The sequence below is a fragment of the Pelecanus crispus genome, chromosome 1, assembly GCF_030463565.1.
Source record: "Pelecanus crispus isolate bPelCri1 chromosome 1, bPelCri1.pri, whole genome shotgun sequence".
NCBI classification, from domain to species: domain Eukaryota; kingdom Metazoa; phylum Chordata; class Aves; order Pelecaniformes; family Pelecanidae; genus Pelecanus; species Pelecanus crispus.
Window position 1 is genome coordinate 162,788,075 of NC_134643.1, and position 71,768 is coordinate 162,859,842.

The 71,768-nt window shown below is 42.5% G+C and overlaps 1 protein-coding gene across 3 annotated transcripts; it reads left to right on the forward strand.

Annotated features, from left to right (window-relative positions):
* The first annotated feature begins 4,566 nt into the window (after positions 1 to 4,566).
* On the forward strand, positions 4,567 to 46,535 carry EFNB2 (ephrin B2). Of its 3 annotated transcripts, XM_075721218.1 has the most exons (5): positions 4,567 to 4,694; positions 26,221 to 26,504; positions 43,572 to 43,664; positions 44,426 to 44,539; positions 46,153 to 46,535. In XM_075721218.1, the coding sequence occupies exons 1-5, from the start codon at positions 4,567 to 4,569 to the stop codon at positions 46,533 to 46,535; spliced, it is 1,002 nt and encodes a 333-aa protein (XP_075577333.1). The 3 variants fall into 3 exon arrangements, with proteins under 3 accessions (XP_075577333.1, XP_075577346.1, XP_075577340.1); XM_075721231.1 differs by lacking the exon at positions 44,426 to 44,539; XM_075721225.1 differs by lacking the exon at positions 43,572 to 43,664.
* Positions 46,536 to 71,768: the final 25,233 nt, after the last annotated feature.

Here is a 71,768-nt window from a genome sequence, read left to right on the forward strand (position 1 = left end):
AATCAGGGATTGTGGGCCCAATCCTGATCCCCTTGAGATTAGCTGTCTTTTTTTTGTTATAGATTTTGTAAGATCAGAGCCGATATTTATGTAATTATTGCCCACATCAGTGTCGGAAAGAAGCCCGAATGGGTTATTCGGCGATAAACCCGATTTTTGCTGCAAGGCCGGCTGAAGCAGAGGAAATAAAGGTTTAAGGGGTGCAAGTGGCAGAGTCCCGGTTTTTCCCTGAAGGTAGATGGAGAGGCCGGTCTCACCTGCTCGCTGGCCCCGCTCATCCATGCATCCATCGCACCCACCCTCGCCCGCCGAGCCGGGCCGCCCGGGCGCAGGGGACCGCGGCGCCGCTCCCAGGGCCGCGGCAGGGTTTTTCCTCCCCTGCGAGTTTGTCTGCCGGGAAACCGCGTTCCCCGCGAAACCCGAAATACCTGCCGAGCCCTCATCCCGAAATAGCCCCCGGAGAAGCCGCTGCTGCGGCCGAAGCCGATTGCTAACTTCCTAATATTTGTGAGCTTTTTTTTTTTTTTTTTGCTTTTAACACCCACCCCCCCCCCCCCCCCCCCGGCCCCCCCAGCCCGTACTCTCACGTTTCCTCCGTGTCCCAGGCGATTCCTGCTGCTCCTCGGAAGCGAGACGGGAAAGTTGGAGGCCGATGCAGCGGGCGGCGGGGGGACGGGGCCGGGGAGCGGCAGCGCGGCAGCACCGCGGCTGCCCAGGGGCTCCGCCACCGCCGCGGCCCCGGCGACCGCCGCCACCGCCCGGCCCCGGCCCCGGCCCCGGCCCCGGCCCCGGCCCCGGCCCCGCTCGGAGCCGCCAGGAGCTCCGCGGCACAGCCAAGTGCCCCCCACCCCGACCCCAGCCGCGGCCATCGGCCCCTCGGGTGAAAAGGGTGACCTGAGCGGAGTGGCCACCGAGCCCGCATTTCTTTGGATGTCTTAACCTTTGTTGCTTGGGTTATCGCGGAGATAAGCTCTCGTTTTTCTCTAGGTTCTTACTTAAAAGTGATTTTATTAACGCGGGTTTTCATACACCTCCAGCGTGCATCAATAGGATGCTGGAGAGTAGAGTAAAGCAGCTGTATTTACGTAAAATGATTAGCCGCTGGACAATAGAAGGCGAGTGATATATTTAGCTACAGGAGGATATTTTCAGACAATACCAGGGCTCTTCATTTCCTCTGGTTTACTTAAAGCAAGGATACGGGGAGTTAGAGGTCACAGTTTACTCACAGCTTTTACAAAACACCGCTCGTAACCTTTTGCTTCAAAACAAACAGAAGCAGCGGCATCACGAAATTGAGGTAAACCTATTTTACACGTCTCTGTTGCTAGAAGCATTTATCAGGCTCAGTGTTTGCATTGGCTCGGGACTGGCTACACACCACGCATTTGTTTAGAAGTTTAATAATTAAGCACTTTCCTCCCCTCACTGGCGAAGCTCTCCTTTGATGCCCCTCGATGTGCATAGATACCCAATCTCTGCCTCCCACTTGGGCGCTAAGTTCCCGCCCTGGGAATCAGCTCCTTTTCCACCAAATTGCGTCGCCGGATCTGCAATTCCTCCCTCGCTGCGAATTAAATTTAATTAAGCAGTTTACTTAAAACGTATTCGATGCTTCGCGTGAAAACCAACCTGATTTCCTTATTTCCTTGAGCGGCGGATTTCATTAGAGAACTACTAAACGCAATTAAACACAAAATCTACGGGGCATCGAGCGCGCCTCAAACCTGGCTTCCCCTCTGCTGCGAGCGAGAGGAGCGGTGTGTGCCAGGCAGGGCGGCGGGGGCTGAGCACCCGTTCAGCTCGGGGCCGGGGGGAGCGGTCATTGGCTTCCAAATTGATCAGGGAAATAAATGACCGTGCCGGTCGTTCGCCTTAGGAGGGCTTCCACGCGTTCGGCTAAAAGCCGAACGAGCACCACGGCGAACCCGGTTTTTAAGTAAATGCCCGTCTTGCTTCGGGAATAAAATGAAACGAAATTGGCTCTTAATTACGGTCTTTTGTAGCACGTTCTTTGCGTGCCGTAACTAAAAGGTAGGGAAATGACGGAAAGGGCGCGGTAATTTCCAGGGATTTAACTTTTAATCCTCTCTGCAGATACTATCCCGGCAAGAAATCCCCGCGGGAAGAAATTCGGTGACCCCCTTCACATCACAGGAGCGACTATGCCACGCATAGTTGTAACCAAGAGTTTAGCCACGCTACGGCTCTTGGCGCGGACCCTTCGCCCCCCCCTTCGCCCCCCCCGGCCCCCGCCGCCCCCCGGGGCAGCGGCACCGGCCGGCGCCGTCGGCGGGGGAAAAGCGCGGACAGGGCGGGCGGGCGCGGCGGCCGGGGGGCAGCCGAGGGGGACCCCCCCCGCCCCGCACCCCGCGGAGGGCTGGCGCTGGCCGCTAGTGGGAGCTGTGGCCCCGTGGAAGCGCGGCGGGAGCCGCGGCGCGGCGGTGGGCGCACCCCCGGGGGCCGCGGGGAACCCCCCCGCCGCCCTCCGAGCCCCCCCCCCCCCCGCGGGGGACCCTCCGGGGAAGCATCTCCCGCCCCGCCCGCAGCTAGCTCCCTCTGGGCAGAAATTAATAAAGAGAAATAAAAGGGCCAGGTGCCGGCGAGGTACGCGGGGTCTCAAAAAGAACTGGATCCGAAAATACAGCCCCCCACCCCAAAAAAAAAAAAAAAAAAAAAAGCGTGGAAGGGAAGGAAGAGGCGCTGAGCGGTCGCCAGGGAAAGGCGAGGGCACCCGCGCCCGGCCTCAGCCCCCGCCGCCCCGCATCGCTTCGCAGGGGCTCCGCGGGCTCCTCTTTATTTCCAGCCGGCCCGCGGCTCATTGTGGCGTAACCAACTAAACTCGGAAAACGCAGAGACCCCCTGGGAAGGGCCAGCCCGGGATCGGGCGTGGGAGAACACACACACCCCCCCCCCCACCCCCCACGCCCCCCCGGCGGGGCAGCCGCAGAAAGTTGCGCCGGCAGCTCCGCGCCAGCGCAGAGGCGGCCCCGGCCCTGCGGAGCTGCCCGCCGCCGGCAGCCGTGCTGCCTGTGCCGGGGCCGCCGAGCGCCGGGGAGCCTGCGGGACAGCCCCGCGCCCCCCGCTCTTTAAAACAGCGGCGCACATGCAACACGCTCAGTTTCAGCAGGGAAGGGGTGCTGGGGTTGAGTTGAATTCTTTTTTTTTTTAATTTTCTGTCCCTCCCCACGGATTTCGCCCCGCGTGGGCCGGCCGCGCCTCCCGCCCAGCCCCGCCGTGACTAAGAGCCGTCGGGCTCTGCCCTCCGCCCGGCGGGGCTTGGGGGGGTGTTACCTGCCGGCCCCGCTCGGCCGGGCTCGGCGCGGCCCCGCCCGCCGCGGCGGCCGTAAGTGACACGCTCGGCGCCCAACCAGCGCGGCGGCCCGCCGGCGGCCCTATGAGCGGCGGCGGCGGGGCGGCGGGGGCCGCGCTTATATGGCTACGGCGGCGCGCTGCCGCCGGCCGCGCTCCTGCGCCGGGGACGGGCCGCGGCGGGGGCGGCAGCGGAGCGGCGGCATCAATCCCGGCTGGAAGGCGCCGCGGCGGGAGCGGGCGCCGCTCCTCCTTCCTTCTCCTCCGCGCCGGGCTCCGCGGCGGCGTGAGTCCCACGCCCGGCTTTCCTCCTCCTCCTCCTCCTCCTCCTGCCGCCGCGGCGCGCACTGCGGATCTCGCAACGGGAGAGAGCGGGACCTTCTGACGCTGCGGCCCCCCCCACCTCCCCCTGGTTTGGTTTTTTATTAATTTTTTTTTATTATTACATTTTTTTTTTTTCGCCCTCTTCTTCTTTCCCCGCTCCGCCCCGGGGTCTTTGCCGGCGACAAGGACAGCGGTGCCCCCCCCGGGGAAGCCGGAGCCCTGCGGATGCGCCTCCCCGGGACCGGGGGAGCCGACTCTCGGAGTGGATTTATTGACTCGCGGTTGCTGCCCAGCTCCCCGAAACAGCCCGGGCTGGTGCCCGTGCGGATTGCGAACTGCGGGGCGCACTGAGAGACACGCAGGAGGAGCCTCCCGCCGAGGCTGTGTCCCTTTCCCCCAACCCCTTTATTTTTCCCACCACCATTTCTTTTCTTTTACCTTTTTTTTTTTTTGTTTTGGTTTGGTTTTTTTCCCCCTCCTTTTCACGCGAGCCTTAGACGCTGTGAACGTGTATGGCGCACTGGATCCAAATGGGAGTTGGCAGTTTGAGTGGCATCTTCCAAGGCAGCCGGGAGACCCCCAGTAAGAGGAAGGACTGAGGCGTTTGCATTTTTTTGTTACTGCTGTCGTTACTTCGGAGGCAGCTTGGATCTTACCTCGCAGGAGAATTTCCTACATGCGAGCGGCATACATGACTCAGTAGATCTGCTTGCAGCTCTCGCCAAGTGCATCGTCGACCCTTCGCGTGTGATTTTTCCCCCCCCCCCCCCCTCCCCCCCCTTTTCGCCCCCACCTCATTCTTTCTTCCCTACCCATCGTCCCGGCTGTTGGGATACCGGGCACCCGGCCTGCTGTTGCTGCTCAGGTGCAGGGAAGGCGCACGGCGGAGTTGGCGAGGCTCCGGGGAGGGACTCGGTGCCGCCGGCGACCATGGCAGCGCGGAGGCGAGACGCCTCCGCCTGGAAGTACTGTTGGGGAGTCGTGATGGTTTTATGCAGAACTGCACTGGCGAGGTCCATCGTTTTAGACCCCATATATTGGAATTCCTCCAACCCCAAGTAAGTTTCCAGCCCGCCACCGCCCGCCGTCCCCCACCCCGCCCCGGGGGCCGACGCTGCCGCAGCCCGGCCGGGGGAGGGGGGGGGGGGGGGGGGGGCACACGGGACGCGGCGAGCGGCGGCTGCCGGGGGGCTTCAGCCCGGGCTGGCGGCCGGGATCTGCCCCGGGCGGGTGGCCCGTGTCACGGCGGAGCTGCCCCGTCGGTCCCGGGAGGGAGGGAGGGGGAGCGGGGGAGCCGCGGCGGGACGGGAGCGGGGCGGCAGGGGCGGGCTGAGAGCTGCGGGGGGGCCCCGGGCTCCGCTCCCCCGGAGCCGCCGCCTCCCCGGGGCCGGAGCAGCGGCGGAGGCCGCCGGGCCGGCGGCGCTGCCAGGAAGGGGTGATCCTCCTCAACTTCTCCGCCTGCAGATGCAAACTCATCCCGCTGACCCCAGCGAAGTTACATCGGCTTGTAACGGGGCTAAATTTGGTTGTGGAGTTGATGGTATCGGGGCACATGTCAGTGAGTAATGAACCAAGCCTTACCCATCGCACAGCCATTTAGTGTCATTCTTCATTAACAAACCCAGGCAAAAAAAAAAAAGTCCCCGCGTTCCCAGGACTTCACTACCAAAGCACACGCTTAAATAGAACCAAATCCTTTAAAAACCTTCTCTGCTTCAACGTACAAAATCATTGCTATTGGAAAGAGGAACTTCTTGGAAAGGGGGCCGTCTTTCTAAAGAGAAATCTGAGTGACAAAAAACTATTTCTACTTCTCTTTCTGTGGCCTTTCGTTTTTGACGTGCAAAATAAGTTGGCTTTGTTCAGTTGTGAAATCCTTTGAACTTTTGGCCTTAAACCCACTATTTTTAGAAAACAGAAGTCACGATAGGAAGAAATAGTCTGTGATGAGTTTAGGAAGTGTTACACCAGAAATGGGTTAAAATAATGTTTTAATTCGTGCTACGTATTCAATTATGTACATTTAAGAGCAAACCATATGCATTGTTTTAATCGAATTTAGAATTTCCCATTAAGCCCAGTAAGTACACATCTTGTTTTCCCGGGGGACTTTTTAGAGGAAATGTTAGGTAATGAGAGGAGAATGGAGTATTTCCCCGATCAGGGGTTAATTCTGTGTAGGTGGCAGGATCTCCAGAAGTTTGGTGAAGATTTCAAAGTTTGAATTGGGAGTAGCACCTCAAGTTTATCAAAATAGTCTTGTGTTACAGTCGGTCATTGCCTACCGTCGTTCCTACTGAAGGAAAAAAGTCGCTGTAGATTCCTGCCTGTATTTTTCAATGATGGACGTACTTGCTGTATCTCTGTAAGATTTCTTTACAGAAAAGTTTTTCAATATTTCTTTTAAAAAAAAAAATAAATTGACATTCTTTAAAAAAAAAAAAAAAAGAAATTGACAGGAATGGTCTGGACTGCTCAGTTCAGTGTTTTTATTCCTAGCATTGCCTGGCAAATGATCATTTTATATATTCACCAGGTGGGAATAAAATAAAGTTTAGCTCCAGTCTGTGGCTCTGCACTTTTCAGATGCTACATAGCTAACGCTTTTCTTTCCGCTTCAGAAAAGTACGACATAACACCCGCGAATAAAGCGACCTGGCCGGTGATAAAGCGGGCTTTATAATGCTCTTTGAAGCCTCCAAAGTCAAAGGCTAGGAGCCGGGGTTGCATTGCATGAGTGGGCCTGCTGTGCTGGTGGAAAACAGGCTGGGCTCAGCCTGGGAGGAAGGGGAAGGAAGGCTTTTGGATCGCCAGCCCTTGCTGGGTTTATGCCTACAGAGGTCACTCTTCCAATGCAGAAGAGCCTGCTGCTTCTGGCCTCGCCTCTGCCAGCCCCAACCTGCTTTCGCTTTTTTAACTTACCTTGATAGCTTTTATTTCACTGATGGCTAATGAAAGTACCCGAGCAGCTGAATTCAGCCCACCTTACAGTGCCTGGGGATATGCTTCCTTTATCAAATACAAGTTGTGTTTCCATTTGGCTAATTCTAAACTATCCGACTACAAAAAAAGAAAAAAGAAAAAAAGAAAAAGGTTTGGATGTTGTTAATGGTAGATCTAATCATAATATCTAATTACTTTTTCAACTTAAATGCACGCTTAAAAATAGGTTGCGCTGCTGATGTAATTGAGTTTTCTTGAGTGATTCATTGAGGCTTAATCACCACAGTGAAGAAGTACACTATTAAAATTAGTCTTTTCAATTGCTGGGGCTAGTGATTTATAGGCCACTTGGAGGCCCGTAGTTTGAGGAAGCTTACAAATGCATTACCGATATTGCTGCTGGTGAGACAGCTCTGCTTCTCTGAACAGGATTTCTTGCTAATTCTTGTCACAATTGTTTGCCTGAAGGATATGGAATAACTTCTCCTTAGACGAGGTTGTCCTCACTCTGGATTCAAGCTTGAGAAGTAAGCTGCTGAATGGGTCTCGGCATAGTGTAATAATAAAGCTCCTTTTTCGGTTTGAAATAATAACTATCTTTGGTGCCGGTTAATTTATTCGGGGAAGCTGTGCATTTAACTCTATTGAAAGCCTCAACACATAAATCTGCTGAACAGGTAGGCAATTAAATGCTGGGAGAAGTTGTTAGGTTAATATGAAGTATGAAATAATAAATTTTAGGTTAAGGTGAATGTATAAACTGAATTGGTTTTGCACTGAAGTTTAGAGGTTATAATTTCTAGCAGGTGGCTGGGATGGAGAGCATGCAGTAGCTCTTTGAAGACAGAGCTCCCTCCCCTGTTTCCCCCCGCCCTTTTCCGAGATCTGCTTTTATTGCCTCGACCAAATCACAAGAGGTGTGTTTTAGGTGACGTACAGAAAATAATTATACCTGCGACTTTATTGCTTGGGAGGGAGGTTAAACGTCATTGTTGCAGATGGCTTGGTAGACTTCACAGACTTCTCATCTGAAGAACCTTAGATCTCATGATCTTGAAAACACAGAGGAAAAATTACTCTGTAGACTTAACTCCTGTTGACACTTTTTAATGGGGGACTTTCAGCCTGTGTTGTTTCTGCCAAGGCAAACAGTGTATATAGATAGCACGGATTACCTCAGTTTCACCTCACATGGGCTCAGCGCCGCCTTGGACACACAGGATAGCACGCAGTGTTACGGGACGCCTTTTAGTCAAATGGTAGAGAGATCTCATTCCAAAACCCACTGCTGCGTCTTAAGTGTCGCTATTCCCTGCATGCCATAGGCCGGTGAGCGAAGCGGTCCCCCTTAGTGCCATGTGGAAGGTTATCCTCGCAAGTGCTGCGTTTGACGTTGATTAAGTTAGATTATATAGCTGTTTTTCTCTCCCTCTGATAACCAGTTATACATGGGATATTTCACAGCCCCTCTCTGAATGAATGCTAACATGTCAGAAACTGATAAAATAAGCTACAATTGATGACCCTGTTAAATGGCCTATTCAGTAGCATATAGAGTAGTCTGCTTCTCATTGTATCTGAAATTCTTATTTTTGTAGGTAAACAAATGCACATTCACTACCGCTTGAATAGCCCCTTGAACTATGCTCTGCAGTTTGCATTTGGGTTAATCTTGTCGGTTTTAATATAGAGAGGAAAAAAGGAGAAAGCACCAGGGGTGGAATTGTTAGTGCTTTCACATCCACATTCCTCACATTTTGTCAGGATGATAAACTGTAGGTAATGGACAGGCGTTGTTTCACAGGACGGGCGAGCCAGCCGGAGCACAAAGAGCTCGCTAAAACGATACCTCGCAACATGTTTGGGAGCCTCTCAGCTGGACGAGAATTTATTTGGGAGCCCTGTGTCATGGGACCGCGCTTTCTAACCTCAGCAATTACAGCTTCAAGCTGAAGAAACAGGAGTGGAAGGTTAAAATGATTTAAACACATGCTCCTAAATTGTACCCCAAACATAGCTGTTGACACTTGGCGTGCTAATAGGAGGAGTGAGTGGTGGCTTCCAGGCCATTTGATGTCTCGGGCTTTCGTAGCCAGGTCTCCGAAGCGCAAGTTGAATTAGCAAAATGAGCGCAGAACAAACTGAAGGCCGAATTCTTGAGCTGGTTATTTTCCCCCAGCCTTTTATACGTGGCGTATAATTGCTATATTATTTATAGTAATTATCTCAAAGCATGTTATCTGTAAGCTGTGCTACGTTATTTCACTTCGTTTAATGAAGTAATTGCCTTTAGAAAGGCAGTGACTAAAAGTCAAACTACAATCACTTAAGTTCTCCCTCTTCCCACACACAAGAATGCCTGCCTCCCTCCCTTCCCCCCCCCCCCCCCTTTTTTTTTTTCCTCCTCTTCCCTGTTTTATTGTAAGGCTATGACATTGCTTTAGGTGTGACACTCGGGATCGTCTCAAATTCGGCCAAGGCTCCTGCCAGGGGGAGTCAGGGGAGGACCCGAGGTGACTGCAGTGACACAGGGGCACAGACAGGACTTTCAGCCCTGCGCAGCAGCCAGAGCCAGGCCTTGCTTTGGGGGATTTTTTTTTTTTTTTTTTTTCCTCCTTCCTCCCTTGGAGGATCTGGTCTTCATGTGTCGTGCAACCTGCAGTACTTGAAATTGCTTGTTGCAAATGAGAAGAAAGTGTTCTTCTGAGAAAAAAATAGTGATTAAAATGTTATTCATGTGTGCCTAATGTCTGCCTGCCTTGGCTGCTGACATAAAGAAACCTGTTTTTCTGGTCATTTATCATACATCTACATGGATTTGCTTATGAGCTCATTCTTTGTGAGGCGTTGTGGAAACTTAAATAGGAATGTTAAACTGCTTGAAATATTTCGATTCAAACATGCAGCGCCACGGAATATAGACTTATAACCAGCACGCTGTTGTCTTGAGTGAGGGGAGGGTCTTTTTTGGGGGGGGTGGCAAGGGAGAAGGGTTTGGGGGGGGGGAGTTGCATGAAAAGCAGAGGAAGGGAGGATGGCAAATGGACAGTGTTAGAAGAGCTTGGAAAAACTCCTGTGGCTTCATTGTCTGTTTAAAGCCAGAGAACACAAAGACAAACGCAGTTCAGCCTTTCTCCCATGATGGAAAATGTAAACCGTTGACACAGCCCCCATGTTTAACTTGTTTAATTCTCATTTTAAATTCAGTACTATACCAGCCGTGTGAACTCTGAAGATTTCTTTAGTAATCCATTTTGTAGTTCCGAATCAAAAACAAAGTGAAAAGGTCTGACACAATTTGCTTTTATTTTTAGGCAAATCAACCCTGGTCATAGTTAATAAGGGGATTACAACCCAGACTAGGTCTTTACAGATGTAATGTAAATCAAGGGCAGAGTATAAAGAAACTGATCCCTTTTGATTGAAGTATGGTAAAAAGGCATAGAGAAACTAGCAGCAGTAATCTGATTGTATGGCAATAAAACCACCATTTTCTGTCTTTCAGATAAAAATAATGTGGTAAATCCATGCAGTTCATAAGATGTAAAGGCAGATAAAGGGTGATGCCATGGCAACATATAGATTAGCTTGATGTTAGAAATGACACGTCTCTGAAAGGGGTGTTAGAAACTAAGGGCCTTGCTCCGGGCTGTGAGGTATTATGTGAGAACCGCACAAAACTCGGGGGCCGGGATTAGGAAGTATGAAAGGCCTACTTGTGGCTTGGGATGGTTAAAGCAGTGAAGAAAAGCTGCTCAGTTCTTGCTCATTGGTGGCGTATAATACGGTAAAGATAGATTTCATTTACTGCCTTCTGCCCAGGCGGGGACCGATTAAAACTTGAGATGGCTGCAGTTGTTGGGTGTGGAAGATTTTCCTGTTTAACTCCTGCCCCAGCAGCGGCCTTTCTGAATTAGCTGCACTTGGGGTTTGTGGCCTTCATCCGCTTGGGCCTCCAGCCTGCTGGCAAGGGGCAGAGAGCAGAGGGGATAGGTAGGACTGGGCTTATCTGGAAAGCCGAGACCTTTGCATTCCAGCTGTGTTTCAGGCTGTGGTCGCCATCTCGCACTCCCTGGGAGCAGCAAGGATAAACACGCTGCGTCGTCTGTGCCTTGGCCAGGTGATGCTTCAGCATCCCTTGCGTTTCCCATCCTGCAAAAATACAAAAGAAAAAAAAAAAACCAACCCCCACACAAACCGGCATCCATTCCTATTTACAATCAAGCTGCAGATAACCAAATGGATCTGGCTTAGTCTCTAGGTGGTATTTATTTCCGAAAGGCAGGCTGAAATCTAGAGACGAATGAGATAAACATCTGCCTATTCCCCCCCCCCCCCAACTTAAAATCATGGGGATGAGTTTGCTGTCAGCCCCTTGAGTTCAGCCGGCACACAATCTAGCCATTGTTTTGTCATTTATTTTAAGCGATCTGCAGCTGTAAAGGTAGTGAAATATCTCTCCTAGTGCAGCTACTTGGATTTTTTTTTTTCTCCTTGCCTTTTCTCTTAAAGAGCCTTCTAAATAGTTCAGATTTGCTTTTCTACCCAACTGATAACCGTAAACACCCACTGCTTCAAGTCAGCATTACATTGCAAATCAGGGGGACGACTCAAACGAGAAATATTTACTTTATTGCTTGCTCATTTGTCTGCTGGGGGGGGGGGGGGGGAAGAAAGCACTCTGCATTTGTTAGGCAGAGTCTAGACATAAGGGGGAAAAAACACTGAAGCCTACAATAACAGTTGTGTCTTTCTTTAGTGGGAATGAGCCTGGGATGAGCTCGGCAAAATGGAATTCATGCTGTTTGTTTGGCAGCGGCTCGGACACTTTTTAAGTTTTTTTTTTTTTCCATTTTCTGGGTTTTTTTTATAAAGATGTTAATTACATGCTTGAATTTATCATTCCTATCCTACCCCATAGTAAGCTGGAAAGCTTCACAATTCTGACTGAAAAGGGAACTCCAGAACCAAAACTGTCAAGCTGCTGATGCTGATGTGATTTAACAAATGAAAAATAAACAAGTGCATATAGGGAGCTGAGCAGATTGGCAGAATATACGGGGCCTGAAGTGCTCAGATACGTTTCCTCTCTTGCAGCTTAACCTTCACAAATCTGTATCAAAAGATCCAATTCATTTGCTGAAATTCTCCAAAGCGCAGGGGCACCCTCATCTAATTTACAGGCCGGTCACATCCAAGCACCTTGCATTCTGCATTTGACAATGATTGCTAATGGGCCATTCAACTAAAGTATTTGCTTGTTAACAGGGAACAGAGCATGATAAATGTCCAGCAAGCTTGCGGCCTCCTTCAGCTTTTCAAATGCAGACTGGTGCATATTTATGGCAGGCAAATGACAAAGAGAGAAGCTGAATTACTCTGGCCTTATGCTTTCTGCTCGAACAAGGGTTAAAGTAATTAAAGAAATAATGCAAAAACCGATGTCCTTTGTTTGCCCACCATTATCCAACATTTAGCTTTCGAACCTGCCTGTCAGGCCACATTTCAGAAATGCGCCAGCGGGGGCTCGCTGGGTTTGGCAGGGCACGGCCGGAGCGGGTCCCCCTCCCTGGTCCCGGGCAGGGCCCTCTGCAGGTTCCTCTCCCCTGAAATCCTTTTCACCGACGGACGTTAACTCGAGGATGTACTTAAAAACCACAGGTTTTGCAATTTGCACTTCTGTTCCTTAATTGGGGGGGGGGACGACACCCCAAACCCAAACCAGTGGAGAGGCTTGGAGAAAACAAGCACATTGCACTCAGTATGCTTCTGAAAGCCAAGTGTGGAAACAAAATGGCAGAACAAAAAACCAGTTTCGCCGTTGCTCCTCCGCCCTCAAGGACAGATAGAACCCAGAGCATTCTAGGATTCGTCATCATCATCTTCAAAACTGAAACCGTAAAGCAGACGCACGCCGAGTCCCCTAAACTTGAAGCGTCTTCAGCATCATTTTGAATTAGTTGTTATTTTTTGCCATTCTTTTGTGCTTTTAAACGCGTGTTTAATCTTAGCCTGATTTTCAAGTCTTCAAGCAGACTTAAACGCAGAATTACAATAGATAATTCTAAATTCCGTATTTGAAAATGCCATTTAGTATTTTCTGTTTCTAGTTGCGAGTAGATAAACGTGTTCAAGGCTTCTGTCTAGCTCCTGTTCAACTCCATGAAATACCTCCAGTGATTTCAGTATTACATTAGCCTGCAAGGGCTTTACATTATAATTGTTTTTTTCATCATAGGCAAAATTTTAATTTTCTTATAATTAACAAAATCTATCATTTCACGTGAGGAAAGAGGCCATCTAGGTTATGTATTTTTTTTTTCTGTTAACTGTGATGCAGAGAACTTTCATTTGATGTGATTATATACACTGTCAAAAACAGCGAATAAGGGCAGGACCTCTATCTTTTTTGGCAATCCTGGCCAGCCAACACCCAGTGTTTATTGCGGTATCAGCATGGTAATTATAATGCAGCTGATTTAAACTTTGATGTAATAGTCTATGCTTTCTTCTGGTTTTAAATGTAAGTTCCAAGCCAAAAAAGATAAAGGCTGGTAGAGGATTATGTTGCTAGGTGAATCATTCCTGATGCATGGCATATACATAACTATAAGATGGGGTTTTCTACCTATAGTGTTCTTTTTAAGTGTCTTGTGGTTAATGGCTAAAATAGGATTTACAAAACTTTATTTGGTAGGATTCAGAGCTGTGTACACTCAAGAATAATCAAGTTTTACACTTGTCAACAGAAAATGAGAAATTATGTGGCTTGTTTTACACGGGAGGATAGGTTAGATGGTAGAATGATACGTTAGGCTGAAAAATCTGTGATGCTGCAAATTACTTCTGTTTTGTTAGCTTTTGCTTGAGTAGCACATTTACTTAGGTACCCAAAGCAAAGAACAGCGGTGGGAAAGGTGAGCAATGCACTGTAAAGGGAAGTGCATGTTAAAGCTAATAAGAGGGATATAAAATTTGTTATTATTATTATTATTAGTTAAAGCCCAGTTGCAGTTGAATGCTATTTTATTTTGGATTGGGAGTTCTGCCAGACTCCAGCCTGTCAGAGCTGAGAAGACTCAAATCAAGTCCAGGCCTATTTCTGCAGCAAACGGGAATCCTGGCTCCTTGCCTGTGGATTCATTCAGGAAGGCCCATCTGGCTTTTGGTGTTCTGCAAGTTTGAAGCAGTTTGTTTAAGGAACCTATGCAGCGAGCACTGGTGAAAGCACACATAACTGCGCTTCTGACTCTTCGAGTGGTGCATCGTTTCGCATTTTCATTTTTGCTGGTGCTTGCCATCTGCTTACCTACTGCCTGAGCAGCAGTTGCTCTCTATACCTGACTGGATAAAAGTGTAAATTTGGAGTTGGGAACATCTTGAGTCCTTTTGAGGACTTGCAATCCCCTAGCATTCACTGTCCACACTTCAGTTACTTTCTTCATGTTTAATTAATTTGAGTTTAGTTCAGAAGCAGTCTAGCTTAATCACTGCACAACGCTTGACCTCTAGTTTTTTGGAGGATTTCTTTTTCCAAGGTATTTCCAAGCTATATAGATTAGCTGAACAGGGCAGGTCATGTTGGCAGGCAAGATTACTAGTCTGCACAATAAATATTTTAAAAGAGGAGGGTTTTAGTGGTAATCGTTGTTCCTTCTACTTTTTGTCAGTTGAAAACTTTTTGAAGAAAAACAAAAGCCAAATGTTCATAAATTTATTGCTTATTGTAGTCTTTTCCATTCTGTGGATCGGTGTGTGACAGCGAGGCAGGCAAGACTGCACTGTGCTCCTAGGACTTGACTCGGGAAACCCTCCTTATTCAGAAAAGCTCATGTTAAGCCTGTGCTGAATGCTGAGTATTTTTGCTGAAGCACGATGAATTTAAGCATGAGCTGTCCTGAACCAAGGCCAGAGTGAAAAGTCTTTTTGGGTTTGGACAGATCTCTGAAGCTTCATTACTTTTTTTTTTTTTTTTTTTTTTTTTTTTACTATCAGAAAATCATGTGAGAAGCTACAGCCCTGTCTGCACTTGGAACAAGTCTTAATTTTTGCGCAGCCTGCCAGTAGTCAGCGTAGCCGTACCAGTGGTGACCCTTTGCGCCAGCCGGGACAGCTTGAGCGGGTCCATCGGCTTTGCTTCTGGACGTCTGGCTGCACCAGTAGCTCTGCTGGTACCAATTTTCCTGTGCTTTTGCTTGCGGTTCGGTGTAATACCAGCAGCACATTGCCGCCGACTGATGGCTGAGAGCACCCCGGCTGTTCCCAAGAGCCCAGGTTACCCCCGGAGAAATAACCCGGTTTGCAACGTGAGCGCAGGCTGAGCCTTCCTGTGGAGGAGGCTGAGCAAAATGCCCGTGCTCGGGCAGGCGCGGGGCAATGGGTTAAAATGGAGCGGCTGGAGCTCCGGCTGGCCCTGGCCGTCTGCTGAACGCCTCTGATGGACTTTTCCACCCCGGGCAGGGATGTCCCATCTAGTTTAGAATGCACTTCTGGACCTTTACAGGAGTTTTTAAACTACTCCAGTGTCAGTTCAGCTTAATTTGAGAGGCCAAAAGCTGGTTCTTGGTAGGTCAGACGTTACTACTGCCTTGGAGGTGGCAGTGGCCGCCTGGTTTTATTCTGCTTCTGAAAGTCAGTCAAACTTTGGAAAAGTTTGTATTTAATGTAAGAACCTAGGATCTCCACACTTGCGAGTGGCTGAATCTCGGGTTTAATGTGAGATGCAAGTGCAGACTGATTGTAGATTCTCATTTGGATTTTTGCTCCAGGTCATTTTCTCCCATCTGAAAACTGTCTTTATATTAAAGAGAAAAAGGATGCGGTATAGCAGTGAGAGAGAGTCGTAACTGGATTCTGAAGATCTTTGCGTAACCATTTGCCAAAATAGGTTTGGTTTGTCGTACAGTGCTGTTACTGCTTTGGCATAACTTTTCCTGCAAGTTGTGAGGTAACAACTTGTTCTACTTCCAGTGTTTACTTATGCAGGCAAATGGTATGCAATAATGTATTTTCTAACAACTGCAAAGCAGCTGAAATTTTTTCTTTGAATTTGAGATACAATCACCGATTATTAATGTCTCATCAAATAACAAGACAGTCCCCGCCCTCTTTTATAGACTTTGCTTGGAGCATGTCTTGGAACAAGACTGTACAGGTGCAAACAAATTGTAGTTAGGAGAAGGAAGACTGCAGGCTTTGGTTGGTATCCTTGTATTGTGGCTGACATAAGATTTGTTTCCGTAATAGGAACGGTGGGGAAGAGCACAGAATAGCACAGCAATAGAACAATCTGGTTTTATTGTTTCTTTCTTGTGATTTACAGTGCCCTTTTTGAAAAGTAGTTCTTTGGCAAATGCCAGCTGCTCTCTGTTAGCTTTCTAAAAGCAAAGACTTTAGTGACTTGTGTAAGAAGCACACATGGTTTGGTTTGACTTTCTGTTCCATGCTAACTACTGCTCTGCATCTTTTCAACAAAGCGCCATCTTTCTTGGGTTTGGCACACCCTGCCTCTGCGAGCACAAGTCAAATAGAGCAGTGGTTTTGTGTTACGCTGAATTCACGGCACAGATTTTTTTTATTTTTCTTTTTTTCGAAAATCCAAACCATATAAATACCTGATTATCTTTGCTGCGAGAGCAAAGAACTACTTTAATATTCCCAGTAGCATATTTTGAACAACAGTTCTTTAATTAAAACAACATTGGTCTCTTCCTGTATTTCATGGCTAGCAAATGAGAGAAAACACCAGTGTTAATATCAAAGGGAGTCAGTTTTCATTACAGTAATGGTTCAATTGTGCAATGCTGTAGGCAGTGAAATTTAATATTATTGTGACTTGTATTGTAATTGTAGGATGACAGAGGGAAATGGATTAAGTTTAAATGTAAGTGTACACAGCAGCACATGGAAGCTGAGGGTTGGGGCAGGACGGGTCCCCCTCTGGCTCTGTCATAATGAATTAGTATTTTGTAAATAACTGGCCACTAGACTATAGATTTATTACCTTTTGTAGATATATGTGGACACACACAGACATACGTGGATTCTGCGCTGACTGTAATTGCAGTGCGGAGTTGCAGAACGGGTTTATGCCTGTAGGCTTGCAGGGTATTTGAATGTCTAGGCTTCTTGTCTTCACCTTTCATGAAAATATTCTTGCCTGCCAGTTTGTGAAGTTTTCTTCTGAAGGATACACCCATCCTTTCAGTTAAGGGATTGCTAACACACGAATGACCTCAGACTGGAAAGCCCTTTGTCATTCTTTTCTTCCTGATGAATAAAACCAAATACAAGCAGATGATCTTTGCTTTAGAAAATAGTGCTGGAGAGTTAACTAGTGTTAATGAGCAATATCCCCTTCTTTCCCAGTTGCCCATATACATGCAGATTAAAATGGAAAATGGTAATTTAAACCCTCCATTACTGATCTCTTCCATGGAAGATTAGGGAAAATGAAAGCTAGACGTTGCATTTGTTTACAGTGTAGGCAAGTGGAAGATGTTCCCAAAGCAGTGCCTGACAGTCTGCTAGTGTGTAAACATGATGCCCTGTCGTCTTACCCCATATCTTCCCAGCGTTTCTCAGACGTATGCTCATGTTGAAACCTGTTCTGATGTTAAAGTGCAAAAGGGGGCAGTAAAGTGCTATCCAAAAATGTTTATTTTTAAGGGTATTTTTTGTGGCAAAGTTGCATTTCTCAATAGGCTTATAATCTCCCGTATTTAAAATAACGACCACATGAATATCTTCTGTTTGAAAGGCTTACAAATGTCTCCAAAGCGTATCGTTAAGCATTGTGGGAACAACGTTTGCTGGGTGCATTTGCATGTTCTGTCCTTTAACCCAGTCCTGAAACATGCTACATATTTGGAAGGAATCAAAGGCAGGAAGCTTTCCTCAGATATATTTAGGACATAACTATACGAAGCACTTCTGAAAGAATTCCAGCTTTGCTAATCATGTCTGGTTCTCATGTTGTGCGTTACCAGCACCGCGTTTCTGGAAAAACAAAATGAAAAGAATGCTGAGGCTAGGGGTTTCTGCTTGAAGTACTAAAGTGTGTAGTGGTGGCATGGGTCAAGAGTTGGGCTCTCATCCAGCCCCGCATGCATCATTTGTCAAGAGGTAACTAGAAAGAGCAGCTAATTACAATGCACCTACTGAGTGTTTTCTCTTTCAGAAATTCCACAGAATAAGCCATTTATACAGATTGGCTGCTACTCTCCACTGCAGCCACTTGCAGTTTTTAAACTCTGTGTAGAAAGCATGTTTCTGCTGAAATGCAGTAAAAAGGAGAGTGTGTCTGTGTGTGTTTCCATGCCTGGGCATGAGAGAGAGTGAGCGAGCAAGGATTTGAGGAGTGATTCCCTGTTTGCTGAAGCTGAGTGAGTCCAGCACTGTTGTGAGGGTTCATATTTCTGTACAAGCTGATGAAATGTTAATATAATACACTTTAAAATGGAACACTGGTCATATCCTTCCTTTTTTTTTTTTTCTTTTCTTAGTTAGGAGACTGTCCTGAAGCACATTAGTGGTTCTTTTGTGGTAACCAGAATTGATTTTGTAAATGGATCAGAATCCTCTAGTGCTTTAAGTACTTTTAGCAGAGCAGTAATTGCTTTCTGCACAATAATACAAAAAAGTTAATTGCTATTAATAGTGCTTTATGTGGAGGTCATGTATGAAAACTGAATATAAAAATCTATATTTTAAAAAAAAATTCCTTTGTCAACCTTGGTAAAAAATCGAATCGTGCATCTTTTCAGCATTTCAAGCCTTACCCGTGTGGTAAATGTTCTAAGCCAGCCTGCACGTTCTTGTGCAAAAAAGCCCAGATCTTGTTTCCCATTGTAGAGGAAAAACCAAACAGATAGGTGTTTGCTCTCAGAGGGGTTTATTTAAGGCAGAGGAAAACATGCGTCCCTTTTACAGGAGGAAAACCACGCGTCCATTTTCACACCCTGGACTTACGTTGGGGACGGAGGGGTAAAGCACAAGTTGGGCTGAAGGTTTTACTTATGTAAGTGGTTTTTTTTGCTTTGCTCTGCGAGTGGGAGCCGAGCAGCGAGGGAAAGGGCAGCTTTCCAGCAAAACTGAACCATCTCTTGCAGAGAGGGCGTCCAGTTGAAACAGATATGCTGGCTTACAGCAAAACGCTTCTGGCAGCTGCACGCCGGGGGGCTGAAGGCGGGGGGCTGAAGGCAGGGCGCTGCCTCTGCCCGGTGGGGTGGGGTGGGCTGGGGAGAGGGGGCTCCCGGCACCCCCGAGTCCGTGGTCGCCCCGAGATGCCATGAACCCCTGGACAGGAATTGCAGAGTCACCTCCCTCTGCCGGAGCCCAGGGTTGGGGTAGCCCCGAAGGGGAGTCTGTGGCACCTCCTTTTGGCTTAAATTTACTTTTTCCACGGAATGAGGTCACTTCCATAACCTCATACATCACGGCTTTTAAGGAACCAGACTTTCTCTTCGAGACAGCGTCTCCAATAAGCTGTGTTTGGTGCTGGGTTGTGGGTGACCCTCCGTGCACGTGAAGGGTGAAAGGGGTGCTTGTTCTTGCCAAGCGCCATGTCTGAGCTGCAGGTTTTGCGCGCTCGCAAGTGCAAGGCGCCTCGAGGCTCGTCACCGTCCTGCGCTGCATGCAGGGAGGAAGCCGGTGTCTGCGTCTCGGCAACAGCAGCAGTCACACAAGTGATTTGGTGAAGGTAGCTCGTGACACAGCTCTCCAGGAGACCCATCAGGGTATTTTCTCATGTCTTTGAAGAGGGATGGTGTCTGTGGGTGTCGCTCGATGCAGTGGAGGCTCTGTGCCTTTAGGGCTGTGATGTGATGGTACAGTTTGACTGTCAAATCCTGCAGGTCCATGCAAAAAAATGTTTTCTTTGGGGAGAAGCGTACGCTCTCTCAGCCCGGCCTTATTTTACGCCTATTAGAAATCCTTTGCTGTATTTTAAATGCTTTCCTCTAGTATTTTGCAAAAGGTAGTGCTATGAGTTGATAAAAGAAACAGCTAAAATTTCACACACGCTCCTCGTTCCCTGACCACCTAAAATTTTGAGAAAACATAATGATGCAGCAGAAGCATTGCTGCGCAGGTTATTAAGATTTCGGTTGTAAACGTACTGCATTGTCTTGCCCTACTGCAGTCAATGGAAGTTTTGCAACCGATTTCAATAAGAATAGGTCCAGGAAAAGGCACCAAGAGCGGCGTCCATTTGCATGGCTACTTGAGACGCACGAAATGGTGGCACCACTACCATTTTGTATCCAGGGTGGCGACTGAAACAAAATAAACCCTTGGCCATTCCCTTTTTCAGTGCGTTGCAACCATTTCCCCGGGTGGTCCGAAAGAAGATGGGCTCCTTCGGAAGCGAGGAAGGGGGAGGACAAGGAGGTACCACAAACCCCGGGATGGAGCTCAGCTAGAGTTTCAGGGGACTGTTTCAAAGCATTATGGACTTGCTGCAGGTTTTACTGGAGGAGAGCCCGAGCCCCAAAAAGAGGTTCTCCCCTTCCAGGGGAAGTGAGAAACACAAGAGCTGCAGCTTTAGAAACTTGTGTTATGGCATTTTATAATCTGGCTTTGTATAATGTGGTACTTACCATTAAAGATCTTAGGGATGAGCGTGAATATGTTTGTTTGTTTATTTGTTTGAATTCCATTTAGTTTCTAGCCTGCAAGTCCTATTAATGCAAGTAACCACTGCTTACATGAATAGTTTCATTAACTGCATGGAAAAATGTTACATATAAATAAAGGTCAGCAGATTAAACTTCTTAAATTTTATTTAAATTAAAAAACATGCCTATTTAGCATGTTCTGTAAAACTTTGTTATAGTATTAAAATAATTTAATAATACTGCACTGGCAAAGAAAAGTAGCTTCCAAAACTCACTTAAAAGAATTTTAATAATATGAAATGCTGTACTTCGTTTTCGAAATTTCATTTGCTAGTCTGTGTATAAAGCCAGTCTGTCGTCTTGCCATGTCAAACTACAGTAATTTTTCTTGCAGAGACTTCACCGAAGAGTAGTGCCTTTCTTTTCAAACAAATTCCGTACCCATTTTGAGACAGAGACTCCACATTAATCTTTGTTGATGAAGCTTGTTTTTCTATCCATTCCACAGCCGTTATTGGTCCTCTTCTCATTGAATTCACGTTTGCTTACTCCATTTAAACTGGAGTGAGATCAGTCCTATAAAGTCACTGGCTCTGCAAAAAAGCATTTCAGGTTTACAGCTGGGTGTATACCTTATATTCACATGGCATATCTTTGTATATGATGTTGAATATGACAGAAACTAGTGTGAAAACTCTGTATGGAGCACAGGACTCTCTTACAGGGAGCACTGGTCTATGTTTTTGGATTTTATTCAGTTCAGGGTTTTTGGGAATCGGTAAACTGGTTTTCATGTCATTCAGCAGGCTCTGATTAGGCCAGTGCTACTTCACAGAAATCCCTAGGACCTTTTCCAGGAACTTTTATTTGCTTTGCATCAAGCTGGTAGGACTTTTGCCTTGCTTAAATATTTCTCCTGTGAACCAAATGATATTCAAAATATGGATATTATTATTTTCTCAAAAGCCAGATGATTAATGCATATACTGTTTAATAACCATTCTTTTTAAACAGCAAGTACTTGTATGTGGAATTCTATTCTGTATTCTGTTTCAGTTTGCACTCGTACAAGTAACGGACTAACATACTGTGTTATTAGTATTCATGACATTTCCTTAATAAAACTTTTCAATGAATAACTTTATAGTCAGGCTGGTAGTTAAACTTCATAAAGTTAAGTGGGTAGGATTCCCCAACAGAAGGTTTCAGGCTGCATTTTAAGAAGCGTCTTGATTGTTCGCATTTTTAGGGTTATTTTTGTTACATTAATTTAAAGCTAACTGCCTACACCAATTAGTTCAGGTAAGGTATTAAAGCACAGAAATTTGGCACTGTTTCCCCAGTTAAATATACAAGACTCTCAACAAGTACTAACAAGCCTTCTAAAATTGCATTTATTTTATAATTACTAGGATATAGTAAAAGCTAAGTGTTCATATATATGTATTTATAGTATGTGTGTACATACATAGTTTTGCAAGTTGGGAAAAGCATGACGACACATTTTTTACATCAGTCAGTATGGATTAACAAAATCTCCTTAAGAATTCATTTCTCTAAGAATTTTATCTGTTGATAATTTTACAGTTTCAGAAACGTCTGTGTAGTAAGAAATAGTACAATATTCTCAGTGAAAGCTGACAGATGAAGTTCTCATTTTTGAGAATTTACTATTATGAAATCATATAGGTTTGAGTGGTTATCATTAAGGAAAACTCCTTTATAATTGGTTGAATGGTTGACTGTGTCAAGTTTCTCTAAACAAGAAGTAGGTTCTTAAGAAATTAGTTGGAAACTGTGTGTAATATAAATTCTATTTTTCGTAAAATTTCAAAATCAAATTTAACTTCTCTCGGACTTTGACCGGTAAAGGTACATTAGTGCCAGGAACTGCTGGGCCTTAAAATAAGTGCGGTACAAAAAATCATTGTAACATTGGTGGGAGTGGGGAACTGACTACTCTGTTCCTATTTTCTGTTTGTGTATCATGTGAATTTTTGGTCTGATATAATACTTATTTTTAAAAAGGTTTGGGAACTCTGCATGTTGCTGTTATTTGATAAGCTGCATGACTAGTTGGACGCATGGGAGGGATTCACATCCGTGGGCTTTGCACAGATGTCAAATGTCGCCCACAGTACACCAATTTTGGGCTGACAGTAAAAATGCCCTCTGTATCCAAAAGTGCCAGACAGAAAGCTCATGAATTCCATCGTACAGCTTTTACTGTACTTAATATACTTTTCTGTGCTTTCTCACAGTAAGCACTAGGATTATTAATTGTGGGCAAGATTCTTCAAATGCTCTAGTCTCACTATATCTGACTGCTGACAGAAATGAGTCGGGACACTTGCTGAGCTTTTCTCCTAAGTTTCTGTTGGGTACAGGGGCCTATACTGGTATGTAGGTTTCCCAGTAAAAAGCATTTAGAGCTGAAAAGCAGAAAGTTAGAAAGTTGGCTTTTTATAGAAAGCCATGGTTGCAGTGCTGTCGCTGTCCCCACTGCTTAAAGAGCGTGTCAGTGTCCTAAGCAGCCGCGGGAGTAACGCAGCCTCCTTGGGATCAGTCACAGGATTCGGAAAACCTCTTGCTCCGTCTTTATTATATTTCTGTTTGGGGAAAAAAAAAAAAAAGAATTTTTTTAATTAGTTAAGGTGCATTCTGATCAGACTTTTAAAGCCAATTTGTTAACTTTATTTTTACAGATGTCTTCCTGCAAACATTTCGTAAGTGTTGATGCTACTCCAGAATGCTTAAGGCTACATCAGCACTTGCAGAGATAAAGATTTCAGGATTAATTCTGAAGTTTTTGTTATCCTCTACCAAGGCTGAATGTACATTGTCCTTTTTTTTTTCAGATAGAAGGTTTTCAAAAATAGGATCATAAATCAGTAGTCTTAATCCTCCTGACATTTAATAAATAGCTTCAGAAAATGCTTAGTACCGAGCAAATGATTTGTTTAAAGTCTTTATGAAAATACAGTAGCAAAAGTATTACACAAATGCAGGGATAATAATCATGCCTACTACTAATCGGCCCCTCTAAGTTTTGTGGTTGAACTGAAACGTATGAGGTAAAACTTTTTTATTCTCTCCATCCATATTTGTGCTTTATTGTTGTAAGAAAATGAGGAAAGTAAATTGGAAAAATATCTTTCTTGCAAAGGTCACGATCAAAACTGCACACTGTGGAAAAAATTTCAATACAATCAAGTTCTCAGATTAATCCTTTAATTTTCAGCCTTTTTTCTTTCCTAATCCCATCAGCGTTAGATCCTACAAGTTCAGAAACTCAAATGGAAGGAGATTTCCCGAGTTTAGTTCTCAAACTGTACAGGCTTCAGAGCCATAGTGAGAATATTCCGCTGCCGTAAAGTCTAACGAGTGCCTCGGTTTAAAGCTCTTGTAAAATGTGTTTTAGCTGTCTGTTGGGGGTGGTTCTGTCCTCTACCTTTTATGGGGCAATTCCTGGCTACTAAACCAAGGCACACAAGTGTGCTTTCTCTCTGGTAGCTGTTCCTCAGGGTTGCCTGGCACGCCGTCTCTGAACCCATCCTGTTTGTGCTCAGAGTTTGCATGGAGAATGTATGCCGCTGCTGCTTCATTACACACATATAGACACAAAATCTAAAATTAGAATCAGATTTGTTTTGTTTTTCAGGGCATCTTTTAGGTCATATTATTGATAATGACAGACAGGTGTGCGTTTCTAGCCTTATGAATTTCATATTTATTATGCATGGAAATCTAAATTGATTAATTTAAAAACAAAGATCCGGCCCTCTGAAATCTCATGTGTTTCATATTACACATTCCCGTTATGTGAAGAAGAATTACTGGCAAGAAGAAGTATTTGCCGCGGTGGGATCCCAGAGTGACCAGCCTTTGTCCTGGGCATGCAGATGGGGCAATATGAGCAATTTTCATCTTTCTGGTACAACACTGCTGCACAGGAGTAAAGTAAAATGGGGCTGTGGTCAGACAAGGTGCTGAAGTCAGCCGGTGACGGAGGGTGGCTCGGAAGCTCTGTCCCTTCGCCTTTGCCTGGTTGGAGCTGATCCCCGAGGAGAGCCCAAGTCAGGATCCGTCCTGCTCCCTTGGGAACGTTTGCTGGCTGGGGTCTTGCTCCTCTCCTTTCCTCGGTGACCTTGCAGAGCTGGCCTCTGCCTCAGTCGTCCCTCGCCAGGCCAGTGACTCCGAGGAGGATGCATTTCCACCTTTCCATTTGTTCCGCCATTTCGGCTTTCAGGAGGTGGTAGTCGCCTTTGGCGTGTCTGAAGACTGGAAGGGGAGGCGCAGCTTTGCCATGTCTCCAGTGCATCTCGTTTGGAACAGCCATGGCCAAGCCTAGTTTCTGTAGCCTGGAAATTACGCTGCACAACACAAAAGAGCGCAGTGATTTATACATCAATAGTCGCTTTTCTTGCCATAACATTTCATTGTTCTTTTTCCCTAAATCTGTAATTACATGTCTTTGTCCTGCTACATGCTGCTTCACAACAAACATAATTCTTACACAAGCTTTGTGAGTGAAAATAATCCTGCTTAATTAGCACACATCATAAACCTGCATTGTGTGGGAGCAAGTGGTTGTAAACGACGGGTTCGAAATTTGGGGCGTCGCAGCATCCTTTTCTCTAATTTAGTAAATTTTCCCCCAGCTCTACTACATGCTGGTGGGCTCCTTTAGCCAAGCCAGAGGCTGGAGGTCAGCGGCGCCTACAGCTTTGTTCTGCTTGGGCCTTAATACTCTAATTTAAAGTTTCCAGGAAGGCTGCCTGTGAATAAGCTAGATTTACTGCGTGTGCTGTTTAAATGCTACTAGCGCTTGGAGAAGGGTGTTCATTAGGCGGCAGTTGTTTCAGTCGGTTTTTCAGGCCGATTCTCCATTAAGGAAGATCTTTGGAAAAGGCTGGCAGGCGGGAGAAAGAGGAAAGAAAGTCAGTCTTTTAGGTCTGTGCATTCGAGGACGTTGTGGTGTTGGCTGCAGTTCTAAAACACGGACTTCTTGGCCTTACTTGGAACAAACTTATCTTGCAGAGAAGGAAACAAACAAACCTGCTGTGGCTGTTGTCCTTGTGAGAACAAAGCTCCTCATTGTGTGGATGAATCAATTCTATAAGTAATTATTTATATTTTTCTTTCGTGAAGAAGTGGTGAAGTTTGCCTGTTAATTACTATGAATAGGAGAGGTACAATATCGAGTCTAACCCCAAACATTAAAGCTCACTGCCAGTTTGTGTAGGAAGTCTTCATCTGTACTAAGGTAAAAGCACACCTGTGTTTCACTTGTAGCACAAGAAACAAAAAAAAGAGCTAAAATAATGACGGTAGGATTTATGAAGAGAAGAAATGATTGTAGTGTAGTGGTGACACTGTCCTGGAAAAGTGTTTTATCAGAAGCACGCGTGGTCCTTGAGTCAGGTAGATCTCTGTCCACCCCAGGTCTGTAAGCATGATCCTGATGAGTGACTGATGTTCCTTTGTGTTATACTAGTAATATCAGTCAGCATCTTAATATGTCGTTAACTCTTAAAGTCTAAGTTGTTTCCTTTCCCACATGGCTACTCAGGGTAGTTGAAAGATTATTCTTGTCATTCTCCCATGTCCAAAATTAGCAAAATATGTGCAAGAATAGTAGAAATGTTACCAAAGCGGAAAAACAGGCTTGTAGCCCACCAGACGTTGTCCTAGCTTCTGTAAGTGGCCAAATGTGGAAGACACAGCAGTGCCTGCCAGAGACTTAAAACCTACCAGAGTTCCCAAAAGTGGGGTAAGGACTATCGGACTCAATCCATCTGTAATTTCGAAGATCTAAGTAAACATCTTGTTGATATTAAATTGAATCAGGCCCAAACTATTAAGATCTGGTTTGCTCAGTCTGTCATTTTGGTTTTGGAAACTGTGTGTTTGTTCCTTTCTGTCCACTGCAATTGCTACTTTTCTGGATGAGATTTTATCAAGTGTCTCACATTTTCCCTTTTTTTCTCTCTCTTCCCCCGCCCCTTTGTTTTTTCTGTTGTAGATTCCTTCCTGGACAAGGATTGGTACTATATCCACAGATAGGAGACAAACTGGATATTATATGCCCAAAGGTGGACTCTAAAACTGTTGGCCAGTATGAATATTATAAGGTCTACATGGTTGATAAAGACCAAGCAGATAGCTGTGCTATTAAAAAGGACAATACACCTCTACTCAACTGTGCCAAGCCAGATCAAGATGTTAAGTTTACCATCAAGTTTCAAGAGTTCAGTCCTAATCTGTGGGGCCTGGAATTTCAGAAGAACAGAGATTATTACGTCATATGTAAGTACAAAATATCAGTTGTTCATTCTTTTAAATATAACTGTTCATTCTTTTGTATGTTGTCTTGTACATTATAAGCAGATGAAGAAGAATGTGAATGGGTTTGTATGTTTTTCTCTGAAAATATTTTCTTGCCAGCATATTTGCAACATTATTCCTGACTTCTGTGGCGCCTCCGTCTCTCTTCTCCTTGGTTTGTGTAAACCAAATGAGATTGTACTTCTTCTGTGCCTGTAAAGGGCTTCTCCTTTTGTGCGCAACATCATGTCCTTTATTCACATGGAAAGTTGCGTGCAGCTAAGCGGTGGTGTTTCCTGCTCGCAGCTCTGGTGATGTGCCATGCTACTGGCCTTGCCCTCGGGTGCCCTTACTCCAGGAGTAGGAGTAGGGTGGCCCAGCCATCCTGAGCTGAGGCATCCTACCTGAGGTGGCTGGACGTTGCTCCAAGCAGTCCAGGGATTCTTGCAGTGACCTTTGCGCCACTTTGGTACCAACTTTGGCAGCGTAATTTCCCCACGAGGGTTACTGGTGGGCTCTAGTTGAGCGTGCATAGCTGCAGTACATACCTGCTGTGTGCATACAGTAGCTCGGAGGGTTCTTGCACAAAACCTAGACTAGCATGATCTTGAGTTTCCTCCTTTTTCATGGTCCTGGACTTGTAAAAAGAATGTGCGTGACACAGGCCTGTGTCCAACAATATAAACTTTGTGTGAGTTTCAGTCTGATAAGGGATTTATGGCTGAAAGCGAGTCTGGAGGTAACTGCTGTGTTTAGTGATTCAAATTACTTATGATGTGTAAAGTTAATGATGTGAATCAGGAGTTAGCATAAGCTGAGACCTCAGCAGTTCAGCAACAATTTACATTAGCTTAGGTTTTGTCATTGTAGTACTATGGCCTGTGGACCTCATTTAGCCCCATGGGGACTTCCGAAGTGTTGAGCAAGGATCACCAGTTAGTAGGAGACGGACAAATTCTGTGCATTGGCTTTTCTGCAGTTACAATGCCACCTCCTTGAAAATTGGAGGACCGATAGCTCTTGCATATAACATCTGCCACTCTAAATATTTCTTAATTTCTTAGTTAAAAATATTGGTAATTTTAAAAGTGATCTGAGCAAGTACTTTTGAAATGGAAATGGAAATGCTTTTAATATGAATTAATGCTCACTTCCCAGTTATATCCATATTGGTGCACACTGTGTATAAACCAGGTTGTATGTCACAGAAACTAAGTAAGCATTCACTGTATTAAATATTAAATGTAGAAATTACTAAAAAACAGTTGTGGGAGATATAAAACACCATTTTTTGGTTTTTAAGGTTTGACAAAAAGGTCACTTAATATAGGTACTTCCTCTGTTTAGTCAGGGGGTATATAAAAACCTGATCCCACTTAGGCAGCTTTTAACTTTGACAAACTTCCCACTGAAATCCAGTGAGATTCACCAGGGTAAAAGCTGACAGATTAGATGTTGAAAGATAGTTGTCTGTAACTCCAGTGAAAATGTGTAGCATAAAAATGACCGCGCTCAAATAGTTGGCTTTAATGATGAAATATGTTCAGTATTTAGTGCTGCTTTTAAAAACATCCACAGCAGACTGGCTCTAGTGGAACAAATGGCACTGTTATAATTATTACCTGAAAATTATGGGCACAAATGGAGCTTTCTGATACCCTGTCAGTTCTGTCATATCTATGTCATGGATTTACCAAGAGAATTATTAAATATGTCTCATTTTCATTAGTTTTGTATAATTATTTCATTATAGCAATAAGACATAATAGACGTTGCATTTCCTGGAAGATTACAGTATAGTCTGGTTGAAAGAACTTGCTCAGCCTTCAGCCTAATGCCTCAAAAATCACACTGGCCTTGCAGTAATACTGGAGTGCCTTAGGATATTACTTTCCCTGCTCATTCTGGCATAAACAAATGGCTAATTTATCACTATATTGCTAGCATACTAACCGAGCTGCAGCAGGGGGACCCATACATTTTAATAGGTCAGACAAAAAAAACCAACAACCCTGAAAACCGAGCCATCCTGAAGCTAAAACTCTCGCTTTTCTGTCATTCAGGGAGAAAACAATGAACGCAGTGATGTCGGTCACAGAAACACTAAGAGGGGTAGAAAACTAGGCCAGGGCTCAGCTAGGACACCATTTTACAGAGATACTGGAGCTAGATAGGATTTTAACAGTTTGCGTTCAAAAGCTCATGACCTGACACAGCCTTGTCAGATACAAGTTCTGGTAGTCAGGTCGTTTACTGTCATTTTTGTAAGTAATATAATACATCTTAATCATGTACGCAAATCAAATCGTAAATCGTTTGCGTACATCCCTATTCCCAGACCTGTAATTTAACAGGTGTGCTTGGGCCCAAAAGGGGAATGCACTGGGTCTCTTGCCGACTCCCGTACTGCTTGCTTGCTTCCTTCCTTTTTCTTTTCTTTTTTCTTTTCTTTTCTTTTCTTTTCTTTTCTTTTCTTTTCTTTTCTTTTCTTTTCTTTTCTTTTCTTTTCTTTTCTTTTCTTTTCTTTTCTTTTCTTTTCTTTTCTTTTCTTTTCTTTTCTTTTCTTTTCCTCTTTCTTTTCTTTTCCTCTTTCTTTTCTTTTCTTTTCTTTTCTTTTCTTTTCTTTTCTTTTCTTTTCTTTTCTTTTCTTTTCTTTTCTTTTCTTTTCTTTTCTTTTCTTTTCTTTTCTTTTCTTTTCTTTTCTTTTCTTTTCTTTTCTTTTCTTTTCTTTTCCTCTTTCTTTTCCTCTTTCTTTTCTTTTCTTTTCTTTTCCTCTTTCTTTTCCTCTTTCTTTTTCTCTTTTTCCCTTCCTTCCTTCCTTCCTTCCTTCCTTCCTTCCTTCCTTCCTTCCTTCCTTCCTTCCTTCCTTCCTTCCTTCCTTCCTTTTTTTCCTTCCTTCCTTCCTTCCTTCCTTCCTTCCTTCCTTCCTTCCTTCCTTCCTTCCTTCCTTCCTTCCTTCCTTCCTTCCTTCTTTCTTTCTTTCTTTCTTTCTTTCTTTCTTTCTTTCTTTCTTTCTTTCTTTCTCTTTCTTTCTCTTTCTTTCTTTCTTTTTCTTTCTTTCTTTCCTTCTTCCTTTCTTTCTTCCTTTCTTTCTTCCTTTCTTTCTTCTTTCTTTCTTTCTCCTTTCTTCCTTTCTTCTTTCTTCTCTTTCTTTCTTTCTTCTCTTTCTTCTCTTTCTTCTCTTTCTTCTCTTTCTTCTCTTTCTTCTCTTTCTCTCTCTCTTTTTCTTTCCTGTTTGAGAGTTTGGAGTTTTGTCCTGATTTGTTGTTTTTTTGGGGGGTGGGTGGGATTGCTATGAAGTGAAGGCAACGATGCATTTTATGTGCCAGCTTTTGATTTTGAAGTATTTTAGGGTCTTGTATCCACTCGACTAAGGGGCATCAGACAAACCTGAGATGAGAGTTTACTGAGCCCAGCATCTTTGCAGTGCTTGCTATGGCTGTGTCTGCAGTCTAATCTCACGCTGTTTATGCTGGCCGGCTGTTGTCAGCTTTTTAAATGGTTTGTGCATCGTCATGTACCTTTATCATCCTGCCATTATTTGAAAACATGGTTTGTTTTTCTAAGGTAATAGTATGTGGTTTGTGGAGCTGTATTAAACAGTAAAGTCTCTATTCAGATTAGGGGGGTAGTAATTTGGGGATGAGGAATTATAACACAGGATGAAGCAGCTTCCTGAACCCTGTGCACAGGGAAGTGTGATTGTAGAGGAATTCTTCAAGACATAATTTTTATATCATCCAGATGTATTCATGATAGGTATAGCAGAAGGAGATCTTTTCTACTCAATACTTCCCTAGGCCTAAGCATATAAAAGATGCAGCTTTTCTCATTCCACAATTCACAGTTTTTTAAAAGAGTAAAAATGTAGATGAGTTTCTGATACCTGTTTTCACATTTAATGGTACTTTAATCAAAAAATAACCTAATCCATTTCTTGGGAAGATACTCCTCAGTATGAGTATAGGGATTCAAAGAGTTAATTCTGTGAACAGCAGTACTTGGAAGATGATACTGAATGGTATTGTGAAAGTGAATACATGATGAAACAGAGTGGCTTTGCGTTTCTCTTCTTTGCTATCATCAATTTTTGGTTTCTGAGAAGTTAATAGATTCATTTTCCTACAGTTACCAGGTTTGTTTTCAGCAGAACTGGAGGAGGCCAAATATACTTGAGATCTCAGAAGCATTAATGTTAGATTATCCTAAAATACGTGACCATTTAGCTAACATATAAGTCTGTAAGGAAATCCTTACTCAGATGTATGAAGATGCATCATGCCCAACAACATAAATACCTGTGGGAAGGGCAAAGTTAAGCAGAAGAAAGGTGTGCAGATTTGCAGCTCTGATGTTAGCATTAAAAAGTCTTTTTATGACTTTGCATGGTTAGGGAATGAAGTACTATTTTCTGCTGTTGTGGACTGCTCAGAACGAGCAATGAGTATTTTCTCAGTACTGGGGGATTGATCTGCAAGTACTTGGGTTGTGGTGTAACTGCTTCAGTACCTCTCTCGGATGCAGTGTTTCTTGTATGGGAGCGAGAGGTGTTAGCATAGTACAAGCATATATAATACGCCAAAGATGTTTACTTCGGTGAACAGGAATTGTCCTGAGCCCTTCCCAACAAAGCTGGCCTTTGGTCAGAGGGCAGAGAGCACTGTGGTACCCTGGGTTTGCGCCGAGGGAGCGCCCTGGGGAAGCCTGCGGGAAGCTACGCCAGAAGAAAGGGAGCAGTGCAGCTTGCCTTCGAGCCACCGTCATGCTCCTGAGATAGTTTGGCCAAGCAAGCACGTACTCTGCTCACTCCATCTCTTCTTTTGCATAAGTAAAATGAAGGTTATGGGCTGGCGTCATCGGTATTAAAAAAATAAGTCACCTGCAATGAAGTCTTCACCTGTTCGAAATTTATAAAGGAATGGCTTGAGACTTGGGAAGGGGCTACAGAATGGTCCTAGAAAAAGTTCCTCTAAAATGCTTGCTCTGCCTGCAACCTCATTAGCCAAGCTTGCCAACCCAGTGATGCACATTGGCTTTGACATTGGCAAAATGGAATACGCAGCTTTCCTTAAATGTTTTTTGTCAACTTTTTTCAAGTGACCCGCTTGTATAATTGGCCTCTGGCTTAAATTAAAAAAAAAAAAAAAAAAAAGGTATATGTATATATTTGATCCCTGACCGATTTAAAGGTTTATACTGGCTAGCAGCACTACATTTTGGATAACTGCTTTAATAGTACTGTGGTTTTTAAAATCAAAACAGTCATTCTGAAACTTTAGCATTAGCTGGGTTTGAAAAAATCACAAGGCTTTTTATGTTTTCACTTTGTCATTCTGTTACAATTAAAGGGCAATAACTGTCTGAGGAAGAACACATTAAAGGACAATATAGATTGTGCCCTGAAATACGGCCCAGCTGGGAAGAATAAATCTCTTTGCGTGGCCAAATAGATTTACATTAAAATCTTATTTTAGTATTCTGACCAAACAGTTTTAAGTGCTGGCTAATCTGGCTGGCTGGGCGTTTTGACACCTCTCTGGGGCAGGTTTCAGTCTGCAGTCCCCTGCAACCTTCCAAGCATCTAGCGAGAGCTACCCAAAAGGAAACAGTAGGTTTTCCTTTGTTTGGAGGTTGATTCTGGACTAGCCAAAACCGGGACAAAAACTGTATCAGAATTTTAATTCCATTTCTTCTGCAAAAAAGACATTTTCTGTGCTTTTTGTTAAAAGACTCTGTGGTCCAGGAATCTATTGTTCCTTATTTTTTGGTGGTGGTGGTGGTGGTGGTAATGAAAGCCTGTGTGATAATAGCCACCCTGATTCCAGTTGTACAAAGATCACATTTTTTTCTTTTCCTTTCTCCTCCTCCTTCCTCAGAAAATTAGATAAATGATTTCTTCTTAGTGTAAAATGATATCCAGAGGTCAGTCTTTGACTTTGCTGAGAGTCTTTTAAGGGATATATCAGCAATACCACTTAGCTCTTGTTGAATTATATATAAATACAGCTCATACAAATATTATTGGTGAAAAAAATCACTCTGCAGCTTCAGATTTCTAACAGAGTCTAAGACCTACAGGATTAATGGAGTCATGGTCCTTTGGGGTTTTGTCCCAGACCACACAGGTCTTGTAAGAGAATAAGGCTATTTTAGATTGATGGACTTTGTTCATATTCGGTGCCATTACCTAGGCAATACCGACCGTTTATCTCCTTTAAAGTAGACAGAGATAGTTCAGCAGGAAATCTGTTATTATTTCTCTATTCCTAAGGGAAGGAAATGAAAGATAGGAATGCTCAGTTTGTTAATTGATGGCATCTTGTGAAAAAATGCATTTATTCTCCCCCACACCCCCCTCAAGTATTCGAGATAGATGCGGAATCAGATGAAAATGAAGAATAATTATTCAGACTGGAAGAAAGAATTATTCAGGAAATAGTTGGGAATTAAACAGGTTTTAAAATTTCATAGGAAGCTGTTTAATATTTTTAGTCACTGTTTATTTTTCTCATTTTTTTAGTTCCTCATAAACAATTTATAAATACTGGAAATACAGTACATTCACAAAGAAAGATACAATAGTCTCACTTAGAAGTCATACATAGTATACATATAAACAACAAAGGACACTTGGAGTGCTTTGCAAAAAACAGCTTAAACCCTGATCTTCTACAAGCTGTATATGTTCTTAGATTTACATATACATCCTTAATAGGACTACATGCCGCAGAGGGCTGGGTTGAGTGTGTATTTTGTGCTTTATATGCAGGGTATAAGTAACTGTTTAAATCAAGGGGGTGTGTACTGGGGAGACGTGCCATGCTATGAGGAAAGTAGCTGGCTAAACTGCAACTTAGAAGCACGCTAGCATACTGAAACACATTTAACTTTCATTTTGTACTGAAGTTTGGTGATGAGCATTTATCTCATCAAGTGGGATGATCAGTCTTTATTTTATGCGGTTGCTTGTGTTAGATCTGTTACATATTAGAGTATTTTAAGTCCCAAAATAAAAGACGAGGAACTACATAAGGATTTATAAAGGCTTTAATGAAATTGATTTTAAATACTTGAAATTGTTTGCCTCATTACAGTCTTTACATAGCCGGATTGGAGGGAAATGTACTTTTGTCTGAGAAGTGCGTTAGCTAAAATACGGGGTTGAAATGGTTGAAAAACAGGGTTAAATGTCGGTTTGGACTTTCCTGACTTTAGTCAATCCTGGAAACTTTGGAGGAAGAATATTTCAGGATTTATTTCTGATAAATCAGACTGTAAAACTAAGCCCTAATGGGCAGTCTTCCAGTTGCTTTTTTTCAGTCCCAAGGAAATCATGCAAATATTTCTGTGAGTAAAAGCAGGATTAGGCTTAAGGTAGTCTTAGCAGTTCTTGGAGAAGAGTCCGTATTGAGCTGATAAGGCTGGTTTTAAAAGGCATGTTCGGATCTTTGTTAGCATGATTTATCTGTTTCCTGTTCAGTAGATGAAGACAGCAAAAATAACTAAACCGCAGCAGCAGACTAGGCCTTATGTGCTCACTGAGCTGCTGTGAGAGGAACAGAAGTCTGAATCCAAATCCTGCCAGGGAAACCGAGAATGATTGGTTTTTCAAGTATTTCACATTAGCACGTAAATGCATTAGACCACAGCGGTGCGGTTGATCGCAGAATCACAGAAGGGCTGAGTTTGGATGGCCCCTCTGGAGATCATCTAGTCCCCTGCTGAAGGCCTTAACTCAAGCAGGCTCAGCTGCAGCCAGTTGCCCAGGACTGCATCCAGCTGAGTTTTGGATATCTGCAGGGATAGAGGCTCACAGCCTGCCGGGACGACCTGGTCCAGTGCTCCGTCACCCTCACATTTAAAAAAGGTTTTTGCAGGTTTAAGCAGCGTTCCCTGTATTTCAGCCTGCGCCCATTGCTTTTTCTCCTGTCACTGGGCACCACTGAGAAGAGCCTGGCTCTTCCTCCTTTACCCCCTGCACCAGGTATTTATACACATGGGTAAGATCCCCCTGAGCCTTCTTTTCTCCAGACTTGAACAGTCTCAGCTCTCTCAGCTTCTCCTTCTACACAGACGCACCAGTTCCTTCATCGTCTCCGTGGGCATTTGCTGGACTTGCTCCTGCAAGTCCGTGCCGGTCCTGTCCTGGGGAGCCTGTGACTGCACCCAGCGCTCCAGCTGTGGCCTCAGCAGCGCGGACTGAAGGGGAAGGATCACCTCCTTCGACCTGGTGATGGTGCTCTGCCAAATGCAGCCCAGGAGGCTGCTGGCCGCCTTTGCCACAAGGGCACGTGGCTGGCTCGTCGTCAGCTTGGTGTCCACCGGGACCCCCAAGTGCCATTTCTGCAAGGATGCTTTCCAGGATTAACGTACCCGTCCCATTTCTTAACACGGGCTGAGATGTGCCTATGGGATGGTTTCTAAAGAAGCTAAACCCCTTAATTTCTTACGGCAAGTATTTGAACTAGAGGTCCTGCAGCACCTTGGAAATTCAGACTGCTTTATTTCAGCAATGTGCCCTCATTAAGTTTTACTCCATGGGTATTTTAAAGTTCTAAACACAAACAAAAGCATACTGCAATCAAAACAGTGCTTAACTTCTGATCATCTTTGCCAAGTGCACAGTCATCCAATAGTATCATAATTGATCTCAGTACTAAGGTGCCAAAATCCGTGTTGCTGAAGGATAGTTAGATGATGTAAATAGCTTTTTGTGTTTTGCAGTAAAGCACGCTTTTGTTGTGCTTGATGTAAAAGCAGGAGATGAAGGTATTCTTTTATTGAAGCAAACATGTGGAAAATTGCTCTAGATTGTTACAGTACAGAGCATCTCCCCTGAAAGGAATGAGGTTCATCTATAGGGCAAGCTCTGACTGTGGCACTTTATTGGGGTTACTCCTGGACTCTGTGTGGTCAAAGCAAATAACGTCATGTCCATCTGAACTGTTGTAACCACGAGACTGGCACATTTTCTCGTCTATAGTGTTATATTCTAAACTGTCACTAGGCATTAGCGCAGTCACTGGTGAAGTCCTACCACCTAGAGATGAACTCTGCCTCAGAATGATGTTTTCCACTTCAGTGCTACTCGTATAGCAATTACTGGGTCATTAATATCATTGCATGCAATTAGTGACAGTAGAATGAGCAAGAGGTTTGTTATTTATTTAATATGAACTTGCACTATAACCCTTTCTTATCCAAGTGCCACAGACAGAAACCAGAGAGATTTTCAATGCAGATGAACATCCTTGAAGAGCGGTGTTGAGTTTGTATGGTACAGAAAATAGGTCCTCATTTAATATGTTAAAAGCTTCTGCTTTTGTTTCCAGAAGGCCTGCTGGTCATTAGCAACAATCAGTGTAACTTGAATGCTAACTAATTCTATTAGTTCTGTTCAGCTGAACTGTTAAGCAAAGCTTGCTGTGGTAGTGGAGAGGTATTTTTCCCCACCCGTAAGAGGCTTTTGCCAGCAGTGTGCCAGGAGAAAGGATAACCTTAAGTAAAATACCTGTTTGTGGTTGGTGAAGTTAACTAGCTAGTAATCTGGTTGAGATGCATACTTTCTGATATACGCTGAATACATCATAATTAGTGGGCTTACATCTGCCACAGTTACTTCAGTGCTCACAAATATATAATTTGTTTATGTAAACTAGAAGCAACCATGTGTGCAGTAGATCATTATCTGACAACATTTCTCAGAGTATGTGGAATACAGAACTGAAATGCTTTTAGAAATGCTTAACTGTATTGAAAGACTTAAATTCTCATTCATAGTGATACAGTACTGAGATGCTTTTTTTTTTTTATTTTTTTTATAATCTCCAAATCATTCCAAGAGAATTTTGAAAAGGGACACTTGACAGCAGTGAAGCAAGCAGGATTTTGTTGTGGGTGGGTGGATGCTGTGACCTTCTGTAATGGTTGATAATTCAGCAAATAGTTTACTGTTTAGTACACTTCAGCTGTGGTATTCCTTAAGCCAGAGATAAAGTGGTGCTGTTTTTAAAATGATAGGCAGCAGAAACCGCTCGGAGCTTACAGCTTTTTTGATACTTTCCAACTCTCTCTTGCTCACTGTCTCTTTTTCCCGTTATGGACAGACTTTGGTGACATAAAGAGCTTTTTTTTTTACCACCTGTATTCTTCTTGTATAATGCCCTGTGTCCTTGGAATTAATAGAATCATTGTGACTGTAGGAAACTTTACAAGAACTCTCTCCCTATTTTGTGCTTAATACTTGGACGGTCCTTCTCAGTTGGATGGCATGAGATGCAGGAAGGAGAGTCTACGGATTTCCAGAGGTGTGCCTGGAATTAAACAGTTGGTATATACCGAGGTATATTACAGTACAGAACTGATTGGCTCTGCCTTGTTTGTGACCTCCACATTGCACCCCCTCCAAAAAAAATTGGAAGAGTAATAAAATCTGTCCCTCTCTTGACATATGAATACAAGTGGAACTTTTATGGGGAATTATGTAAAGACCCCTGTATCGTGAGTCCCATCTAAGTACCACAAGTCACGCCATTCGCATTTGGACAAGATAGATTTTAGAGCAGTGGTTAGAAAATTGAATCACAAAGTTTCACTGCAGAGCCTTTGCCTTCTTCCAGGCATGAAGAGGCCTGTTTTTTATTTTACTTCATTTTCTTCTGGTTTTAGCTTGACTGGGGGAGGCATTGCTGCTTACTTGCTGTGCAGAATATAATTTGTGGATCCTGTTTAGATATAAATCCTGAGACATAGAACATAGGATTTAATTTCAAAAACAACAAGGATATGAGAAGTGGAAAAGAAGGGAGAATTCTGTTCCTTTCCTTCACATGTAAGTTTTGCCTCATGTGTGGATAGAGGGGAAAAAAGGCTGGTTTCGAGAGTCTTTCTAAACACTCCCTAAGCTTTAGTTTAAGAAAAAAATCTATCTTAATTTGAAGAAATGTGTGGAATAAGATTGAAAGAATGAGAATTTCTGAATGGTCTTTAGGCTGAGAAGCTCCTCAAAATTCTGCTGCCACCTTGACTTTGCCAGTAAGATAAACAAAAAAACAGACATGTTAGAAAAATGCAAAATTATTGGTAAACCATTTTTATACATTTTTCATGACTGTCTCGGTGTCCTATATTGTATTAATTAAGCAAATTCAGCAGGCTTTTATCTTTTTTTATTAAAGATCCTTTCTTTGTCTCTAGAAGACCAGGAGAAAAGTTAGGATGTGATTTTATTGTTCAAGCACGGAGTTAAACAGAGGAGGTCTCCAGTCTGTGGATAGAAACACAGACAACATGTTGACAGTACTCTGTGCAACTATTAATAATGCATTTAAGTTTTAGCACTTGCGGTCCAGGTTTGGGACCACTGATAGTTAAATTTTGGAAGACAATTTCATTTTTTGAAAAGGTGAAGGTTTCAGTGTCGGTCTCATCTTTTGTCACTGTAAGTAAGGGTAAACCGTTAGTTGCTAGTAGTTGAAATTAGTATATTTATCTCCTCTCTAAACTTGCTGCAGCTCACCCAAGGTAGTGTTTGCCAAGCTACCTGTTCTTTGGTAAGTGGCCTGAACAATTTTTTTTTGGTTGTTTCAGATCTCCATGCAGATCTGGCATTGCTACTAAGTGGGAAAAAAAGAATTTAATTTCATTTAATTAAAACACTCTTTCTATTACCTCAGCTGCCTTGTTCTTCATCCCTGGCTGGTCTAGAAACAACCTCTGTGTTGTGATCTGTGATTTGTGGTTTCGCAGTGTGTGATTTCTGGTGTTCTTAAACCTGTCCCATAAATTTAGATAATTTATGGGAAAGAAGAATTATTTATTCAGTGCTTTACTAAGAGAGTCATTAAAAGGACCAAAAGCAGATGAAAGCAGTCAGAGCACAAACACACGATGCCTGGCCAAAATCGTGTTCTATTACTTAATAAAATAGAAAACCCTCAAAAGCTTTACATGTGCTTAGTAATCCTGTGAGTGCATATGAGATCAAGTACAGCTTTGCTTTACGAATAACTTCTTACTACTGTTGGATCTAAAGCTTTCATGGATTTTTGCTGCTGTTTAGGCTTTTCCATTCCGTTTCTAAGCACAGCTGGGGAAAAGTGGAGATAGATAGGGTTATTTGATTTTATTTAGCTTTGATTTTGAGAAACCTATTTTCTGATGCTGAATTCAGGCAGTAGTAAAGAAAAGAATGGTGAAAAACACTGCTGTTGGACAGTACTGATCTACCCTCAAGAAACCTGTAATTCTCATTTTCCTATTAACAGATCCACACCAGCAGCAATTAATTCTTGATGACCTCATCAATGATGTGTCTTGAATACATTGCCAAATGGCTTGTATCATCCAGTACACTTAAGGGGGGACAAAACCAATTTTGCCCTCATCCATCAGTTCATTCCTGTAGTCTGTGGTTTAAGGTCCATTTAGTTTTCACAGGAAAATTAAGTACGACAAGCATAATTTCTCTCTTCACCTATGTAGTCCATTTCATATTCAAGCTCTAGAAATAAATGTATTACAAAGTTGTGTTGGTTCAAAGGATATGACATTTAATTTGCAAGTAGGTAATGTTTTTCATAATCTTTAAACATAAAAGTATGGGTAATAATTGTGGCAGAATTAAGAGGCTGAGATTTTTGTCTGCTGGTGTTTTCTTTTAAGTAATTGTGATGGCATTTTTTCATTTTGTATTGTGTGTGTTTTTAGGAGTGAAGGAAGTGGAATTTTTGTGACTGTACCTTCATTTCTAATCTCTTTGTGAATGAAAATCTATATACAGGCACAAATCCAGCAGCTTAATTCTCCATCTGATTTAGAGCAATGTTACCAACCTGATAGGTTGAAAACAGCCAAGATCCATGCAGGGGCTTAGCCTCCTGGGAGGCAGAGTAATAACAATCAAATGAAGACGTATTAAAATGTAATATTACTTCCTCTCCATGGGGACTGTATAAGAATCATAGCCAGGAACTATTCCCGTCAGCTGATTCTGTTTCGCTCACTGATTCCCTGCCTCTGCATTTATGACTAATACATTTTGTATAATAAACAACACTTGTGACGTTTTAAAAGCAAATAAATGTAAAACATCATACATTGATTTACGTGAGTTCCAGGGGGGTTTTTTTGTTTGGTTTTTTTGTGGTTTTTTTTTAATAATTTATCTATTTCAAAGAAGGGAAGGCAGAGCTTGAATGAAATTCTTTGGTCTGAATAGTTTCATTTCCTCTCATGTAAGGGAGAGGACGTTAAAGCAGTGTTTTACGAAACTGAAAATGTATACTAGCTTCTCCAAAGTAGGTACTTATCAGCAGACTCTTAACCATAATTTCATAATGCGTCATTTTTTTCTGAAAGTTGAAACCCCAAAGTTATATTCCTTATAAAATGGCATCTGCTGTTGTATTCAAGGAATGCAGATGCACAGTGCCTGTGTATACGGAGCTCAAACATCGTTTTTGACTGTCTGCTGTAAACATTGCCTATAAATTATTATGATTTTGTCAGAAAGTCTTAAAATGAATGGAGATTTTAGGGCAATTATATGTGTTTATTTGTAGGTATGGATAAAGCGTTGACTGAATAATTTAGTGTGCTTTTGACTGTAATTATTAGTTTTGCAATTGACACCAGTGGAACAGGACAGGTCTTAGAAAATCGGACGTACCTATCCATCAAAAGATTTAAAAATATTTTGCTACCTGTTTAGCAACATTGTACTTACTTTTAGTTTCCTGTGTGTTGCTGTATTAATACAAAGTGAAGTGTGGGATCCTGAGAACATTTAATACTCATGAGAAACTTTATATTAATCATTAATTATGTTTGTTAATGTTAATATTTAAGTAGTAGCTAGTCTTCTTAGCACAGGGCCATGTATGGTAGTTCATGTGTGAGTAACTGCCTCTAAAATATATCCATATTTAGACCTAAATATAAGAAATTCCAAACCTGTTCTTTTTTTTATGTATGTATCTAAAAATAAACTGGATGGAAGGTCTAAAGTTTGATCATACAAACACACCAGAGAGTAGCATTTCCGTTTTATACACAAGAAACTTGTGTTATGCTTCTGTGTTTATACCCAAAACTCTTATCACAGACACTTTTTTTTAAAAAATACACTTTCAGTGTGAGCAGAGCTCTAGGTATAGGATCATCTTCCTGCAGAAGTGTGAGTGTGGTGGGGAAGCTTACGTATTAGTGGATATAATTTTAATTTGGACATCAATATACAGTCTTTGATGAATATTTTGTACTTGCTCCCTTGTTTGACTTCTGCACACTAAACTGGCAAGGGGCTTTAGTAGTATGAAACTGTTTTCTCTGATGTCCCACATTACTTCTTCTTCTCCATGCAGCTTTTCAAAGCTTGAAACGATGTGTTTAAAGCTACCCGCTTTCTTCCTGGTACACTAGGGATATGTGAGGTTATATTTCGATAGTCTTAGTGAATTTTGAAAAATAATTTCCTCCAGTGGCCTTGGGTAATTGTCGGTTTAATTACAGGGAGAAGCTGAGATGGAAACTTTGTCACTGAAATGCTCCTCTTTGAAAATTCCCCGTTCCTCGGGATGTAGCAGCCTGTACTCTGAGCTATAGTGTAGTCTTTCCGAAAACCCCTTGAAGAATTGTGGAAAAAGTGAATACTTCTGCAAATTCATTCATCTGACATCAAAGCTATGAAAGCATTCACTTAGCAAGCAGGCGAGGCAGATTGCGCTCGCGTAGGCACACAACCAGACTCATTGTACATCTGGGCCTTCCCGTTTGGAGACTGTATTTGAAGTAATTTTGCATTCTTTTTGCCATCTTACTTTCTTATTCTATACTGAGGTCAGACTGCATCCTCTGCATCTTATTGAGGTCTCCTGCTCTGTGGGTTAAATGGATAGGCCTTTAAAGAATAAAAAGGCATTGATGTTCAGAAGAAGCAGCACTCTATTCAATTAAAATCAAGTAGAAGGTGTTTAAGGAGATGTGAGCCCCCATTGCCTTGATTAAAAAACGAAGAATAACAGAAACTGCAAGACGAAAGTCAGTGTTTATTAGTTGTACTTTCAGCTGATGCTCAGCTTTGGTATTTCTATTTATTGCTTTTTTTCCCTTGTCCTTGTGCTGGTACATTGGCAAATAGGTCATAAAAAACACTTTCTGCAAAGACACATTTGATTTATGTCCAGAACTTGTTCTTAGTATTGATTTTTTTTTCCCTCTGGAAAAAACAAAAGAAAACAAAACTATATGTCTCCATTATTTTCTGAGCCTGGCAATTCAGTGGCACATTTCAGATCGGCTTTTGTCTTAAATTACTCATTGTGCTCTTTTATATTTTAAAAAGTCTTTTTTACGAGTTGGAAAAAAAAGCGGTAGTTGCGCGTACGGCCATTGTCGTGTTTTTACAGGGGGGAGGGAACAAGAGGAGGAACCAGGAGGGACCACGTATGAGGAGAAGGGAATTTTAGGAAAAGAAAGCACAATTTGGGAAGTTTGTATGGGGGCTGTAATTCGAGTTAGTCACAAAAGAGGCAGAAGTGGAACAAAACCAAGAAGTAGATCAAAGGCTAGGAAGCAGGGTTCAGCGGTATGGGGTTTATATCTTTACGGCTAGAGAGAAGATTAGAGCAAGAAAAATACTGCCATGGGGCTAGGAGGACATTGTAAAGGAAAAAGGAGATATACATAGGCTGCATTTGAAAGAAAATCCCCAAGGAAGGTGAAAGAGAAGGAGCGAGAATTAAAAACAAAGATCCCAACAGTGTGAAGCCCTGGTTGAATGAGATCCCGAGCTGAAAGGAGAGGGGCAGAGGCAGGAAAGCGCTGCTTAAGCACTTCGCCGCGGCAGGCAGCGAGCTCCGTTATCTCCCATTTTCTATTCCTTTCCTCCAGCTGGTGGCCCGGTGCCAGCGGGCACGCGAGCGCCCGCTCGCACGTGCGTTTCGGGCCTTGGGTAAACCGCTCTAAGAAACGATGGTGACATTTGCACCCCCGGGGACAACCCGGGGGCGGGAGAACCCCTGGTGCATTCCCTAAAGAGCGAAGCCGGAGTCCGCTGTTGGCGGACGTGCCTGCTTTGCCACCGTGGCCGGGGCACCGGCACGCACGCTGACGTGGCCGGTGCCTGGCGCGGGGCGGAATGGTGGCGGTGCCCAGGGCTGAGGAGCTGCCAAATAGTTTTCCAGCAGCTGTTGGGGGGGCGGGGGGGGGGGGGGGGGGGGTTTGCACCAACAGCTGGCTCGGGCGGCAGCTGTGGCGCACCCCTAGACCGTGACTCAACATTTTGGATTCTCCAAGGGAGCCATGCTTCGCGCACAAATCCCATTGCAGCGTCGGCTTGCGGCTGGGTTGCGCGGTTCCAGCCAGCGCCTAGATAAGCGAGAACAATATAAACGCAGGGGGAAGCACCCGTTTGTTTGTACGAGCTAAAAGGTTTCCGTGAGAATAGAGCGTATCCCGCCCCGCCACCCGCCCCCGCAGAGGCTCCTCAATGCTGAGAAAAGTGAGATTGTACTTTAAAATATTAAATGGTTTTCCAATCAGTGCAGAATCTCAGCTTTCACCTGGGTCTTTTGTATGCATTCACTTCTTCCAGCAGGAGATTTGTAACAGAGGAAGCAGGTGTAACGTAGTGATTATAAAGATATTGTTGGGGGAAAAAAAAAGGGTGAATTTTCAGTGCTTTGCTCCTCTGAGCCTGCCAGGGCTTCCTTTTCAGCTGACTCCATCACCTTTTAGCAAGGTGTTGTGTTTTTGTCCAAGTCAGTCAGTCAGTCAGTCAATTGCGCGTAGAAAAAAAGGTTGCTGGGTAAATCTGAAACCTCGATAACACATTCCTCCATTTGTATATATTGTATGGCTTACCAATGTATTCATTCCTTTGGCTTTCAACATTTCACAACTTTCCATAGGTCAGCCCGAGCAACAAGAACAGGTCCTGGTAGATGGAAAGATTTCTGCTCTCAGACACTCATGTTCACATCACTTTGCCTGTTGATTTCCTGATTTTTATTTATTTTATTTTTTTATTTTTCTTTTATTTTTAATCAGCAACATCAAATGGGTCTTTGGAGGGCCTGGATAACCAGGAGGGAGGGGTGTGCCAGACAAAAACCATGAAGATCCTCATGAAAGTTGGACAAGGTAAAGACCATCTGCTGTTTCATGAAATCACTTTGATCAGTCTCGGTGTCCTTTTAGTTTTCAGGCTTCTTTTAGCAGTGTAGAGCAGAGAGCCAACCGAGTCTAGTGTGGTCATTCGTCCCTTATAGTCTGAAAGCAAAGCCTATTTTCTCTTCCTTGGCTACTGACAGATTTCTACACGAGGAGGGTTAGTGTAATAAGATCTCTTCATTGGAGAGATCCCTAGAAGGAAAGGTCACCTGGGAGTAGTGTGTTTCAGTCATTTTTATTTTTACTTTAAAAACAAAAGCCACAACTCTGCTGTTCAAAATTATTTAAAATACATGAAAGGAGGGAATCTAATATTTCTATAGTTTGCTTGTTATGAATTCTGATTACAGAGAGGTTTTTGTTCATTGTCTCTTTTCACATATAGATAACCTGTTGTGCAGGAAGAAAGAAGTATTCTTCTAAGTAGAAGTTGGTTCAGTAGTCAATCAACTTCCTCAGTTAAACTGAAATGTCATCTGCAAAGCTTTTCTTGCCAATTACAGGAGTCCCTATAGTTTCTGCAGATGGCCTCACAATTTAAACCTCTGAAATAATAACTAATATAACCATTTTGCTTTAAAAGGAAATTTACGTGCTTATATCTCCCAGACATTTGCATAAAGATTCTTCTGTTCAAAGCCATTCGCGTCTCACGAGGTACCTAGAGCCGGCTGATAAGGCTTTGTACCATCAAGCGCCGAAGCTGCATGAGCCATCTTTCTCTCCCCCAGATCCCAACTCAGCGGGGCTGCCCCGGCACACGGATCCCACCAAGCGCCCCGAGCAGGAAGCTGGCACCAACGGGAAGAGTTCCACCACCAGCCCCTTTGTGAAGGACCACTCAGGTAGGTGCAGCGGGGCTCGCGCCTGGGACGGGGCTCTGGTGGAGTCTCCTCCTTTGTCCCCACACGCATTTTATTTTACCATTGAGGTGCCAGAAAAACAAACGCTTTCATACTGAGATGAAGCAAAAGCCAGTTCTGATGCTCCAGTGGATGGTGTCGGGGAGCTGCAAGTTTTGGCAATGGCTGCTCTCTCTCCTTTTCCACTCTGCAGTAGAAGTTAATTACATCTTGTGAGAATATCACTCATTTACAGGAAAGTTTTTGGATAGGGCATTCGCTAAGCAGCTTTACGATAGTAAATGCTGCCTTACATTTAGTACTCTGGCAGATGAACGAGTCTTTCTGTCTTTCTCTTCCCGTATAATACATTATCAAGTGGTTCTCGACAACCATTTATAAAGTTTATTTTCAAGGCATCTATAATTAATGTCCTGATCTTTTAACTGACCATATAAAGTCTACACATGAATGGCTGGTCTTTCACTAAATTTAAAGATTTTTTTTTTTTTTTTTAATAATTATCTAAACAAGATAAACAGATGGTTCCAAACAAGTATCTTCAGGATGCATTTCAGACATTAGGTGAACAAGAAAAAAACTGTTAAGACCCAAGGTCTCCGGAAGAAAGTTCAGTGAATTGGGAATGCTACAAAGCAAAACTTGCTGACGGTTGATTCTGGGGTTCTCGAAAATGGCTGCAAGTTTTCCTTGCTAGCTCTGTCATTAGTTGCTGGGCTAATGAATCTTTGATAGGATGGTCACTAGGCAGGCTTCAGCCATTTCCTATGGAGGTTCCAGTAGGAAAAGTTCACAGTTACGTGGACATAGCATCTGCGGCATTCTTCCACCTGTGAGTGAGCATCCAGAGAGGGGAGTCGGTTCAAATTTTGAAGTGAGAAAGTGTCAAGTGAGCGTTCGTTTAATTTTTGTGACAAATAATATGACAGCGTGATGGCATCAAATATTCAACAGGCTGTTCAGCATGCGAGCTTTTCCTGACTACCAAAAGCACGGTGGTGTTTTCTTTTGAGTAAATGTAAGCTAATACAAACAGATACATGCCATAGCCATTTTGCTGAACTCCCACACTGCCTCAAGCTCCTTTGCTTCATGTGCAAGCAAGAGGAGTCCACGTAAAGAGGCACTAAGACAGTTTAACTTGTCAATGTGCGAAAGATAAAATACAGAACAGTGTGACACTGAACAGTACCAGTTGTCCTGAGAATTGTCATTTCCCCGTGTTATTTTCCCCTCGCAGTCCTATCCCACCCCTCTCTGCTGCCCGCTGGGGCTGGCCAGCATCTGTTAAAAGATGCGGTGTGCATCAAAGGCTGCCGTGTCAGTGCCAGTCCTCGCCGCTGATGGATGATGATGTATGAAACAGGGTGGTTTGGAAGCAGCACAAAAGTGAGACCAACAGACACAAAGTCTTGTTTAATATTGATTGCTGACTTCGGCTGTTTGCATTTAGCTGTCTAACAGGGTAATTGGTTTGTCAAAGTTCAGCTGTCAGTTAATTCTTCCAGTCTTGCTTACTCTACACATTTTTAAGCAGCGTAAACGGGTCGCAGGATGGCAATAACTTTTGTCTGTTGTATTTCCATTCTTTCCAGGATCTAGCACAGATGGCAGTAAGGCTGGGCATTCCAGTATACTGGGTTCAGAGGTGGCCTTATTTGCAGGGATTGCATCAGGGTGCATCATTTTCATCGTCATCATCATCACTTTGGTGGTTCTTTTGTTGAAGTACCGGAGAAGACACAGGAAGCATTCCCCGCAACACACGACAACTCTCTCACTTAGTACGTTAGCCACCCCGAAACGCAGTGGCAACAACAATGGTTCTGAGCCCAGTGACATTATCATTCCTCTAAGGACTGCAGACAGTGTCTTTTGCCCCCACTATGAAAAGGTCAGCGGCGACTATGGACATCCGGTGTACATAGTTCAAGAGATGCCTCCTCAGAGTCCGGCAAACATTTATTACAAGGTCTGAGAAACACACAACCAACTCTGTGGTACAGTTGAGTTGTAGAGGAAACTCACTGGTCAAATGCTTTCTGTTGGGGTTTGTGATGACACCTTGTGCACTAGCATTGACTCAAGCACAGGGGGGGAGAAGGCGACAGCTCTTTCTCTGGGAGCCGACGCAAGCTGGACAGCTTACCTAGTCTGTAGAATTCCTATCTCAGTGAATAAATATTCACTAAAAGCTGGAAGACTTTTATGTAGAAGATGCCCATTCTGATTGCTGTACTCTTGTTACATTCATCATCCTCAAAGCCATGTGCTGCGGGCGTTCAGGCATGTACAAAAGCCAAGGGAAGATGGAGTGATCCGTGGATGTTAATAGCTCTAGGCATCCTGGGAAGGTGCTCTAGGATATATCAAGCTTGAAATGCAATCTTCTGACTTTTGTGTGTCTCTCTCAGTGCATACTGGATTTGTCACACAGACCTTGGTGTCTAAGTAAGACTTGTTAAAGTTCTCTTGCTTTTAGTCCGTCACTGTTTCATTTGTTTCTGTTATCCGGGGCCCTGCCATCCTTCACATAAGATTTCCTTTCACTCCACCTCCTGAATCACTAATGGAACATTAATGTTTGGAGATCCATGCTGCATCCATCGCTACAGCAGCCTCACTTGAATGGGTAATGCATTTATAGAAATTGTGTTTGATAGTAAGGAGCCTTCCAGCCAAAAAGTTAGGCTGTCAACAAAGTCAAGAGCAGGACTGGGTGGTGGAGGGAAGGGCTGACTGCAGTTGCAATTGAATACTGCTGCCTCAAAAATAGAAGCTGGGAAGAAAAAAAGAAAAAAAAAAAATTAGGTAGCGCAGCACTTTGGTATGCTAAGTTTTAAGAGGCAAGTAGGAGGCACGATAACACGCAGTGGATTAGGGCTGCATTTGAAGGAATTCATGGTTATCAAATACCAGTGTGCAGAAAAAAATAGTACCTTCAATACAATAGAACAAAGGGGTATTGTTAGTGAGTGAACAAGCTTGGAGAGGACAAGACAATAGCAGGCCGCTGAGGATATATTAGGGCAGGGCTGTTGTGGTACTGGCAATAAAATATACAGCTTTGAAGCTGTAGTGAAAATGTAGTCTGCTTTGGATGACTTGTGAGCAGACTCAGCTGCTATACTATCACATTATACTAAACACAGGGAAAGCATTTAAGAAAATAGCAGAGAGCCAAATCTGACCAAGATGATTATAAGCCAATGGGTCAAATGAGCTGTAATTCTATCACTGGTAAAGTTGGGGGGGCGGGAAGAAAAACCTTTCTCATCTCTTAAGACAGAATATCTTTCTGACTGAGCCTTTTGACACTTTGGTTTATCGTAGTGCTGTCCCTGCACAGTGAGCGTCGGTACTGTGACTGACACAGCCGTTCATTGGTGCTCTGTTGCAAAGTTAAAGCACATATGGCAAACCTCTTGCAGTCTGTAAGAATAAAATAAATTATGACACTGAGATGGAGAAGGAAGATATGTCTTATTTATAATAGGTGTATAGAACACAAGGGATATAAAGTAAGAGTTTTGCTTTCGTTCATTCTTTCCTACTTTTTTGTTTTGGTTTGTTTTTTTACTAATATATATTTTGAGATTGCACAGAATCTACACCAGAAGATGTGAAATTCATTTGCGGCAATTAAATAGTCTTAACTTGTCATCATTTTACACATATGTATGTGTGTGTGTATATGTGTATGTACACACGTATATATGTTTATATATGCATATATATACACACATTTTAAAAAAAAAGAAACTGCTTCTGGGAAAAACATCAGCCATCCAAAAATAAGAATGGGAGCGTATTAAAAAAAAAAAAAAAATCCAAAGCATCTCGTAAGAGAAAACTGGGAAATACAAGGCCCAAGATATGAGGAAATCAGTGTTACTGCATCACGTATTTAACAATGACAAGGTGTGCCGGCATTTATTTTCTGTGTTGTGTTTTCCCTTGCCTTACGGGCTGATGTGTTCTGTAGATTTCGTTGAGGTTCGTAGATGGGGGTTTTCAGGTTAAAGTTTTCTCTTTAGCATGGCTAGTCCCCTAAAGCTCCCACCCTGGGGAGGAAATAAAAAAAACTCTACTTTTATGTGTGCTATGCAAATAGACATTTCTAACATAGTCATGTTACTATGGTAACACTTTGCTTTCTGATTTGGAAAGAAAATGTAGCAACAGCATTTTGGGGTTCTCAGACCTCCAGTGAGCACCTGCAAGAAAAAAAAAAAAAAAAGAAAAAAAAAATCTGTCACAGAAATGATCACTCTCTCTCTTTCCTGAACCTGAAAATGATGTTGGGATGTTGGTCCAAAAGAGAGAAACAAAACAAAAAAAATCCCAACCCATGGTTCTGTGGAAGGTTACCATGGTGACTAACTACAGTACATATGTAATTCTTTTCAACAACCCTTCCTTTCTGTGAATCCATCCATACAAGGTTCTCTTGTAAGTCATTAAGATTTTATTTCGGGGGAAGGGGAGGAAGGGGAAAGATGGGTTTACTGATCCTGATTTTTATTAAATCAGATCTACGCTTCATCAGTTGGCTACATTCTAGTTATGTACTAAACTGTGAAAAAAAATTCAGACGAATTGCTCAAGAGCAACCTGCAACCAATTGAAAAAAAAAAATGTACTGTGCGTCTGTTTTGTGTCTGGTGCAGAATTATGACAATCTACCAACTGTTCCTTTATTTGACGTTGGTCCAGCTTTGAAAAGTTACTGTAAATGCCTTGCTTGTATGATCATCCCTAGTCACCCGACTTGGAATTTGCACCATCATGTCTAAGTGAAGATGCTGTAAATAGGTTCAGATTTACTGTATATGGATTTGGGGTGTTACAGTAGCCTTATTCACCTTTTTAAATAATAAAAAAAAAACCCACGTGAAAACAAGACAAAAATGGCTTTTCTTAACCAGATTGTGTATATAGAGCAATGTTGGTTTTTTATAAAGTCTGAGCAAGATGTTTTGTATAAAATTTGAATTTTGCAATGTATTTAGCTACAGCTTGTTTAAAGGCAGTGTCATTCCCCTTTGCACTGTAATGAGGAAAAAATGGTATAAAAGGTTGCCAAATTGCCGCATATTTGTGCTGAAATTGTGTACCATGAATATTTATTTAAGAATTTCTTTGTCCAGTTTGTAAGTAACACAGTATTATGCTTGAGTTATAAATAATTTCTTCTTTCTGGTTTTTTTTTTTTTGCTTTTTTTTGTTTGTTTTGTTTTGTTTGTTTGTTTGTTTTGTTCCATTTTAAAATTAGCCGGTCATAAGTTTGAAATCTGCTTTAGTTCCACATTGCAATTAGTTCCCAGAAAATGGAAATTATGAAAATCACATTCCACGTCTGTTTCAAACTGAATTTGTTCTTAAAAAAATAAAATATTTTTTTCCTATGGAACCTTGCCTTCTAAGTATTTTCTTCTTTTGTTTTGCGATTTTTTTTCTTTTTTAAAAGATAAATAAAGCCACCAAGACTCCCTCCCTCCCTCCTTCTCTCTCTCTCCTCTCCCCCATCTCTCCACCCTGATTGCTAGTGGTTTATAGGAAAGCAAGCTCCTTCTAATACACTGACTTCTGTTAACTTACTTCTTTCCCAGACTTTCTCTTACGTATATCAGCAGATTTTAAAAAACACATGGGGGTCTTATGCCCTTGGAAGTCAGTGAGCTTCAGTCAGGTGCGGTATCCAGGTTGCCTGGATGATCTGGGAGGTGAGATTATAACCACACAGGTAATTCCCAGACATTACGGAGCGGATTTATACTGTAGGCAAGGTCAAAGGAAAGAATATACCTGGAGCCTTCTGGGCACTGTTGCTGTCACTGCTGCTCCTCAAGAGGGGGAGCGGCAAGCCTGGGGTGGCAGGGCTGAGCAGGAAGGGACAGGAGCTGGAAGATGTTGGGAGAATGGCAAAGGATTAGAAATGCTGCAGAGTCAAAACATCTACGCATGGTTCTTTCAGTGGGGCCGCGCATCGTCCTGTCCCTGCTTTACTGCGCCTTAAGTTGAGGGAGACGGGGGCCAACATGTGCAAGACTTAACACAAGATTTGTGGTTGCGCTGCTCTGATTTTCACTAGGATAACCGATTCTCTCATTTAATAAATGATGCTTTATGTTTTGACGAAGCCCAGTCACTTTGAAGCACCTTTCAGTTTGTTCGCAGTGCGTAAATGGTGTGCTCATCCGTGGAGCAACAGGTGGGAAGGTCTAGAGAGAGGAGAGATGCATTTGTCACTTTTAACAACAGATGCCAATTTGTCACAGAGTTTTCACTGAAGAAAGGCAGCTAGTTATTCCTAGTATGGGTCACGCAATGCCCATTTGTCAAGTTATTTTTTCTTTTCTGAATAATCAGGGGAAAATTGACTACTGCAAAGGGAGTGTATGTGTTGCAATGGCACAAGTGTTCCGAAACGGGGCTTACAGAAAGCCCGAGAGACTGCTGAGCGGTTGGACTAGCACGGCTTCTTGCTGACCGAACTCATTCTGGACAGGTCCGGCTTACGGAATCTGTGCTGGAAGTTGATCTCAGAGGGGAAGGTCACACAGTGGCACTTCGGTTCTCCTCCTGACTCTGCTACAGATGTCCTTGGGGGAGTTACTGGGTCCAGCAGAAGGGGTAAGTGCCCACCGTGGAGCCTGTGAGCACCCTCTGGCTTGTCAGTAAATCACTCGGGCCGAATCCTGCGTTCACGGCTGTATAAGTCACTTCAGAGGAGGTAGCCTTGCCTACTCGGAGGCACACGCACGCTTGGCTGGATTGAGACGTCACCCCCTGCTTTGTGCTTGCACGCAGGGGATCCCGCTTGCGCGTCTCAGCGGGCTGCCGTGAGGGTCCTCACGCCGCTAATGGCTGCGAGGTGCTCAGGTCCGGTCTGTGCTAAAAGCTTGTCTGATGCCGTCATCTGTGAGGGCTGTGACTCCAGCTTAGTTAAGGCTAAGGCTATTGTTTTTATTTTAGGCGTTGGTAAACACTGGGAGATGGCGATAAGAAAAGGAATTCGATAGTGTCAGTTTTACATGGCATCTTCATTTCTGTGCCTCTTTTTTCCATCTATGTTAGCCATCTATTATTATATAATTTTATATATATATTATATTTATAACTAGCATGTGTACTGACATCCACACACACCTATTTTTGTCACTGTCTCAGCAAGAAGGAAAAGCAGTGTTGCTATAAATGGCGTCTCCGCTGGGGGGGAAAAATGGTTGTTGGCGTAACTGTATCTGTACAGCTATGCTTGGGGACAAGGATGCTGGGGTGACGGGAGGGCCTTGCACACGTACCTTCACAAACGTAACGGAACCTCCACTGAGTCTGCTAAACTCATTTTAGTAAATTATATGTGCCTTAGACACCCAGCATAAAGTCATTGACTTATAACCCATCTTTTATAACTTGCAGAGGAAAAAAAGTCATACTTGCATTTTGCACTGCTGCTGACACTGCACTATTAATTATCAAACAAGCACAAAATCAGAATTTACTGCCTTTATTACGAAACTGGTTCCCTGGCAAGGACTAGTCCAAGTCAATAGGCTCCGCTAAGTGGAAAATAAAATTATAATTCACAGTTGTTATCCATCTAGAGTGGAATAAGGATCTGTTACATAAAATAGTGCCTCACAAAGTAAGCATAACAATGTTACTGCCTGGGTTTAAAACGTTATACCTCTTTCTTTAGCCTTTCTCTTTGCATCTCTGTGATGCATTGATCAAATGCTTACTCAGTCAGCAGCATGCTCGTTTTGATTCTATGGGCACCGTAAATTTTCTTTTTGCAGAAAAGCTTAAAATGATGTAGTGGCTAGCAAAATAAAGGAAAATGAAAACTCAGTCCTTCTAAGAGACGCTCTCCACATTCACAGCCACAATAGAAATTTTGGGGGGGAAAAAGCCCAGGGTTTAAAACCACCAAAACATACTCATTATACAGCTGGCGTGTCATTACATGAAGCATCAGATCAGAAATCAAGTAATATTTGTTTTGGAAAAAGATGAGTGTTGGAGCATATACCACAGTGTATTCATGATTGTGCCATTCATAATCCGAATGGTGCTGGATTCAGCTGACTGAGCAATCATCTATGAAATACAACAATATCTGTCTTTCACATGACTCACGGAGATACTTTGATGCTTAATTAAGGCATAATGCAACCCATAGGAGTCACCCTACAGATAAAATCACGGGGCTGATGGTGGAATCATAGAATCACAGAATCGTTTGGGTTGGAAAAGACCTTTAAGATCATCCAGTCCAACCATTAACCTACACTACCAAGTCTACTCTAAGCCAATCAAGGGTAGACTAGACTAAACCATGTCCCGAAGAACTGGAGTTCCTATTGGAAGTAGCGCGCGGATGACATCCTTGCCTGCGCCTGGATCTGCCAGTGATGGGTGAGGTGCTGGCAAACGGGGGCTGGCAGCTCTTGTGAAACAGGGGCAAGAGCCTGCCCACGCGCGGTGAGGGTGAGGAGGGGGAGCTGCAGGTGGCTGTTCCTGGAGAAGGGCCTGTGGAGCGGAGGGAGGAGGACTGGAGAGGGGAGGTGTGTGAGAGGGCAGTGACTTCTCTCGGAGGAGGCTTGGGGACATCTAATGACAAAATTCCAGGGAGAAATGAGACCATGGTGACAGGCCCAGCTGTGGCGGTAGTTAGAGAGACGGGGTCTTCACAGCTCTGGTAGAGGCTTCAGTGGAAAACAGGTAACAGCAAGCAGAGAAAAATGTTGACAGATGGAAGGCAAATAAGCGTAGTATTTGATAAGTGTTGGCTGCTGTTTCGAGCAGGTGAGGAGATCAGGCCAGGTTGTTCTGCTAGACTGTTCTGCTAGACGCCGAGAGGAGAAAGAGCCTACGTGGGATGGAGAACCAAGACCAGAACTCAGTGTTTTCTGCAAGCCAGGATCCTATGAAAAAGAGATCAAAGATCTGCAAGAACTGAGTAACTGTAGGACTATTAAAAGTCTAAACAGCAGAGAACTTTGTGCATAGCTGTCATAACCTCCAGAGTAAGGCTTGTTTTCATAAGTGCATTGACAGAGCCTCATATACTTAGGCTGCTGAAGAAGTGCAATTAGTCGAATAATATGGGGAATCCGTTGAGGGTGGGGGAACGGTTGCTTCTAGATCAGACCTTCAGTGGATATAAATTAGCATGATTCAATTTGATATCTGATCCTACTTACCACAGTTCAGAACTGCACATGCGTAAGCAATACTCATACAGATTTTGTTATACCTCTTAGCTATGAGAAAGTGCTTTATAAGAGTGTTGTCCTGAATATTATAAAGACTGTACTCAAAAACATACCAACAATGACACGCTTTTATAAGAGACTGCTATTAAATGCCATAAAAATTGTAATTTGTATTTTATTGAACATCTTCAGCAATTTGCTGTTTCTGTTCATTAAGAGTAGGTTGGATTACTAGCAAATGTATAATAAAAATTGTTCACGTTTTAATGTGTCTTTTTGTCCTCTCTGCTAATATTTAAGCTCATTCTTTCCTACTCCTGCATTCAGTTCTATTCCATATGCATAACCGGCAGGTCAGCTGTCTGCTGTTATTACATTATCTGTTCATCCCCACACACCACATTCCCAGTGTTTCCAAATCTCGTAATTAGATCAAAAGACTGAATGTTGGCTTTCTTTAAACTCAGCTGTTGGAAGTATATGATCACATGAACAATTTAGTAATTATTCAGAAGCAACAGCATTTTAGCCTTCATCACCGCGAGGAAGAGTGGAGGATGTGAGGCCAGAAAGCAGAAGAAGATGCAAAAGAACTCTGTGTGTCACTCTGAAAAATCTCAAGATTTGGGGAAACCCAAATGATGGTGCAAGAGTTAAAAATAGTTGCGTGTACTGCCTTTGCTTCACACTCTTTCCTTCATTATGTGCCATGTTTCCTTTTTGTACATAACCAACAAAGCACATGTGAATTTTCCAGTCCTCAAGAGAGCATTCAAGCTGTAAAGATTCATGCTGCTGGTTCTGGAGGTCTTCTCTTGAATTTCCACTATTGAGAAAATGATGGCTGCTTTCCTTCAGCCTGTTTAGCACATACCCAGATACCTGTTCAGTACGGCAGCCCTGTCAGTCCCAAAGCCCTTTCTGGGGCTTCGTATCTTCCCAGATAAGGTTTCACTTCTGGACAAAGCTTTTGTTGCTCACCGTGAAAGTTTCTTTTCAAATGTTGCCCTAGGCTTTCCTCCTTTTATATGACTTGCTCTGGATTTCAGCTGGTGACAACTTTTTCATGAAAAAAAAAAAAAAGTTCTGATGGAACACAGGAACAGTCCGTGTACCGAAAGTGTGAGTGTGTTTTCTCCTAAGCCCCTTATTTTCCAGTCAGCTTTAGTTTGGATTTTTATGTGGTTTTATCTCTTCCTTTTGTATTTATTCAATTGCATCTGAAGGAAAATAGCATGCAGTAAAATTCCTAAATACAATTTAAATATAGCTCATTCAGTCAGTTGGTTTTACATCTTCATTCATCAATACATTAAGCTAAAAATATTGCAGGCTATTTTGTCTTGTTTCTTGTAATTAAAAAAAATGAAATCTATTAAAATCCTTTTTCAGAAACATGTAAGCAGTTCACTTTGGAAGGCATCATTGGAGCAGGATTAAGAAACAGTGATTGGTGTGCTGCTCAAAATTGAGTGAGCATATTTGAAATACAGAATTACTTTTGGCAATAATCAATATTTGGGTTCGGTTTGTTTCTTTAAGTCAGTCCAATACTGAGAAGCAGAAAGTGCTGTTGGTTTTACTGTCAGTGTACCAGCCTGGTGGCAGAGGGCTTGAGGCTTTTTTACATAGCTTTGTCCTTTCAGTCTCTTATGACGAGCAGTGATAAAACTAAAGTCTGGATGCTTTGGCCACCGGTAGGTGTAACCTATGTGATTACACACAATACAAGGGATTTATACTAAGACATTGTTCCTGCAGGAGAAACATAAATCCCTTCTACCAGCTCCCCTCCACCCCCTTCTAGTGCTGCGTTTTAAAACAGCAGATGTTTTTCCTTTGGATTTTTCACCCAGCCTAAATATCTCAAAGATAGCATCAGAACTATATTTATCAAGTTATACAACACTTTTGTTTTTCTGTGTAGCTGGCTGCTTGCAATGTTTCCACAGAGTCCCCTCACTCAAGACACCATTAATAGACCGGTGCCTATGAACATGCAGATGAGACTCAGGAGACTTATTTTTGCATCATTTTTTTTGAGAGATTTTTTTACCGTCGCATTTTACTTGTGTCATGTTACTGACAGGTCCAAACACCAATACACCTCGGTCCAGAAAGGCTTCATCCCTGCTCACAGAAGTTGTAAGGACTGATTGTGTTTTTTCTCTTTCAGTCACCAGCAGTGAGGGATTACCCTGGGCTGTTCAGGCTTTTGCAGGGAGGTGGAGAGGAGGTGGCGAGGCCTCGGTCCCCAGCGCTTTGATCGTTCCTTCTCAAAGGGAAAGATGGGAGTTCCGCACGGCCCTCGCCGCAGCGTCAAGTGTGTGATAAATGCAGGGCCGAAGCTCCGAGCGATGGTGCTCAGTCATTCAGCTTGCTGCACACGGCTGGGACACCGACCGTTTGGAACTCAACAGATTTCTTGGAAGTGGGCTCATCGCGTCAGGAAGGCACGTGGGGGCTGATCCAGGGCTTTTGGCGTGCCTTAGCTCATCCGCTGTACCGCTGCCGAGTGCTCTGCCAGCCGTGCTTTGCAAGAAGCGAACAGTGAGGAGGATCCGGCTTAATTAAACCCTTGGAAGCTGCACGGGTGGCGGGAGTCACAGAGGCAGGGAGAAACAGCTGCAACTCTCACAGCAGCATCTCCTGCAGACCCAGAGGTGGGCACTGGCTTCTCAGGAGACGGGATTTCTGGGTCGCAGAAGGAGGTCTGGGAAGGCTTATGCTCCCTATTTATTATTCGATGGCTCCATTTAACATTACTGCTGGCTCCTAGAACAGCGTTTGACCCACAGGTGATTCCTTAAACCTGAAGTGGAGGTTTTCGCCGATGCAATTGACTGATTTCAGTGCCCTGAAGAGTTTGGCCCCTGGTTACTAACCAATTGACAGCCGTGAATGAGGCGGCAATTAAATCACTGTAAAATATAAGACCCGTCTAGTCACATTTCCAAGTCTTTTAGAAATAATGGGTCTTGCAAAAATCCTACCCATTGCCAGCTATTTGAAGATAAACATAATCGCTGAGTGTACCAAGTTCTTTTTCTTTAAGAACAGTGAAAATCAGAACTCTGAGCACTCTTAATCAGTGTTCACATTCCGATTTTTTTTTTTTTAATCTTCCTAAATTCTAGGTCTGAGTGGCTTTCAGTGGAGGTGAGTTTTATAGTTCAGTCACACATCGTATGAAAGAGTGTTTTCTTTGATCAGTTTTTAGCTTTCCACCTTTGAAACACTCTCTATTCATTTCTTCTGAGACAGAGAAATCAACTCCTAAGTTCTATCACTTCTTAGCATATTTCTACCTTTAAAAAAAAAATTCATTCATCTCATTCTCACTCTTATGGTACCCATGCTACTCAGTCTATTTCCATTTAGTGAATTTTCCATGCCCCAAATGATTTTTTTCGCTGTACTTTGAACTCTCCCTTAGTTCTGCTTTATCCTTTAAAAACAATGAGACGGGAAATATATATAGTTTGCTAGTAGAGATTGCATGGCTTTTTCCTATAGTGTAATCTTGGAAGAGCTGAGAAGGAACTGCATTTGAAACAGTTTGGATGCTATCACGGCCAATTATTGTGTCCACAGCATTGTGGCAAACTGCTCCTGTAGACTGCCTTGGATAGTGATAAGCACTTTAAGCTTGCATTAATAGTAGAAGGATTTGAAACTGCTCAGCAGCTCTTAGGCATCCTATCCAGAAAGAGAGGATTATATTTTTGGCTGCAGTCACAAAGCTTAACAGGTTTCTACCTAAGTTTCTCTACAGCAAAATCAGGACCTTTCCTTCGTAATACATTAACGGGAAATATTTCTCTGAATACTCTGTCATTATATCTTCCAACGTGGTGCATAAAACTTTTCAAATAGGCCTCTTTTAATCGATTTTTTCTCTCACAAACTATGTAAATCACCCCTGTACTAACAATTTGCCTTATTTCTCAATCCACCTTTTGTAGACAGACCACATTTTAAGGAAAGTCTGTGTCCTTTCCTAAGTACTAAGGGTCCCTGCTAGCAGCCAAACTGGCACCATCTCCCTCGCCACTAGAAACATGCATTTGCCTTCCAGTTTAGGTTATTCACCAGGGGTGGAGGAGTCCTGGCTTTAAATATGTGGCCAGTGTGACTCAGAGTAGGGATATGAATATATGATTTCAGGTTAATGTCCTGCCAGGTATTTTGAGTCTGCTCTTCTTTTCTGTTGGAGTTTATCACTCTTGATAGCTGAACAGCCACTGCTCAGAAAAGCCTCTTAACATACTAAAATTCACAAAGCAGAGGTCTAGGGAGTCAGGCTCTAACCCTGCTCATCCAGCCTCGCCAGTTATGTGCAGTGGCATTATCCTGTCATTGTTCGGTAAGGACCAAGGGTATCCCAAAACCTGACATTTCGGGAATTCCCTTTTGATACAGAGGGCGTGGCTCATGTCACAGAAGAGACTGCAACCCACCTAAAAAGCTTAAATCTTGTCTGAGGGCTCTGACCCTTACATTGTCCCGATTTGGCATGTGTCCTAAGTGGGAGATCAGGTCTTACTGGCAATGTGCCTCTTCGTAAGTTCTCCTCTGAACTTTTGGCTTGGCCTGAGATCCCACACACTTCATTAATGGTGGACAGTGAACTCCATCAGGAGGTTTTTTTTAGAAATCAAGGCACCCGCTGGGTCTGATGTCAGGGAGAGGTGTCAGCAGTGCCCATCTGAAGGATTTAGATGAATAAGGCTCAGCGAAGAGCCTGATTGCTTCTGAAGATCCAAAAAAGATGGATCTGTCAGTTTTTGCTCTAAATGGGAAGCTGAACTTTAAGTCGTGGCTTAACCAAAGGGCAGCATATGGCAGCACTACAGCTGTTTGAAATCCGCTTGCACTTCACACTGGCACTTTGACAAACACTATTGTGTTATAAATACTGGATGACACAGTAAACCTAGGGCCATATTCATCTCTGGCGCATGCAGGCATAATTCCCACTGACTTCATACACATCGACACCAAAAAATGTACGGAAGTGCGTAGGAGTGAAACAAATACATGATGATTTTAAGCTATCCTTCTGGCAGACTGAGAAACATTTGATGCAGTTAGACCCCTGTAGCAGCAAGCGTGAATGCTGTAGTATGGAAATGGAGGAAAAATTAGGGAATCCATGAGGTCTAGGAGGTGCTTGGTGATGTTAAAGACAAAACTTGAATTTCTGCATTGGAGCAACAGGCATGCTGGCTGGTCATTATGAGGGGAAAGGGGCTCCCCGTGCCGAGATCCATTTGCTGCCTTTCATACTTTGTTTCTCATCTCTGCCAATTTCTACAAGGAAAGAAAGAACTCAGAGGGATAGTTTTCAGGAGTGAGAGCCTACAGGAGGCCTACAAAGAGCATTAGACAAATATATCAGAGAAGAGATCATGTTGCAGGGGAGCTGTGGCTGCCAATGATGAGATCTTCAGTTTCTTAGTCACTTTGGGTCAGAAACCAGGTGTTACGTTGTTGATCCCACGGCTGCTTGCCATCCCCTGCCTCCTCCTGTAATGAATAGTCTCGGCCGTACAGCTTTCGCAGGTCCAGATGTTTAAAAGTACAGTTTTAGAGTACTTGAACAATAAAGTGCTCTTTTCAAAGTACTGCTTTCTGTGTTCAGTGGCTGAGCTGACTCCTGTACACTGATTTTTAGATGGCATTTTAAAAGCTTCAGCAAGTCTGGACACATACTTTCTTTGCTTAAAAACCTGCTTAACCCCTTCAGCACTGTGTCTTTAGATCCCCTGAGGTTCGTATAACTACAAAGGGCTTAAAATTAGAACAGTGGAAAATAAATAATAGGAAATCAATAGCCTTCTTTTTCTCAACAAGAGTAAAGGCAGAAAGGAAGACTGCTGTAAACATATCTTATGAATTCAACTTACTTGTGCATTTTCTACCACTAAGAGCCAGAACAAGCTGGCTTATACTGAATGGTCAGGCAGCAGGGACAATTTTGTAAAGTGTACAATAACTGAAGAAAATACCATCCCACTGGAGCTTTTGGGGGGCTTATAAGTCACAACCCCGAATTTATTAAACGAAATGACATTACAAAGAGTTGGAAAAACAGAGCAAGAGAAAAACAGAGTTTAAGGTTCAATAAATAAAATCTATCCTCATGTTAAAGACACATACTTTATCCTAAAAGAGGCAGAGCTGGTGCTGGCATCAAAGGCAAGGATGTCAGCAGGAAGTGCTGAGGAAACAGCTGAGGCCTTGCACTTCAAAAAGCTTAGCTCTGGGTGAGAGATGTTCCCACCAACAGTCAAGATTCACAGATGACATTTTCAGATGTCTTCAGTATTTTGCATCCAGGAAATCACATGATGTATCCTATGCCATATGTCTTTTCCATGGGCTTCAGTTGCTTAGGTGTCTACAACTGCTTTCAGTTCTGTACTACAAGGTGGAAAAGAAGTGTATGAAAGCCTCCCTGGTTTATCTTGTTATTTTAGAATTAGTTCCATGAAGTTTGGACAGATTCCTATATCTCTTCCATTAGCAGAGATGACAATTTTTAGCTGCTTAATGCAGTGTTAACCATTTTCTCCGACAAGGACATGGCCAACCCATCAGATCCTTGACAAATGATTGATTTAACCTAGAAATGTCTATTTACAGGCTAATGCAAAAAAATATTAAGGATGAGTAAACTAATTAATGAGCAGTGTATTCCCCATGGCAACATGAATAAAATTACTGCTAGGTCAACAGAGAATTCAGCATTGCTCCATATGCTTCTTTTAGTGGTGTTCAAATAGTACAGGTGTAAACTTTGGGTCATCTTATTGTTTCATATTTAAATCGGTCATTAAAGAAAGCTGTCACCTATTGAACTAATTGGTTTTTTAATTCCTTCCTGCTGCTGTGAAGAGGAATAATAAACTTCTTATCTTGCTAATACATCTAGAGATGTTATCAAACTCCTGCTTTTAGAAAAACTCTGTATCCCTAGAAATGAAGCTGAATTTCCCCTAAAATCAGAGGCACCATCTTAAACATTTATAATCTGGAAGAGGGAAAAAGAGACTCTGTGTCTTTAATGCCCTTCGTCTATTTATTTGCTAAGGTGGGGCAGGAAACCTCAGTCTGAAGGGGTGTGGGAGGGAAAAGCACCCTTAGGCACAGCTGATGTAGGTCTCTGTGTCCCAGATGCAGAAAGAGTTGTAGGCATGGCAATGCTCAAACCTAAATTTTAGGTGTCTGGCTTCTGTAGTGGAATCCAGAGACCCAAAAGTGGTGCGTGAATTCCCCATCTAGTGCCTGGGGAGAAGAACTAGGTGAATCGTAATCTACCCAACTAAATTCAGCTATTATGTACAGGCTCTGAAGCCAGTGGGGTTATGAAGAACATTTGGCCTGTGGTTTACTTGAAAGAAAAGGAAAGAAAAAAAGAGTTAAAAGTGTGTATTTCTTTAAATTTTCTGCTGACAGACCAGAGATAATTAGCCTACAGCTGCAGACTGGGGAGAACTGCTCTTTTTTCTGCCTTGAAGCAGCAGGTGAAAACCTAGAGAGAGAAGCTGGGTGCCATTGACTTAATTTAGTTGCTTGAATTGAAGGCAGCATATAACACCGCAGAGAAACAGGGAAGTGGCAAATCTTCAAGACCAGCATTTCTAAAGAGCGGCAGTTAATAAACAGAGATGAGAATATGACTAGGGAGAAGAAAGAATTAAAAAGACGTACTTGTGACACCCTTGTAGTATCTTAGATGCCTTAGAGACGGATCAGCTAGACACAAGCCCTGTCTCGGAAGTATTGCAGTCTGATGAGAAACGTGACATAGCAATGGAGAATTGTAAACAATAGAAGATGGAGGAGAGTTACCAAAACCATCATGCAGTTATATACTGCTACACACATACCTTATGGAAAAAACCCTTTCCCCAGTTGCCCGGCGTGCTCCCCGCACATCACTCTGCACCCTACCAAGGCCTGCTGTTCTGCAGGCACTCCTTGTGACATCCAGATACTCACTTCTGTTGTGAGCCAAAACACACAGTCATGCATAGTTTGCAACGCTTCTTGTATTGTGAGAAACTCTGTTTTAGAAATCCATTAACATGAAGATTATTTGATGTTTGTTAAGGGGGAAATTATTTGTCTCGTTTAATAGGCAATAGTTTAGGAATAGGAAAAGACAATAATAATAATAAATTACCATAATTATCTGCCCACATAATTTCTTATGCTACCTGTTCTATTGGGCATTTGTTTGAAGAGGCTTTTTATCTGTATGAGATAATAAAATTTATACGGATAAAATTGCTCCATCTTTTTTCAGGAAGGATCTTCAAAGTAGCCTGATCACTGTGTGCTGACATTTTAATAACATTAATGGGAGGACTTGTGGAGTAAGTTTAAATAAGCGTGGCAAAGTAATGCACAAGATTAAGATGTATTAAAATGAAAGGGTAGAAGTTTTCTTTCCGATGCTTTCATTTGAAGATGAGAGAGAGCAGTGTCAAAAGACCACTATGCTGCTTTGTGAATCAGTAGATAACATGTCTATTAACAATACTGGCTGCTGGCAATCACTGGCCTCTCCTTCTTCCCATGTGCTATGCGCACACAAAGTCAGGCCTGGTGAGGTGAAAGGAAACCTTGGTTTGAGACCTCAGTAGGTACAGTCAAACATGAGTACAGCTGTGATGTAAAGCCAGGAATGACTCCACGGAAGCAACATAGATCTGGCCATACTTATTAGAGCAGGTATCATGTGGCACAAATACTTGGAGCCATGTCCAGAAGCAATCAAGCCGCATTTGAAGAGCCTTTACTCAAGGTTAATATTCTAGTATTCTAAAATTTCTAGTTATAAGAGGGCTCACTAGGTAGGGCACAGATCCAGGTGAAAAAAAAGCCACAGTACCTTGTGGCCTGAGCTGGCTCCTTGTGCTCAGCCACCGCTGCACGTGCCCAGGAGTGGATGGAGAGATGGTACCACGCAGGAGCCAGGTCACATCAGGAAACAAGCACTTATTACTCACAGGGTTTTTCGGGTGGGTTTTTTTCCTCATTTTTATTCTCTTGTTATGTCAGGATATGGAGAATTTGTTCCTGAGATGCAATAATGAAGCATGCACATCCTCCAGTGCAGTATATGCTTGAGGTATTACAGAATGTTGTGGGTTTTCTTTAAAGCCTGCTCTAGCAGCTGTTGTGTTTGATATACCATCACATCAGCAAATTTATATGCTTTTGATTAAACTTTTTGTTTTAGAATGGCACCTCATATTAACACATAAGAGCAGAGCCAAGTAGAATAGCAAACAGAAGGAGGAAGAACGCTGGAGGAAAAAACCTCCAGATCTCGGATAGCTGCTTAGAGATTTTGTGTGAAAACCTGTGAAGATTACTTCTGTCACTGAGCAAAAGAATATTGGTTTAGAGGTTTATAAGAAGTGTTAACAACTGTGTACTAGGCATTATTTTCCCCTTGTTAAGCAAGATAAATCATTATTCTACCAAGGCTTTTCAAAGACTGTACTAAGTGGCAAGTGCCAGCTTTTTGTTTATTTATTTACCTTTATAAATTAGTGATATATTGGATGCAAAATCATTTGAGGGATTGCGTATTTATCCAGTAAGCATAAATCTCAAGGCCTGTGTTAGATTTCTGGCAGCACAGTGAAACTCAGCCATGCCCACACACCTGCATGAAGTGGGTGGTTTTGTTCCTTGGATCATGTGGATTATCTCCACTGTAAACTATGTATTAATAAAAAGCAGAGCAGGCACTTACCATATTCCCTTTTGGAATTAAGAAATAAAAGGGAACTTGCATATTTGGCTGCCTTTGAGGAAACTTTTAGAAAAGAAAGTTCAGAAGGAAAATGCCAGGAGTATAATGACTAATAAAATAAGGAAAAACACTGTGCGATTTTAAGTGTAAATGTATCTTGCAAATACCAATGCAAAATGCTACTGAGTAGCCAAGGAAGATGTCCATGGTCTAAGTGCCCTTTTTGCTGGGCATTTGAAAAAAAACCCAACAAAATCACCAAGCCTAAAAATCCTCTTCTGCAGTGAAATCATATATAAAGTACAACTTTTTATTAATCTTAGGCCTGAAAATTTGTTTTTATAGGTAATAAGAAATGTCATGACAATCACTTTGATTTTTCCACCAATGCTGGCCTCAGGAAAGGAAACAGAATCCAGAAAAACATTCACGCCTGGCAACTATTTCATCATCAGTTATCACAGTGCAATGCTGTGGCAAGGAACAGTTTCATTGGGAGATTAGGAGTTTGAAGAGCAATGAGTGCAGAGGGGAGGTATTCCTGGAGAAGGACAGGCAGGGATACCGGGGTGCAGGATGGGGTGGATTCGGTAAGCGAGGGCAACATTGTACAGATCCAGCAGGGCAAATGCAGAGGGGGATGCTGGTAGGCAGGGAGCAATGCTCTCTAAAAGTCCACCTCATGTCCTCTTAGTTCCTTATTCCCTGTACAGGCAGCTTGAGATCAGCACAGCGGTTCACAGGGTGTGGCACAAAGATATTAAAATCTGGTCTTGGCTAATCGGAAATATCCTGAAGCTTTTGACCACTAAGATCCAGGGCACTGGGAAGGTGGAAAGTAGTCATATTCTACTGGCTATATTTGATTCCTTACTCATTTTGTAGTAGCGTATACACCTGGTATAGAACAGATCAATGTTTCATTTTTTTGTTATTCTATTGCATTTTTGTTATTATATTTTCCAAAAATATTTTCTTTCTTTGGTGCCAAAAATGTCACCGTAGTGTATATTAGTGCCACCTTGTTTCAAAAAAACACATATACATTACCACAAGACTAATCATGTGATTCAAAAGCCCTTCAGTGCTTTGTGGCTGTAGGCTTACATCACCTTGTACATTACCTTGCTCTTACAGGAGGATTGTGGCTGCTGTTTTTTGATAATTTGTTTTGTGCAATATCTCCTATTTTTCTTAAGGCAATATGCAACTATTGTGGATAGGCATGGAACCACTATCTTCCCTTTGTCTCTTCATCTTTTAGGTGTGCTTACACTGTAAAATACTGTGTACTTTCAGAAAGATATAAATGAAAGAACGGATTGAAAAATAAGTAACTTCATGTATGTCTCATACTTCTTTACTTGTATCTTTCAGCCAAAAATTAGATGATGGTATATATTTTTTTCCTCTTTAGGTTTGTATTTGAACATTTATTTCAAAAACTCAAGTCCAAAAACTAATCAACTCTGCACTTTTGTGCATATACCCATTCCCTGAGGCAGAATTATTAGGCAGATTGCTGTCCTACTGTTTTATTAAAAAAAAAATTTGCCATCTTTTTCAGTTTATTTTTGCAGGTTGGTCAGGATAAATACCATCTCTTCTCACATGTTTGGCTGTTCAGTCTCATCTGATTTAGCTCAATGGGTTCATGCCAATTTAGGCATGGCCAACTTTGCAAGGCAAAGTGCTAATTGAAAAAAGCCACCATTGCCCAGGACTATCAGTTTTGTGACTAGGGCAGCTGACTTTAGTGACAACATTATCAGACAATGTTTCCAAACCAGATGATGAAAATGGGAAGATTTGAACTGGGTCATAATTTTGATACAATTAAAATGGAAATGTTTGTTGACTTGCCATGGTTTAGTAATCTGCCAGTGGCCACTGCAACTTTTAGCATGGAGCATACCTGTGTCAGATTCAATTCAGATAATCACAGGTCAGCTTAAACACCACAATTGTAATCTTTATCTCTTTTTGTGATAGAGCTCATTTAGGCACATGAGTTCATTTACACTAGGCTCTTGTGCAAGAACTTAGAAAGGCAGAAAAGTTTCCCGGATTACTTCATAATTGTGAAGGCCTTGTTCAGCTTTTAAAAGGACAGTTTACAAAAGCTCCTCAAAGTGAAACCCTGGAGGTGTCCTAACCCCACAGAGTCAAGGTGCCAGTCAGTCACTGGGGTGGGTCACAGAGGTTAACGGAGATAAAGGAATTTTGCAAACCCTGCATAGACGCTGCATGACTCAACACACCGAGAGGGGAATGCACTCACTCCACTGAGCAATTCAATGTCCTGGAGTAATGAAATGATAAGTCTGTTTCACACAGTGGACGTGTCAAAAAACAGTAATAACAATGGGATTCCCTTAGGACAACTCTGGATAGTTTTACTTGGAAGATTTAAAATCTTTAATTTTTCTGATGCAGAGTCATAATTAAATCCAATAAGCTCCTGTGGCATATTGTGAAATCCAGTTAAACACTAACATTCAGAAATATTGATTCAGCCATTTTCATCCATTGCGCATGGCTGAAATAGTTAACTACTGTTATCCCTGTGGAGCATTATGGTTTGCTGGAGAGGAAAAGACAGCTTGGTCCAGGAAGTGTGTACTTAATTTTACCTCAACTTATGTTTCATTTATTTATAGGTTTACCCTCAAATTAGATGGAAATTAGACCCTCAAATTAGACCTTATCATTCATTTGCAAGAGTACTGAGCCTCTCCTAAAAATAATGTGTACACATGTATGTGCCACAGAATGTTCTTTCATGTCCACACTCCTGTAATTTTCATATGCATTTAATTAAAACTTATTAAATTAATACTTGGGGAAAAAAGGAGGACAGTATTTCACAACTGCTCCTTTTCAGAACAATAGCCATTTATAAAAAGCATGCAGAATATTTAAAAACAAGTAAAAACAGGTAGCCTATTATAATTCTTTCATGTTATGCAGTCACACTGTGCAGAAGGTCTGCACACTTAGTCTATGACAGGTTGCAACACTTTTTTTCTGGTTAGAGCTCATTTTTACAAGCTTTGCTCACATCTAGCAGGATGAAGGATGACTCTGATTCTGTTTAATGGTCATTACTACAATTACACCCTCAAAATATTGCTTTAAATTTAAGCAATAAGATAGAGCCTCTATAAGTGTGAATAAAGGCATTTTATTATCACTGCTGATAGCATATAAGCTTTAGATAATTAATTAGCTCAGGTTTTTCTTGCATCACACACCGAGTTTTGCTTTGGTTAACCACAGATTTAGGGTAGGCTTGTCACTAGCACAGCAAATACATGAATAACAGCCATTCCATATTCAGCAGTAACTGGGCTTTATTATATTCAGTAATATCCAACACACAATGACTTGGAATGAAGCCATTTCTAGAGTACAGATTTGAAACTAGTTTCAGAAATCATGCATAATAAGGGAATGAAATATGGTTGCCATACAGGAGTAATGTTTGGACAGTTATATTGTAATTATATGCTGTATTTCCTGAAGTGAGTTCCGTATTTGAGTACCCGCAAATGTGAACCTCAGTTCCAAAATGTGCTGATTTTCTACCAAGAGTTCCAGCTGCTTTCTATTCTACTTGGCTCTAGTCTTATGTCAGAATATCTGATGTCACTGTAAAACAAAAGGAAGGTCATTCAAAAGCATATATATTACCTTGTTAAGTTAAATTGCATTTCCCACTGAAAGATGAAGTTTTAAAGAAAACCCTCAACATTCCTGAGTTTCATAAAGGATTTTACAAACCATGTTACCTCTATCCTGACTTTTAAGGATAAAGTGTTTTTATCGCCTGACTTAGCAAATTATTTAATTGATTACTTGATTATTTCTCTATATATAAACCCCTTAACCTTTTACTTTGTGTCCTGGTTTTGACTGGGATAGAGTTAATTTTCTTCCTAGTAGCTGGCATAGTGCTGTGTTTTGGATTTAGGATGAGAATAATGCTGATAACACACTGATGGTTTAGTTGTTGCTAAGTACTGCTTATGCTAGTCAAGGACTTTTCAGCTTCCCATGCTCTGCCAGGTGCACAAGAAGCTGGGAGGGGACACAGCCGGGACAGCTGACCTGAACTGGCCAAAGGGCTATTCCATACCATATGACGTCATGCTCAGTATATAAGCTGGGGGAAAGCTGGCCAAGGGGCTGCTGCTTGGGGACTGGCTGGGCATCAGTTGGCAGGTGGTGAGCAATTGCATCATGCATCACTTGCTCTCTATATTCTATTATTATTATTATTTCAATTATTAAACTTCTCTTATCTCAACCCACGAGGGGTTGGTTTTTTTTTTTCATTTTCACTCTTCCGATTCTCTCCCCCATCCCATCGTGGGGGAGTGAGTGAGCAGCTGTGTGGTGCTCAGTTGCCAGCTGGGGTTAGACCACAACACTTCGAAATACAGATTTCTAAGTGCAGTGCTTGCCTGTGGAAGGCCTGTTAACAGCTCAGAGGCCCAGATAAGTATGATAATTCATTTAACCTTTACTTCAAATCCACGTATTTGTTACAGGCACCAATCACGTGTAAAAGCTTGAAGATGAATGTACAACCTGCATTTGGATGTGCAGTTTGCGTGGTCAGGCGCATTAAAGACATGAAGTACTTGTGTCGTGTAAGCAGATAAATCCCTGCAGAAGTTGGCAGCACAGACAAGGTGTGAAATAGCAGCCTTGCAGCTTGAATACTAGATCAGTGAAGCCTTTTAAAGTTGGTTTTGGGTATCTGCTACTAGATTTTTACAGCATGCATTAAATATTTGTTGTTTTGATGATTACTAATCTATTTGGTTGGCTCATACAACTCAGCACTTTTAGTTTTCTTCAGCTATAGCCCTTGATTTTTGTGCTCTATGTCACAGAGATACCATGTCAAACTGTATTTTTCTAATCCTATTAGAGCTGTATCTGTTATGATATTAATTGGTGGAAAATAGTATCTAATAGTTATCCTGTTATACAGTCTTTTCCTTTATCACTGGTGTGTTTTGTATCTCTAGAGCTCAGATTTTCCTCTGGCTTTAGTTCAGTATGTTTGAAAATTCAGAGCCTCAACAAAGGCATGAATGGAAGAACTATATCCTCACTCCTCCTTCTTGACTAACACAAAGGAAGTGTAGTATATCTCTCCTTTGTTTCTAGGTAAGGATTTAGAATGGCTTTTAAAATATCTCAGATTACTTTTCTCACATTGTTTATCCAATATGACCAATCATAGCAGGCTCTCAGCCAATCCTCTTGTTTAACTTATCAGCTTGCTTAGTTCTGTGGAATCTTTCTCATACATTTTTTTCCATTCACACAACACACACCACAGGTGAAATTCATTCCTGGGTCTAAAGCCAGATCAAGGCTCATGTGACAAGTTATTACTTAAATTTATAGCAATATTATGAGGGCTTAAATTCATTTTAAGGACCTGGCATGGTCCTCTGAGCAGGTGTGAGTTTTAACTATTAAGAGAAAGTTCTCTTCAGCTGGAAAACTTGCAGCTTTGGCTGTACTTTCAAACAATTTAAACTTTCAGTCTTCTTTACTATAAATGCCACTTGCAGTGAGTGAAGCCCATGGTAATGTGATGCTTAAGCTTCATTGGTAGGGAAGACAAACAATGGCTGTTACAGTTTCAGAATAGTGTGGGGGGCCAAACTATCCAGTAGTTTCAGTATGAGCGATACAATGAAAATATTTAGAAATTTCAGAAAAATCAACTGACACCTGCATGCTTGTTATTATCTACAGCTGAATTAACTGTGAGAAGCAGCTACCAAGAAAGTGATTATAATAATGATATGAAAAAGAATGAGCTAATTTCCCTGCTTGCCTTCTTATTTTTGTAATTAACAACTCCATACTAGATCTAGTTTAAATTAGATCAAGAAAATACTTTTCTTTTAAAAATTCTATTTATTTTTTTACTTTACAGAGGAAGGGGAAAGACTAAGACAAAAAAACTTACATAAGTCTAACTTTTTTTTTTTTGTTTCAACCAACAATCAACTTCTGTGTTGGAAAACCAAACATTTTCATAGCACATGTCGACATTTTCTGTCCTATACTCAGTCAAAAATTCAATAAGATTGATTCACGGATAATATAATATGGTTTCTGATGCATTTAATTATGGCTCTTTGCATAATGATAAAGTCAGGATCTGTGCTGGAAGCAAGGCCTTGTATTAGACCTTAAGATGGAAGTAGACCTTTTCTTGTGGGCCACCCTCCTTCCCCTGCAATGCAAGGCCCATCACATTGTCCTGGTTTCAGCTGAGATAGGGTTACTTTTCTTCATAGTAACTAGTATGGGGCTATGTTTTGGATTTGTGCTGGAAAGTGTTGATAACACAGGGATGTTTTCATTATTGCTGAGCAGCGCTTACACAGAGTCCAGGCCTTTTCTGCTTCTCACCCCACCCCACCAGCGAGGAGGCTGGGGGTGCACAAGAAATTGGGAGCGAACACGGTTGGAACAGCTGACCCCAACTGACCAAAGGGATATCCCATACTGTATGATGTCGTGGTCAGCATATAAAACTGGGGGAAGAATAAGGAAGGGGGGGATGTTTGGAGTTACAGCATTGTGTCTTCCCAAGTAACTATTACGTGTGGTGGAGCCCTGCTTTCCTGGAGATGGCTGAACACTTGCCTGCTGATGGGAAGTAGTGAATGAATGCCTTGTTTTGCTTTGCTTGCATGCATGGCTTTTGCTTTACCTATTAAACTGTCTTTACCTGAACCCATGAGTTTTCTCACTTTTACCTTTCCAATTCTCTCCCTCATCCCCCCAGGGGGAAGTGAGTGAGCGGCTGTGTGGTGCTTGGTTGCTGGCTGGGGTTAAACCATGACACACATCCATAAAGACCTTACTGTTTTTTTATTCCTGGAAGTTCATTAAGAGTTATAATAGAAAAAAAAAAGTCTTGGTGCACCTTTCACATCTCATGTTTTGAGCAAATTTTTCAATCACATCCTGCAATTCATGGCTGGTGCAATGATATCACAGCAGTTGTGCTGTCATCCTGGAGGCATTGAATGATGTTGGGTGCAAATACAGATGGAGCATGTCTTCTCATCAGGCTCCATGTGAAAAGGACTCCCACTAGAAGAAATACTCCCTGGCTATGGCTTTGTGGAACAGGCCCTCCTCCATGATGTGTCTTCTACTTATTCCTCTGGAGTACCTCTCCTTTCACTTTTAGTGACACAAATCTGCCATGAAGGTGTGCCATATGTCCTGGTGTCTTGATGGGAATTGTGTGTCTCACAGTGGAGTGTTTACCTGGTCAGACTTGTCCTTCACTGAGGTTGTGCAGTCCTACCCACCTATGAGAGGCCAATACCTGAGGGATAAATTTGGTACGGAGGGTACCTCCTAACAAAGGTAGTCTTTATGAAATGCTTCCTAGCAGCAATTTGCCTGCAAAACAAAAGCAGCTATTAATTGAACACAGATTTGTAATAATAATAAGAAGAATAAAAAGCCAATAGAGTAAAGAAAAGAAAATTCAGTAATAAGTAGCAACTATTGCTGACTGAGACAAAAGAATAAAGATGAACTTTAATTAAAGGAAAGAATTCAGAATGTTTTTGCTTCCATATTTTTTCTTCTTTGAAATGCCTCTTTCTCAGTGTTCCCTTCTATGCTTTCGTTTTGCCAGTAGTGATAAGTATTCTAGCCTGGATTACATTGTTTTGTCACTTCTTATTTATTTTCAAGTGTTGTATCAAAACTTCTGATTCACCTTCTATGATATTCAATACTTGATATATTAGACACTGTTACTGCAGTCACTGTTTTTGCCATGCTTCCTTCCTCTCTTAATATCTGTCTTCACAATTACTCAATCATTATCTTTTATATTATCCTGTTTCTCTTGTGCCTTATCTCTGTTTCACTCATCTTTTCCATCCCTGCAGCTGGCCTCCCTCTCCTGTCACCTCTTTGGAGTCTAAAACTAGGCATGTGTCATCAAAGAAATATCTCATATGCATTGATATTTTTCTAAGTGCATCTGCTTGTCTCTTTAGTTCTGCTACTTGATCTTTCAGTACCATGAATGATAACATTTGTAAATGTTCAGTTTTGCTTTACCATTTCATCCCTTCACAGGCGAAAAGGAGTTTTATTGTATACCTGAAAATCTGTCACCACTTGAAAAATCCCCAGTAAATTA

What these genes read in the sequence shown, in the direction of transcription:
- EFNB2 (XM_075721218.1), top strand. Translation starts at nt 4,567, where the DNA reads ATGGCAGCGCGGAGGCGAGACGCCTCCGCCTGGAAGTACTGTTGGGGA. An exon ending in TGGAATTCCTCCAACCCCAA is followed by an intron (nt 4,695 to 26,220) that starts GTAAGTTTCCAG and finishes TTTCTGTTGTAG; the next exon opens with ATTCCTTCCTGGACAAGGAT. An exon ending in CTTTGTGAAGGACCACTCAG is followed by an intron (nt 44,540 to 46,152) that starts GTAGGTGCAGCG and finishes CATTCTTTCCAG; the next exon opens with GATCTAGCACAGATGGCAGT.